The sequence below is a fragment of the Notolabrus celidotus genome, chromosome 10 (genome assembly GCF_009762535.1).
Source record: "Notolabrus celidotus isolate fNotCel1 chromosome 10, fNotCel1.pri, whole genome shotgun sequence".
NCBI classification, from domain to species: domain Eukaryota; kingdom Metazoa; phylum Chordata; class Actinopteri; order Labriformes; family Labridae; genus Notolabrus; species Notolabrus celidotus.
This window is the reverse complement of record NC_048281.1, coordinates 36169139-36241227: the sequence shown is the minus strand read 5'-3', so window position 1 is coordinate 36241227 and position 72089 is coordinate 36169139. Positions and strand designations below refer to the sequence as shown.

General features: G+C 41.9%; 1 protein-coding gene and 1 long non-coding RNA gene across 2 annotated transcripts; both read left to right on the top strand.

Moving 5' to 3' along the window:
* Positions 1 to 17376: 17376 nt before the first annotated feature.
* plcl1 (phospholipase C like 1) lies at positions 17377 to 50515 on the top strand. Its single transcript, XM_034693220.1, has 11 exons — positions 17377 to 17448; positions 17527 to 17814; positions 17892 to 18179; positions 20830 to 21221; positions 23822 to 24944; positions 26515 to 26691; positions 37536 to 37897; positions 43854 to 44055; positions 47337 to 47412; positions 47749 to 47858; positions 49327 to 50515. Exons 1-11 carry the CDS (start codon positions 17392 to 17394, stop codon positions 49519 to 49521), a joined length of 3270 nt encoding a protein of 1089 aa, XP_034549111.1. The 5' UTR covers positions 17377 to 17391; the 3' UTR covers positions 49522 to 50515.
* Positions 50516 to 68148: 17633 nt separating this feature from the next.
* On the top strand, positions 68149 to 70762 carry LOC117820593. Its single transcript, XR_004632784.1, has 3 exons — positions 68149 to 68256; positions 68360 to 68477; positions 70722 to 70762. It is a non-coding gene; the product is annotated as an uncharacterized LOC117820593 (long non-coding RNA).
* Positions 70763 to 72089: the final 1327 nt, after the last annotated feature.

Genomic DNA, 72089 nt, shown 5'->3' with positions numbered 1-72089 from the left:
GAACCTCACTCGGGCACAGAATTATTATCAAGGCTTGAACTGCAGTTTTTAAAATCCATCTGTGGACTCAGCCTGCGAGGGAACACGCTGTCTCCTGCGCTCGGCTCCTCGCTCTCGCCGAACGTTGAAGTCTGAGCGAAGCTGTGAAGCTCAGCAGACGCCGTGCAGCTTCATTCATCGTGGACTCTGTGTTCGCTCACGCCATATGTTTGAGTAGTTCTCCACAACCTGCAGCTCCCGTGATCACAGGCAGCGAGGACTTTAACATTCGTGAAGCTCGCAGTAAACGTTTAACAACTCAGATGTGATGAACAGTCCCTCCAGGAAGTTGCGATTTTCGCGATCGCAACTATCAACACAAATTCAACCAATCAGCGAGATTTTTTCGCGGCCTTACAATTTCATACAATCAAAGCAACTTTCCCTCAAATTTGACCAATCACCTTAACCTCAGCCCCTGTACGTCATCGGTTTCATCATCAATTTCACTTCCTTGGAACATAAACACAAGTCCTCACTTGATCGGCACTTTTCAAAACACGCACTGAGAACGGGTGAAGAGAGGGGACAGCAGGCAGGACAAGTTACCATGACAACGTTGTTATTTATGGATACTAGAGTTATTATCTGAGGGGCTCAGTGTTAGCTTGGTCTCTACCTGCAGCAGGTGTGCTTTATGAACCAGCTCTCCTCACCTCCATGCATCTGTCTCATCTTCATTGAGGATTTTTACCCCCGGTGTGCGTTAGTGACAAAGACACAACCGGGGGGACGTCTGTTTAATATTTATTAAGAAAGAAAGAAAGAAAGAAAGAAAGAAGAAAGAAAGAAAGAAAGAAAGGAAGAAAGAAAGAAAAAATAAAAGAAAGAAAGAAAGAAAGAAAGAAAGAAAAAATAAAAGAAAGAAAGAAAGAAAGAAAGAAAGAAAGAAAGAAAGAAGAAAGAAAGAAAGAAAGAAAGGAAGAAAGAAAGAAAAAATAAAAGAAAGAAAGAAAGAAAGAAAGAAAGGAAGAAAGAAAGAAAGGAAGAAAGAAAGAAAAAATAAAAGAAAGAAAGAAAGAAAGGAAGAAAGAAAGAAAGAAAGAAAGAAAGAAAGAAAGAAAGAAAGAAGAAAGAAAGAAAGAAAGAAAGAAAGAAAGAAAGGAAGAAAGAAAGAAAAAATAAAAGAAAGAAAGAAAGAAAGAAAGAAAGATAAAAGAAAGAAAGAAAGAAAGAAAGAAGAAAGAAAGATAAAAGAAAGAAAGAAAGATAAAAGAAAGACAGAAAAAGAAAGAAAGGAAGAAAGAAAGAAAGGAAGAAAGATAAAAGAAAGAAAGAAAGAAAGAAAGAAGAAAAATAAAGAAAGAAAGAAAGAAAGAAAGAAAGGAAGAAAGAAGAAAGGAGAAAGAAAGAAAAAAGAAAGAAAGTAAGAAAGAAAGAAAGAAAGGAAAGAAGAAAGAAAGTAACAAAGAAAGGAAAGAAGAAAGAAAGAAAGAAAGAAAGAATGAACGAAAGAAAGAAATAAATAAAGGAAAGAAGAAAGAAAGAAAGAAGAAAGAAAGAAAGAAAGAAAGAAAGAAAAAAGAAAGAAAAGAAATAAAGTAAATAAAAAAGAAAGAAAGAGAAAAGAAAGAAAGGAAAGAAAAAAGAAAGAAAGAAAGGAAAGAAAGAAAGAAAGAAAGAAAGAAAGAAAGAAAAAAGAAAGAAAAGAAAGAAAGGAAAGAAAAAAGAAAGAAAGAAAAGAAAGAAAAAGAAGAAAAGAAAAGAGAAAGAAAGAAAGAAAGAAAGAAAGAAGAAAAGAGAGGAAGAAAGAAAGAAAGAGAAAGAAAGAAAGAAAGAAAGAAGAAAAGAGAGGAAGAAAGAAAGAAAGAAAGTAGAAAGAAAAAAGAAAGAAAGAAAAAAAGTAGAAAGAAGAAAGAAAGAAACAAACAAAGAAAGAAAGAACGAAAGAAAGAAGATAGAAAGAAAGAAACAAAGAAAGAAAGAACGAAAGAAAGAAAGAAATGAAGAAAGAAAGAAAGAAAGAAATGAAGAAAGAAAGAACGAAAGAAAGTAAAAAAGAAAGAAAGGAAAGAAAGAAAGAAAGTAAGAAAGAAAGAAAGAACGAAAGAAAAGAAGAAAAAAAAGAAAGGAAGAAAAAGAAAAGAAAAGAAAGAAAGAAAGAAATGAAAAGAAAAGAAAGAAAGAAAGAAAGAAAAGAAAAGAAAGAAAGAAAGGAAGAAAGAAAGAGAACGAAAGAAAGAAAGAACGAAAGAAAGAAAAAGATAAAAGAAAGAACGAAAAAGAAAGAAAGAAAGAACGAAAGAAAGAAAGAAAGAAAGAAAAAATAAAAGAAAGAACGAAAGAAAGAAAGAAAGAAAGAAAAAATAAAAGAAAGAAAGAAAGAAAGAAAGATAAAAGAAAGAAAGAAAGGAAGAAAGAAAGAAAAAATAAAAGAAAGAAAGAAAGAAAGAAAGGAAGAAAAAGAAAACAAAGAAAGAAAGATGTAAAGATTTAATCCAGTTTGGTGAAACATCAGACACATTCAGTAAGTTTGGATCAACTCCTCGTCATCAAGGATGCAGATGCATTTCAGAGTGCCGTGAACTGTCTGTGCATCAGTCGCTGTGAGGTGCATTCAGGGACCGTCGTAAATGTGCAATACAATTATAATTTAGTTTATTTACTCGCCCCTGAGATGTTTGGGGGAAAAAAAGCACAAAAAAAAATTTGCAACTTTCACCGCAATTTTTTCAAAAAGCTGTCACAAAATCCGGCTTTTTGGGGACGCAACAATCACAAACAAATCCACGAAATCCTGGAGGGACTGGATGAAGGAACCAGATCAATTTGAAACTGTCTTTCCTGCAACAGACAGAAACGTAACATCTTTTTAATTCCTGGATGTTTCAAGGGACTTATAAATGTCATTCATCAACCTGTGAGTGAGGAGAGTTGTAGCAGTGTAGTGGCTGTGATGGAGGGCAGAGCAGAGAGACACACAGAAGACAAAAGGTAGAGCGACTTCAGCAGCAAACTAACCAAATCCTGCACCTTCCTGGTGTTTCTGTGGAGGTGTGGACGTGTTTATAAGTTCTTCAGAGTGTAATCGCTGCAGAACAATAAAAAAAGAACTCATTATTTTCAGTTTAGCTGCTTCGTTTGCTGCTGCTCTTTCTCCTTCTTCTCTCACAGCAGCAGAAGTTGAAAATATGATTTAAGATCTGTTTTTTAAAAAGGTTCAGAGCTTTTTGATTCCCTTCAATATAAAAACAAAAAATGAACTCCTACTAAAATCCATTTCCCCCAGAAGTTCTCATAACTCAAAATGATATCAGGAGAAGATTTAGTGGTCGTGTGTTTTTAAGGCTTTAAAGGAACTAAAAGTTGAATGTGTGGAGTCAGAGTAATAAAACATCCTGGAGAACAAATGTTGTTAAAACCTCTAAAAAAGTGTTTTTAAAAGTCAACTAAAGACTTAACTTTTTTAATCTGGCTTTTAATTTGGAGTCATTTATTTTTAGCCATGGACTGCATTATTATTATAAGTAGTAGAATTTTAACATTTATCTATCTTATTTATTTAATTATCCATTTATTTTTTGTATTTATCTGATCTTTTTAGCTTTATCTGATTTTTGATTTTAGTCTTTCTTATTTTATTAATTTAAAGCTGCTGTGAGGAACTTTTGTTTTGTATCGATTTTGGCGCCCCCTTGTGGACAAAGTGATACCTCTTCTCTCTTGCCCTAAACATGCAAAAGTAGTGTTTTCAACAAAAGCCTCATCCTGTTGTGTTCAACAGTCAACTTTATCAGGTAATGTGATTCTTTTCCATGAAAACAGTCAAAGAAAGGCTGTTTCTGAAGCAGGATGTCCATCATCTGGTCTGGCACCTACCCCCCTCAGGGCGGTTTCAGGCATTAAAAATGACAACTGAGAAGGTGCCAGTGTTGCTGCTGATGGTCTTGTTTGCTATTGAATGTTATAAAGAGGCATCAGTATCATTTTCAGTCTGTTTCTCAGTCATTTCAAAACTCCTCACAGGGCCTTTAACTGTATTAATTTTATTTTATTTCTAAGTATTTTTTTATGCTTATCTTTTATTATTTTACTAATTTATGTTGTTTTCTGTCTCTGTTCTTTTGTGAAGCACTTTGGGCTGCTTTATTATCATTAATTATTATTATTATTATTATTTTAACATTTATTTAACTAATTTATTTATTTAACTTTTTAACTTTAACTGTTTTTTTAACATTGCTTTCTACTCTTGCTTATTTTATCAATTTAACTTTATTCATTTTATTTTATTTTGAAGTATTTTTTCATGGTAGCACTTTGGGCTGCATGCTTGTCTGTATGAAAGGAGATAAATAAAGGAAGTTGAGTTGATGTAGAAAAGGAAGAAAAAATGAGGTAAAGGTACAAATGTGTGGCGAGGGAATTCAAAGCTGTGGTTTCACTTTTCAGTGGAGTCCAGTGATCATGTCGGTTAAACACCACATTGTTGTTCTTTTCTATTAACATCATGTTTGCTTCCTGACGTACATGAATACTAGAAAAGTACTCTAAATATTAAAGTGCAAAAAGATACTTTAAGACTTTCAGCACCTTCTTCATCCGCCCTCAAGTCTGACTGAAACTGTGAATTCAACAGGTGACAGAAGCAGCCGCAGTGTTACATACTGAAGATCTGAAACTGCTCGCACTGATTTCCTGTGTTCACTTCTTTTTTTTAAACCTGTGGCTTTGCTTTTAAGTGTGTGGGCGGTGGGGGAGTGTGTGAGTGTGTGTGTGTGTGTGTGTGTGTGTGTGTGTGTGTGTGTGCAGCGAATCAGTCAAGGTGAAGCAGAGCGCTTTGTTGAAATCCATCAGAGACTCTCTTCATTATGTGAGTGTGTGTGTGTTAGTGTGTGTTAGTGTGTGTACGGTGTGTGTGTGTGTGTGTGTGATGTGTGTGGTGCACATCTTTCATTTTTATGCCTCACAAAATAAAAAGTGAGTTTCATCTTAAAGATTCATGCCTCACTTTGTGTTTCACGGCAGGAAACTGAAAGATGGAGGCACGGTTTCACCTCCATCTTCATGTGATGAGATCTTTGACCTTTGACCTCTGTGCGCACCTCAAACCCAGAAAGTTCTGTCCTGTGTTCCTTCTCCTAAAGATTGAACACTTGCAGAACTCTGAGTCTCTCTCCCTTTTTTCTGCAAACAACCCAAACGAGATGGAGAATAATTCCCTCCCACAGCGTGACTCCACACATTACTCAGAGTCTCTGCGGGTCCAGGTCTCTGCAGAGACGTGGAGCTTTGTTAAAGGTCTGAATGTTGCAGCTGAAGGGGCAGCAGTGTGTGTGGTAATTGTTGCACGCCTGTGTGTGTGTGTGTGTAATGATTTAAATCGATCTGACTCTGTGTGTGTGTGTGTGTGTGTGTGTGTATGTGTGCAGAGCGAAATCCATACTGAGCAGGACGTGATGAAGAGAAAAACACTGAATCAGAGTTACAAAACCTTTTATCCAGTGATTCAACCGAATATGATCAGTGAGCATGCTCCCAACGATCCACACACACTCACACACACACACACACACACACACACACACACACACACACACACACACACACACACACACACACACACACGTCCACCCACAGACTCTCCCTGTCACAGATATCAATTAATCATTCTGTTTCGCACGACTCCCTCAGAGTGTTTGTCACATCTCTATCCTCCGTGCCTCGCTCTGTGACTGTCGGTCTCTTCCATAATCTTTGTCAGAGCTCAGTGTGTGCGCCGTTTGATACGAGGGAAGGTAATTCAGACTGCAAGAGGCGCGCAGACACACACACACACACACACACACACACACACACACACACACACAAGGAGCAGGTTAAAAGAGCAGCGTCCTCCAGCATTCATTGATTCTGCTGCCTTTCTGTTTGTATGATTCGATGATTACTGAAGTCTGGGTCTTCATTAGATCTGTGATCTTATAAGAATTTGCAGCAGGCGGGGGTCCAAACTTTAAGGTGTCTGCAGGAAAAACAGTCTGTATGGAGAGCAACAGCAGGAGGAACACAATCCAGAGTAATGAGGAGGATTTCTTTCTCTCTATAAACAGATCTCTGCATGAAGAGCAGCTAACAATCTGCTCTACATCAAACATTTACACTGAGACACTAATCTGCTTGATGCTGTGTCACTAAAGACAATCAGCGTTTAGATTTCCTGACTTCCCTGAACGCAGCATCAGAAATGATGGATCCCACCTCCATTCAACAAACAAACATTGTAGACGTAGTTTTCTTCTCCTCTTGAGGACAGACCTGACAAAGCTTTTTACTTTCAGCTACAACTAACCTGTAATTACAGATTCTGATTCAGAGACATGTTGAATCTGGATCTCAGGGTCTGGGTTCTAGTCTGAGAAGGGTTCTGGTCTCTGTCTGTAGTCTGAGTAGTATCCACCAATCAGGTGTCAGCAGGAGAAACAGTCTGTATGGAGAGCAACAGCAGGTGTTCTAGAATTCTGTCTCTGGAGAAGAAAGGAGAGGAGGAAAGAAAAAAGGAGAGGAAATGAGAAAGAAAGATGAAAGTTTAGGAAAGAGGAGAAGATGTGAGAAAAAAAGAGGAGGACAAGATGTAAGACAAGAGAAGAGGAAATGAAAGAAGAGAGGAGAGGAGGTGGAAAAAGGAGAGGAGGAGGGAAGAAAAGGAGAGGAGAAGGATGGAAGGAAAGTGGGAATAAGAAGGGGAAAGAAAAGAGGAGAGGCAGCAGAGGAGAGAAGGAAAAAGGAAGACAGAAGGAGGAGAGGAAAGAAAGAATGAGGTGAAAGAGAGGGGAATAAAGAAAAAAGGAGAGGAAAAATGAGAGAGGACGGAAGAAAAAGGAGAGGAAAGAAAGAAAGGAGAGGAAAAAAGGAGAGAGGAGGAAAGAAAGAAAGGAGAGGAAAGGAGGAGGGGAGCAGAAGACAGAATTCCAGTTTTCTGTCTTTGATGATGTCATAATTCTGTCTTTGATGATGTCATAATTCTGTCTTTGATGATGTCAGAATTCTGTCTTTGATGATGTCAGAGTTCTGTCTTTGATGATGTCAGAATTCTGTCTTTGATGATGTCAGAGTTCTGAGAACAAATGGAACATTCCATGAAGAAGGTCAGAGCTAAAGAAACATCAGTGTCTCTAATCCTCTTTCATAGACCTCCATTCAACAAACAAACATTGTAGACGTAGTTTTCTTCTCCTCTTGAGGACAGACCTGACAAAGCTTGACTTTGGACTTTGGACTAATCTGCATCATGATGTTGTTATTTCAGCAAACTGAAGACCCGTTAATTACAAGAACATCACAAGAACACCAGTTCCTGTTTCAGGTTCATACCGCTGAAGGAAGCCAGAGGGAAGCCTCTGTGGAACTGATTACAGTGAAGCTGAGACTCAGTAGAAATAGACAAGAGATCTTGTTGCTGTTTCAACATGCTTAATATCCGTAAACCAGAGGGAAAATTGTCTCTTTTTCACTGAAGTAAGCCAGAGTGAAGCCTCTGTGGAACTTTCTACTTACAACGAAGCTGAGACTCACCACAGACAGGCGCTCTGCAGACACATTTAAAGAGGCTCTTTGTTTCTGATCTGAACACACGGTCGCTTCTCAAGCAGCTCTTTGACTGTAAACAAGGCAAAACATTATGCTGGTTAAGAGTGACCAGAAATGATGCCAAATGTTCGTCTGCATTGTCGTGTTTTGAAGTTTAAGAAGGGCCACTGTGCAGGCGGCCATATTGGATGAACAAACAGCAGCCACAAAGCCTTCTTTACCCAGCATGGGTCAACAACAAGCGCTCGTGTTCCAGCTTCATGCCTGTGGAGTCTCAAACAGACAACAATAGTCAGAGTTCTCCGTCTCGTATGGATCACCAAGTCATCTGTGATTAATAAACGAGGCTCATTATGCATTATGAATGAGCCACAGGGTAAAATGAAGTGCACATGTCGTCTTTGAGCATGCTCTGGACCCTGAAACCCTCAGTGTGTGTGTGTGCTTGTGTGTGTTTGTGTTGTTTTGCTGACACACAGCAGTCTGTTCTCTGCTCTGGATTAGCGTCTGTAACACTGAGGATTCAGGCGGCGGCTCGGTAATCTATTGTGCTAATCTGCTGCCAGTGTGCAGAGAGATCATTAGCCAGATCAGGAGCAGATCTGGATTTATGCAACTACCAGGTGTTGGTGCGTGTGTGTGTGTGTGTGTGTGTGTTGGCGTGTGTGTGTGAGATCATTACGCAGTAGGTTAACAAGTTGGATAAACAAGTTAGTCAATGGATGGAAAGAGTGAGGCAGCGGGTAGCAGCACAGAGGAGGGATTGATGGATGAGTGTGTGTGAGTGTGTTAGATTGATTTTTCACGTTCATGTTCCGGTGCTTCGTTCAGTGTCTGTGTCAGAGGTCAAAGGTCAGCGTGTGGTCAGAGGTTCTCTGCACCGTGAAGAGTTTGGAGGACGTCTATCCTCTGACTCTCTACGTTTAGAACGAATTAAACTCTGCTCAGTTTGTTTTTGTCCTTAAAGACAGTCCAGCTTCTGTTTCAGTCTGTTGAAGCCGCCATGAGGAGCATGTTAATGTCCACATTCCACCAGATCCGTATCCGATCCGTCACAGCACCGGATCTGATAGGTTTCTATTCTAGTCAATGTGTTAACTTCCACTGGATCCACTCCGTTGCGTTCCGGCTGCGTCTCTGATCCGGCAGGTCGGAGCCCTCCGGATCAGATACACAAGACTTCTACGACGCATCAATCTCAACAGAGCAGATGGAGCGGGACAGGAAGTTAGGTTTCACCAAAACCAAATGAAAACATCCGGTTAATTTTCAGAATAAAACACTCTGTGTTATCACCAGATCGTATTTCACCAAACCAAAGTCATGATGAGCGGAGCCAGGCCTGGAGTCAACAGGTCAGAGGTTTTCAGAGGACCAGAAAGACAACATGGATGATGAGGAGAGGAGGAGGAGGAGGATCCTTGATTCAGGGATTACAGAAGGGGAAACCTCGGTCACATGACTCCAGATGTCCGGTGGGTGTTGACGAACACAAGAGCATGGAGCCAGACTGCAGCAGCTCTGATGGAAGTCCGATGTAAGAACACACAGGAGGCGTCCCAGACATGGCCTTGACTGTCGTTCATTACAACACACTGCATGCAATATGACAGTTAAGGTTCAGGGCTGGCGGGTCCCGACACCCTAAGTCCGCTTGATCGGGCGATAATCGAGCTTGTAACGTAAAGTCTGACGTCAGCATTATGTTGAAGGACTGGTGACACCAAAGCTGCTTTTGTTTCAGGCGAATGCGTCTCCACACATGTCTGCAGAAATCAGTATTAAGAAAAACTCTATCTCTCTACCTTCATGGACGAAAAGACCAATTCATATTTTCACGTGACATCACACACTTATAGACCCGCCCCCCTTGAGGACAAGAAAGGAGCTGGACCGCAGCAGATCTGGTGGAAGTCAGATGTTAGAAACAAACAAAATCGTCTTTGCTGAAGTCAAAATCAAGCCGAAGCTCTCCTGAAGGTTTAATCTTTGAGTGTAGGGTGTTGACATCATGACTCTGTTTGTTGAATAACTCCGGCTACTTTTGGGACTCTTTGCTAGACAGTCGCTGTGTCTCTCCATCTTTCATCCCCTTGCTGCTGAGGTTGTGAGTGACGGCTGGCCTCAGTCATGAGGGGAACACTCTCTCTACAGAGAAGTGGAGCGATCCCCAAACTTTAAGATGATTCATCTTTTTTTAGAAGTAAATCAAGGATCGGAAACAGACCGGACATGAATCTGGTGGAAGTCCAACGTCAGATTTACTCTGACTGTCACATGACTCCAGCTATCCGGCGGTCTTACTCCATGCTGCATTCTGAAAAGACAACCGGTGGGTGTTCATGGTTCTGTTCAGTGTCAGCTGGTTAATTCTCTGCTGCATTGATAACATCTTAAAATATAACATATAACATAGCTCCGCCTACTTTTGTTGAATAACTCCGCCTACTTTTGGGACTCTGCTCTGGATGATGTTGTGAGTGACGGCTGGCCTCCATCATGAGGGGAACACTCTCTCTTCTGATAAGTGTTGCAATCCCCCAAACTCTAAGACCATCCCAGCGTTGAAAGGAACCCCTGTCTTACATCGAGGTCGGTGGATTCCCATAAATGAAATAATGGAAAGCAGCTTGCGTGCTTAAAGACGTGAGAGAGTGAGAGATGAACTCTGTGCGTGCATCTGATATTCTTTGTTTTGGTTAAACACGGCTGCAGCCTGGAGCGCCGTGCACGCACGGATCTGCAGAGACACAAACTTCTCACAGTTTTCAGATTACAGACATCGACCACAGATCGTCTTCCTTAACCACGATCGGTTCTCTCAAAGGTCAACGTTAGACATGTTGAAACTATAACAAAGGGTCACACACACGGTGGCTGTTGTTCGTCTGTGTTCAGGATCTGTGTCGTGCTGAAAGGTTGATAAAGAGAGGAGAGCGAGCGGCTGTAAACACTTCACCTGCTCTCCATGTCTGTGGAAACAATGACCTCTTGTTTCACGTCCTTTCCTCTCTCTCTCTCTCCTCACCACTTGTTGCCTCTCAGTCCTCTTTTCATCTCATCCTGTATTATTTAACTCCTGTTTTCCATTCTCTCTGGTTTCTGTGTTTTCCCCCTCCTGTCATCTTTTTCTCATTTTCTTAATTCGTCTCATCTGACCTTTCCTCCGCGTCTCGTCTCCTCTCCTCTCCCCGCAGCTTTTTTGTCTTTTCTCTCCATCTGTGCTGAGATTTCTTTCCCCTGGCAAGCGACTCAGCGATGGAGAGAATGATCAAATCAGGGCTAAAGAGAGGAAAAAGAAGTCAAACAAACCGGAGAGAAAAAGAGGGAGAGGGGGAGCTTAAATCAGGCTGTGGATTACCAGCGATGGAGGCCAAACACGGCGCTGCATTAGAGGCTCTGACGAGGTCGCGGTTGTGGTTTCCTGGACGGCGTTGACATTGGAAACATGCACATACGTGACACACACATACACGCTCGTATGCACAAAACAACAGATTAGTTACGACATGCACGGCGACGTCAGCGTGCCCAAATGTCCGTGCCCCCCCCACCCCACCCCGCCTGGCTCCGTCCACCTAAATACCCGCTGACCTGCTTTCTCTAAGCTCCGGCCTCCTCGCTGACCAGCTGAATGAAAACCACGATCTGTGGGACGGTTATGTGATAAAGAAGAACCGCGTTCACTGGAAACTGTGACCTCACTCTGTGCGTGTGTGTGAGTGTGTGAGTGTGTGTGTGTGTCCTGGGAGCTGTAGGAGTGTTGGAATTGGAAATCGATATGTGTTTGTGTTGTGAATTGGACGAGGGAACAATTTATCTCCCTCTCTGTCTGAGGTAATCACTGCTGCGTTTGTCACATCCCCATCTGTGCGCTGTGAAGTGGGCTCATTAGTTTTGATTTCTGCGGCTTTATGTCGGGGCGTAGACCGCAGCATGGACAGCAGAGACATGTACCAACATCCAGCCACTCATAAATCCTCCCTCTCCATGACTGAGTCTGAAATGAAACAGAAAGATCTCTGAATGAATGGATGAGACAGCTGTCAGCAGAGACGCTTATCTGCTCTTCACTGGGCCACACATGACGTGCTCATTAGAGGTGTAACCATTCTTTTTAACAACGATGTGATTGGTTTCATGATTCGAGGTTGCTGATACCATTAAAGGACGATATTGGCGAAATGTATGATATTGAAAAGCTTGAAGTACAGAGTTGCACTCAGGATAGCCGAGGATCCAAGGTTTGAGCGTCTGCCATGCACACACAAGGAAACATATGCTGATGATTGTTTAGCCCAAAGAGTAACACAGCACAAGTGTTACATCCTGGCTACTGTGGATTGAGATCTAAAGAGGAGGATCAGGAAGATCTCTGGCGTCCCCATCATGTACATCTCAAACCACAGGTACAACGTTGAACGGATGCCTGATGACTATGGTGCTCCAAGGTTCTAATAATCTTACAACAGGGCCAGAGCTGTAAATAGAGTGATATCCCCGTGTTGAATATCATTTTTCCTCCGTGTGTTTCTTTAAAGATATTGTGAGATTTTGAGGTCTGATGGGATCAGGTGTGTTTGCTTGAACTGCAAATGACTTCTTTAGTTCTGTTCTTTTTAAACATTTTGCTACAAGAAAGAAAAAAAAAAGGATGATATCGGTTCATTTAGAACGATACCATCCAAAATCGATTCAGTAACTTTTTATCCAAAACTTCATCCAGTGTGACTGTGAGATAAAGACCTTGATCCTGGACAGTCCTGGAGTCCTGTTGTTTCTTGTAAGGGGATCAGGTATGAGTTAATGATGGATATAGGTGTTGTGTGTAATCCCATGGTGCCTTAGTAGGTGGTTGGATAGATTTGTGGTGTTGCCGTGGTAACTTTACTTGACCTTTACATATCCTACAAACAGCGAGCAACTTATTTACAACATCTCCATCTTTGCAAAAGCTCAAAGTGTTTCCACACACTGGACCGCAGTGGTGGCTTGATCATTCCTCGCTTACCGGCTTCTCCTCTGCCGTCGGCCTCCACGTCCGTTTTGACTTTGGTGGCCAAACTGGGGCGCTGACTGTTGAAGGGTTGGCCAGGCGTGGAAAACATTAGGGGCTTACCCCAAACCTAGGAGGGTTACTTCAATAATCACATCGACTTTAACTTCTTTTCATAAAATAATTTAACAAATGTTACATTTTTGTAGATTTCTAATGTTAACATTAAAAATGTAACTGGACAGAGTGTCAACATTTAAATCTGCTGAACTCTTTAAGGACTCAAAATGAAGATGCATCAACAAAAATAATATTCAAATCCACAGAAACTCCTGTCTGCAGCTCGCTGAAACACAGCAGCTGATTTGAATATAAGTAATGCCTCTGACATGACAAACAGCCAATCATGGTTAAGAATTTCAGGGTGGCCAATCAGTTTTCAGAGGTGGCCATGGCCACCCCCTGGCTTCTCCTCTGCCGTCCGCCATGCTATGTTTTGTTGTCTGCTGGTGCGTGGTGATGGCGTCACAGACAGGCAGCCTGAATTGAGTAACATTTAATGTCTTTATCATTAAAAGTGTAAAAAATCCACATCCATATAAAGTCTGCCGTGCTTAAATCACATGTTATTTCCTAGTATCCATACAATCGATTTATTACCTTTTAAAACGATGTTAGATCCATATATGGCGTCTGAAAGGCCAACTTGCCGAGCACAGATCGATGCAGTCGGATCAGAGGAATATAAATCAATACATCCATGTAGTGGATGAATCGTTACACCCCTAGGAGAAAATAATCCCACTTCTCAGCTGATTTAAATCTTTACTTTATGAGTCCCTGGTCTCAATCTTTAGCTTCAGGTCTTCTTTGAAACAGCATGATGATTATTTTGTGCATTAGGATCACATTCAGAGTCAAACTGACCAGAAAGGAGGGGAGGAAACACGGCTACCTGTGAGCAGTCACTATCACAGCAACCTTTAGACCGGGTAGAGGTGTCGCAATGCAAACGTCTTCATTGTCCAAATATGGTCGTCTCTGATTCCAACAATCCCAAAATGGCAGAGACCAAAATACCAAACTTATGTCTTGAAAACAGCTGATCAAAACATGTCTCCTAATTTAAGGAGTCACTGTACAAAGAAGCAGGATATGTATTTACCTGAGTGGAGTTAAAGTACCTGTACATTCCTGTAAATATGATATTTACTGACGTGTTTTGTTGTTGTTCCTCTCTGCAAAGTGAAAGAACATTTCCTGATTCATGCACCATAAAGCTTATAAAAGAGGAAACACAGGATGTAGAGACAAAGCTTCACGGTCGTTTCTTCATGCCGGAGCCTTCACCAGATGTTCAGGTGTGACGCTGAGCGGTGGATGATCCGCACACGGTCTTATAAGTGTGTTTGTCCTCTTTATATTGGATGTTTTCCTCCTCGTTCAAGGCCGTTCATCTCAAACCCTTCCACATCCTGAAGAGCCTTCACCACAGATACATGTAGCTCGTATCCGTGCACAGAACAAACTGTGATGGATGGAGTCAGCAGCTCTCAGAGCTTCATGTAATTACTGCTGTCATCTCAGCTCAGACCATCACAGCTCATTACAGAGACTGAAGAGCTATTATCTGTCAGAGAGACACGCTGGGGCTCTAATGAAAGGTAACTTAACATTGACATTTGCTCACTGAGCGGAGACGGAGCTGTCAATCAATCTGTCACCGGCTGCAGAGGCCGGAGGCGGGGGAAATGAGAGTATAGACGGGCTGCAGAATACGTGTGTGTGTGAGTGCGTATAATCTCTACACTCTGAGATGGGGAATCCAGAAACAGACGTGATGAAGAGGGGATTTCTTCCTTGGCTTCAGGATATGAAATAAAACTTCTACCTCTGTACCCTTCGGTCCAACAGACACACCTGTAGAGTCTGTTTTGTGAGAAATGTTAATTGCATTAGGCATTTTTCGACCGGATGAAAATTACCACTGAACTCCGCTTTTGGGGGTGGAGCCTGCAATGTTGAACGTGTCTGATTGGTAGATTAACCTGCAGTGTTTCTATTCCGCCCTCCGTCCACAATAACATCACACACATCTGTGATTCACTTTTTTGTTAAATTTTTTTTTTTCAATTTTTTTTTTTCAAATTTCTTTTTTCAAATTTTTTTTTGTCCAATTTTATTTTTGTCAAAAAAAAAAAATTTCAAAAAAATTTTTTTTTCAATTTTTTCTTTTTTTCAATTTCAAATTTTTTTTTTCAAAACATTTTTTGTCAATTTTTTTTTGTCAATTTTATTTTTGTCAAAACATTTTTTTTCTAATTTTTCCAAAACCATTCAGTCTTTGTTTTTTCCATCTGTGATTCTCTTGATTTCTCTTTCTTTCATTAGTTTTTATTTGTTCTATCTTGTTTGTATGTGTGTGTACTTTTCAAAAGAAGAAGCTGTGATTCTCTTGATTTAGCAGCTTGTAACAGTAGTCTTCTCTCAGCCCACCGTGAATGCGTCTCTCCTCCCGGTGTTCCGGTTTTAAAAGTGACCCTGTAAACTGGAGACCTTCAGCTGAACGTGTCAGTGTTTGTGGAGTTTACACAGCTGTTGAAACACAGAGGGAGTTCCTGGGAATGCAAACTAGTTTAGTTTTTATTAAGATTTCAAAATATCCTCATCAGATATTTAATGATGGTCTAAAGACGTTTATGAGGGATGCATCCGGCTGAGAGTCTCCAGTTAACAGGGTCGCTCTTTAAACCAAAACACCGGCCGATCTCTGCCACGACTTTTTGAGTTCAAAAGGATTTTAAAGCCGTGTTTTTTTTTGTCCAAATTTTTTTTTGTCAAAAATTTTTTTGGTCAAATTTTTTTTTTGTCAAATTTTTTTTTTTCCAATATTTGTTTTTCAAATTTTTTTTGTCAAATTTTTTTTGTCAAATTTTTTTTGTCAAATTTTTTTTGTCAAATTTTTTTGTCAAATTTTTTTGTCAAATTTTTTTTGTCAAATTTTTTTTGTCGAATTTTTCTCTTAAAATTTTTCTCTTAAAATTTTTCTCTTAAAATTTTTCTCTTAAAATTTTTCTCTTAAAATTTTTCTCTTAAAATTTTTCTCTTAAAATTTTTCTCTTAAAATTTTTCTCTTAAATTTTTTTTCAAAACATTTTTTGTCAAAAACATTTTTGTCAAAATTTTTTTTTTTTCAATTTTTTTCCAAAAACCATTCACAGTCATTGTTTTTTTCCATTTGTGATTCTCTTGATTTCTCTTTCTTTCATTAGTTTTTATTTGTTCTATCTTTTTTGTATGTGTGTGTACTTTTCAAAAGAAGAAGCTGTGATTCTCTTGATTTAGCAGCTTGTAACAGTAGTCTTCTCTCAGCCCACCGTGAATGCGTCTCTCCTCCCGGTGTTCCGCTTTTAAAAGTGACCCTGTAAACTGGAGACCTTCAGCTGAACGTGTCAGTGTTTGTGGAGTTTACACAGCTGTTGAAACACAGAGGGAGTTCCTGGGAATGCAAACTAGTTTAGTTTTTATTAAGATTTCAAAATATCCTCATCAGATATTTAATGATGGTCTAAAGACGTTTATGAGGGATGCATCCGACTGAGAGTCTCCAGTTAACAGGGTCGCTCTTTAAACCAAAACACCGGCCGATCTCTGCCACGACTTTTTGAGTTCAAAAGGATTTTAAAGCCGTGTTTTTTTTTGTCCAAATTTTTTTTTGTCAAAATTATTTTTTGTCAAAAAAATTTTTGGTCAAAATAATTTTTTGTCAAAAAATATTTTTGTAAAAAAAAAAATTTTCCAATATTTTTTTTTCAAATTTTTATTGTCAACTTTTATTTTCAAATTTTTTTCAAAATATGTTTTTCAAAACATTTTTTGTCAAAAAATTTTTTGTCAAAAATGTTTGGGGTTTTTTTCAATTTTTTTCCAAAAACCATTCACAGTCATTGTTTTTTCCATCTGTGATTCTCTTGATTTAGCAGCTTGTAACAGTAGTCTTCTCTCAGCCCACCGTGAATGCGTCTCTCCTCCCGGTGTTCCGCTTTTAAAAGTGACCCTGTAAACTGGAGACCTTCAGCTGAACGTGTCAGTGTTTGTGGAGTTCACACAGCTGTTGAAACACAGAGGGAGTTCCTGGGAATGCAAACTAGTTTAGTTTTTATTAAGATTTCTAAATCTCCTCATCAGATATTTAATGATGGTCTAAAGATGTTTATGAGGGATGCATCCGGCTGAGAGTCTCCAGTTAACAGGGTCGCTGTTTAAACCAAAACACCGGCCGATCTCTGCGATCACGGCTTTTTGAGTTCAAAAGGATTTTAAAGCCGTGTTGAAACGTCTTTGCTACTCGCGCTTATCTCCTCTCACGTGTTGATTCAGTGAATCCATCTGTGATGAAATATAGCACCATCTAAAACAGACCAGCTGAGTCTCTTCATGCTAACAGGCTAACTGTTGTGTTGCTCATAATGATACCTGCCTGTCCGTCTGCTTCTATGGGGTCATCTGTGATGAATGGCATTCCTCTTTGTGTTACTGCCCTCTACTGGTCTGGTGGTGTAGTGCATTTACTTTTTTCCTCCATATGTCACTGGCCTGATTTACACAATCTACCCGGGACTTCAGCCCGCGGTCAAAACACAGACAACAATGGGGGACCAGGAACCTTTTAGTTCAGGGGAAAGTAGTTCTGGGGGCTAAAAGACCCTGGAACTCTTGGTCCAAATGCACCTATTGTAAGAAATGAACTGGACTTGTGGATGCTGGACACTCGATCCCGTTCTGACCTCTCTGTCTTTGTGTTTTCCCAGGATCCCTCGGTGCAGAAGATGGGCGGAGGCAGAAAGAAGACGGTGTCCTTCAGCAGCATGCCGTCAGAGAAGAAGGTGGGTCACAGTCTCAGATCTTTAGAATGAAATCTGTCAGACGTGTTTAAGTGAACTCAAGCTGATTCTCTCTCCCAGGTGAGCAGTGCCGCAGACTGCTTGGCGTTCATGCAGGGCGGCTGCGAGCTGAAGAAGATCCGGCCCAGCTCGAGGGTGTACTGCCGGTTCTACACGCTGGACTCGGACCTGAGCTGCCTGCGCTGGGAGCCGTCCAAGAAGGACGGAGACCGAGCTCGACTCGACGTCTCCAGCGTCCGAGAGGTCCGCACGGGGAAGAGCACCGAGACCTTCCTGCATAACGGACCGCTGTCTGAACACCTGGCTGAGGAGGCGGCGTTCTCCATCATACACGGAGACGAGTACCAGGTACTGACGCTCAGTCTGATCCTCAACACTCACAGATTTTAATCAGAGCTTTGTACTTACATGTTTCCTCTCCACAGTCTCTGGACTTGGTTGCGTTGTCAGCAGACGTGGCCAACATCTGGGTGACAGGGCTCCGCTACCTGCTGGCCCACCCCTCTGTGATTGGAGGAGCTGGAGGAGGAGGAGGAGGAGGACTCCTGGGTGAAGGAGGTTTGGCTGTAGATGGAAGCCTGGGGAGCAAGATGAGGAGCGAGTGGCTCGAAGCAGAGTTCGCCGAGGTGGATGAATCTGGAAACGGCATCGTGTCTGAGGACGTGGCCGTCTCTACGATCTGTAAACTGAACCCTGGAATCAAGGAGGCTAAGGTGAGGAGACGTGATGTTCTATTATTAACAAAGACCGGATCAGATCCAGTCCCCTCTTCCAGACTGGACTCAGTCTGATCTCATCTTAATCCACCATGAGCAGAGCACTTTGCAGCATTTAGCAAGTTACAGTGGCAAGGACAAACTTCCTTTAACAGGCAGAAACCTCCAGCAGGACCAGACTCATGTTAGACACACATCTGCTGAGACCGTGTTGGAGAGAGGGATAGAGGGAGATGAAGAGAGAGAGAGAGATGATAGTGGGGAGACGGATAGTAGTAGTTGTAGCAGCTGGAGTCTGGACCACGTCCACAGCAGCAGAGATCCAGAGGAACCTACGAGACAAGGGAGCTCAGGGACTCCAGAAAGGTCTAAGAAAAGAGAGAAGAGAGGGAGACCAGAAGAAAGAAAAAGAGGAGAAGAAATGGAGAAGGAAAGGATAGAAGGAAAGGACGGGATGAGGAAAGGAGACATTAAGGAGGAGGAAACATAGAAAGAAGCAGGATGGAAGGAATGAAAGGAAAGAAAGCAAGAAAGGAAGGAATGAGAGGAAAAAGAAATGAAAGAAGGAAGGGAGAAATGAAAGAAAGAAGGAAGGAAGGAAGGAAATAAAAAGAAGGAATTAAAGGAAAAATGAATGAAACGAAAGACGAGAAAGAAGTAAAGAAAGAAAGAGAGAAAGAAAGAAAGAAAGAAAGAAAGAAAGAAAGAAAGAAAGAAAGGATGAATAACAGACCCCAAAAAAGGAATCTACAGCAGAGATCCAGAGGAACCTACGAGACAAGGGAGCTCAGGGACTCCAGAAAGGTCTATGGTTAGTAACTTTAATGGGACAGGAAGAGTTAAAGTGAGAGACAGGCAGAGAGAGGAGAGAGAGGGAAAGACAGGATCCCAGTGTGTCAGTCTAAGCCTATAGCAGCAGAACTAAGACCTGGTCCAAGCCTGATCCAGCTCTAACTATAAGCTTTATCAAAAAGGAAAGTTTGAAGCCTACTCTTAAAAGTAGAGAGGGTGTCTGCCTCCCGGACCCTGACTGGTGGATGATTCCAAAGGAGAGGGGCCTGATAACTGAAGGCTCTACCTCCCATACTACTTTTAGAGACTTTAGGTACGAGGAGCAGGCCTGCATGTTGGGAGCGTAGAGTTCTAGAGGGGTAATAGGGCACTATGAGCTCTTTAAGATATGAAGGTGTCTGAGCATTAAGAGCTTTGGAGGTCAGAAGGAGGATTTTAATTCTAGACTAGATTTCATGTGCTCAGGACTTGAGCTGCATCGTTTTGGACCAGCTGATGAGTCTTTAGAGACTTATTAGGTCTCTGCAGCCTGATAAAGGCAACAAATACATGGACTAGTTTCTCTGTGTCGCTCTGAGACTTATAATATTTACATTTCTCTATCACAGAGTTATTTTGCAGCCGTTACAGAGTTATTTGGTCCACATATTAGGATCCAAATACTTCCTGAAGCACCACTCTAAGAGAAAAATATTGACACAGCTAAAGCAAAGGGACCCAGCTGTCTCGAATCATCAACACTCAAAACATTCACCACAGACTGACAGAAGGCAAAGATACACATCACGACGGCGGCGGCGGCGTGTCAAAACAGCAGACGACTCTGAGTCTGTATTCACCTCAGAGCGAGCAGGTGCGTTTCTTCCTGTGTTTGGAGCAGCACGTTTGAATTCCTGGTGACAGGCGGCTCTTTGCTCGCGTTGGCTCGGCCGTCTGATGTACCGTCTCACACGGGTCAGACACTTCTCCCACTCTCCTCCTCCTCCTGCACTAGCTGCCGTCTGAGCTGCACGCAGACACAAAGAGAGCTCAGAAGTCTGCGTAAGCTCCGAGAGGTGAGCCGACTGCCGACTACCTGCAGGAGCTCAGACATATTTTCACTGAGGTGGCATCAGAGAGGAGAGAGGAGAAGAAAAGGAGGAAGCAGACCGAAACAAAGACGTGAAAGATAGGGAGGTAGATTCAAGAAGAGAGTCATACTTTGTGTCGTTCGATTCATTTGGGTCACTTTAATATCCTTTATGGAAAAAGGTTACAGAAGTTTAATCAAGACGTTTCTGCCTCACTGAATCAGAGCGGACTAATCCTGAAACCTCGTCTACTCTCTGTCAGACCGAGCCGAGCGGCAACCTTTAGGTGAGATATTAAGGCAACGCTGGAATGAAACAAACTGCAGTTCCTACAGCGGCCACTAGAGGCTGTCTCCTGAAGTGAGTCAGTAGAGTTGAGACTTTTAGCCCCAGGAACTACTCCTCCAGGAACTAAATGGTTCCTGTGGCGCCATTGTTGTTGGATTCACCAAAAACAGATGAATAGTACGTCAGAGTAAGGGCTCTGTAACCTGCTATTTACAGTGAAGCTGAGACTCCCTAGAAACAGATGAATACTACGCCAGAGTGAAACATCTGTGTAAAACCAACATTTCCTGGACCATTGGACAGTACTCATATGCATGATCACAGACTGCAGAGCTTTAGAACATGACCTTTAATAACCTTGATTTCACCCCTCGTCCACATATGATCATGCCTCACTGCAGGAAGAATACTCTGACAGGACTTTAAACGTCTACACACCTCTGTCGTTCCCTCTCATGTTTCCAGTCTCACCTTGTTCCTCTGTTTCCCGTCCTCAGGTGCGTCTCCGCTTCAAAGAGATCCAGCGCAGTAAGGAGAAGCTGACCTCCCACGTGACCCGTGAGGAGTTCCAGGAAGCGTACTGCGAGCTCTGCACCCGGCCGGACGTGTACTTCTTACTGGTCCAGCTGTCGAAGGACCGAGAGTGCCTGGACCCGCAGGACCTCCGCCTCTTCCTGGAGACGGAGCAGGGTCTTTCTCTGGCGACCACAGAGGGCTGCTGGGAGCTGCTGAGGCGCTACGAGCCGTCCGCTCATGGGAAGGAGAGAGGGCTGCTGGGACTGGACGGATTCGCCCGGTACCTGCAGTCTCCGGAGTGTCAGCTGCTCGACCCCGAGCACCTGGGAGTGTGTCAGGACATGAACATGCCTCTGTCCCACTACTACATCAGGTGAGAGAGGACTATTAGGAAATCAGAGCCACTGAGTTAGAGCATGAAAAAGATTGAGTCAAAGCAGAATTAAAGGCTCCAGCTGCAGAATACGAGACAGTGATAAGTTGCAGGTTGCACCAAAGTGCAGAAAGATCATGTAACAAAACAGTTATTGGAGCCTAAAGCCTAAAAGGTTTATCCTTCTGTGTTGACTCTGCATCTCTGTACAACACTTCGCAGTGTGATTTCTATGCCCAACAGATCGCCTGTTTCCAGTCCTGCTAGGTTTTCTGCTTGCTTGTCTACAGGGAACTATGAGGACTCAGAGCGTGTTATTATTATTAGTTTTATCTATCCTTTATTTAGCAGGGAGGACCCACTGAGACCGAGGTCTTTTTCAGGGGTGCCCTGCAGCAATACAATTAATACACAGTTAAAATAGTCACAGATACTTTAACAACACATTCATACTGTTCTGAGATGCTTTCATGTTTTAAAACAATTGCAAGTACTTTTTTTAAGTAGCTCAGACACTACCTCTTTAAAAATGCAAAGCTATTAATGAAATAAAAGAAAAGAATCATAATAAGACACATACAAATAATCAAAGTTAGTGAACCGGTCCTGGGAAATGAGCAGAAACTTTAAGTTTCCCTAAATCCACCGCAGTTAGGGAAATAGAAGAATGACAACAAGCGGTCGTCTTCAGCGGTGGATGTGAAGACAGGGACACACGAGCACAGCGGTGCAAAGAGCAGAGAGACAGCTATACAGACAGATTACAGGCAGTGATTATCAAACAAGCTAACAGCTAACAGGGCGAAGAGAGGAGTTCTCTCAGACGTTAGGAGACGGAGTAAAGAGAGAAGAAGAAAGAAACGTACTTTATTAATCCCCAGGGGGGAGATTCAATTTTTCCACTTGTTATTTTTTTTCAGTCATGCTACACATACAGTTTGTTGTATATACATACAATTTAATGCACACACATGCACTTAGGGAGAGATGTCAGAGTGAGGATGCTGCCATCAACCAACGCACCTCAAGCAGCTGGGGGTTCGATGCCTTGCTCCAGCCACTTGTCAAAGTTTGTCCATGCTGGGACTCGAACCAGCGACCCTCTGGTTGCCAAGCCAAGCCCCTATGGACTGAGCTACTGCTGCCCCTGTAGTGTTGTTGAATATGTGTGGGCTTGACTCAGGTATTTATCCAAGTTAACCCCGCCCACTTTAACCTAGCGTTAGAATGTTATCAAAAACTTGACTGAGAATATTTGAAAAATTGAATAAAGTTTGGTTCTACATTTTTCAGATGTATAATATAGTAAGTACTTCTGATTATGAATATCATAGAAAGCTTTTGTTGATTTGGGTTACCAGAGGCTTAAAAAGCCAAGGAGTAAGAATAAGTTTTAAGGCAAGGCAGCTTTATTTGTATAGAGCATTTCATACAGGAGGGCAACTCAATGTGCTTTACATTAACACATTAAAAACATTGGAGACATTCAGACAGGCATAAAAGAACACAATTAAAACAACAAATATAATAAAACAGAAAAGAAAAGGAAAATTAGAAATATGTTAAAAGTACATTTGAATGTTAATTTAAAGAGAGTTAAAATAATCTAAGATAGGAAGGCAGTGGTAAATAAAAAAGTCTTAATCTTTGATTTAAAGAGGTGAGAGTTGGAGCAGACCTGCAGCTTTCAGGGAGTGTGTTCCAGATATGTGGAGCATAATGACTAAACGCTGCTTCACCATGTTTCCTTCTGACTCTAGGGACTGAAAGCAGACCAGGACCTGAGGACCTCAGAGGTCCAGGTGGTTCATACAGTAGTAGCAGATCAGCCTAAACCATTCAGGTCTTTATAAACCATCAGCAGGATTTTAAAGTCTATTCTCTGACAGACAGGAAGCCAGTGTAGAGATCTAAGAACTGGAGGGATGTGGTCTACTTTGTTGGTCCTTGTTAGGACGTGATTTAAAATTTGGTAATGTCAGGAACGATCTAACATAAGGGGGCAGCTCGATCCATATTTACCAGGTTATCACTGGTTTATATCTTCCAGGAAAATGATCTCACTTCAAACTATAAAAGAAATGATGTTCGATTAGAAGAACTGTCTGCATGAACTGACATGACACCATGAGTACAAACATCCAGGGTCTTTAGTCTGTATGAGCTCTGCAGGATTGTTAACTTTAGAAGAGCTGCAGTTAAAGAGATCAATCAGACTCTAACTAAGGAACATGAATGATCTTTATGTCTCATGTAGACAATAACAGTCCCACAGCTTCCTCTCTCTGACACTCTTTATCTTCTTTAAAGTAAAACCCTCACAGGAAGCCGACTCTCTGATTTATTCTCTTAATATTTCTGTTTTCTTTGAGCAGCTGTCAGCGTCCTCTGACAGATGGTTCGTCTTACTCACTGCTCTCTGCGTCCGCCGCTGAATCAAACCTGGAGTAATGTTTGATTTTAAACACGACATACGCTTCTTCAAACTGTTGGCAGTGTTTGAGAGTTAATCATCAGTATGTCTTTAAATCTTCAGTGTCTGTTATTAGAATGATTCTTCTCTGACGGCTGATATCTGAGGGTTGTGTTCTGTCTCTCAGCACGTCGTACCGCTCCTACCTGCTGGACGATCAGGTCCACGGCAGGGCGGATCTGGGAGGTCTGATTAAAGCTCTGCAGTCCGGCTGTCGCTGCGTGGAGCTGGGAGTGACGGACGGCCCCGAGGGCGAGCCTCTCCTCGGGGTGGACTACGGGCCGGACATCCCTCGCCATCATCATCACCACCATCATCACCACCATCACCACGCCCCCGTCACCATCCGCTCAGCTCTGGAGGTGGTGAACAAGTACGCCTTCCTGACCTCGCAGTACCCGCTCCTGATCTACCTGTGTCAGCGCTGCTCTCCGGGGCAGCAGCGTACGATGGCGCAGCACCTCAGGAAAGTGTTCGGCACGCGTCTTTACACGCCGGAGGCACTTCCTGTCAGCCTGGGGGGGCGGGCCACGACTTTACCCTCCCCCGAGCAGCTGAAAGGACGCATCCTCATCGTGGGGAAGAAACTCCCGCCGGACCAGGACGGGTCGGACGGGGAGGTCTCCGAGGAGGACGAGGAGATCGGAGGAGGCGGGCCGCTGGCTGGTCGGAGGATGACCATCCCAGGTGAGGAAGAACTGGGCGTGGTCTTAGTGGTGCCTCCGCCCTCTCAGCCCAGGAAGCTCCGCCTCCATAAAGACCTCTCTGACCTGGTGGCGATTGCTCGCACTGGAAGCCGCAACTTCTACGCCCAGAGAGCGAGTCACAAGCAGGCGCAGCAGCAGTCCCCGCCCAGCAGCCCCTCCTCGCCCGGCACGCCGGTCCCCGAGCTGCCTTACTGGACTCTGTGCTCGCTGGGGGAGGGCGAGGCCGGGCGACTCACCACAGAGAGCCCGGAGGACCTTGTAATGTTCACAAAGCGCACTCTGACCCGGGTACGGCCCAGCTCAGTGCGTCTGGACTCCAGTAACCCGAACCCACAGGGGTACTGGAAGGGAGGGGTCCAGCTCGTGGCCTTGAACCAGCAGACCCCCGGCGCCATGCTGGACCTGCACAGAGGACGGTTCTCTCAGAACGCAGGGTGTGGTTACGTCCTCAGACCGGCCGTGATGAGGGACGAGGTGTCGTATTTCAGCGCTCACACTCAGGGCTGCGTGCCGGGCGTCCCGGCTCAGACTCTGAGGATCAAGGTGAGGACGCTTCAGTGTTTTATTAGATCACAGCATGAATCCACAAAGATCAGACGGGTTGGTGACAGATCTGAAACATGATTATTCAAACAAACTTAAAGTATCTGATCTGGTCTTTATTAAACCTCTCTTTATAATAATGATGGATTTTAGTTTCACAAGGATTCACAGAGTTTTAAATCCAGCCGATAACTCTTTAAACTTTGATCCTGATTCCTCTTATTGATACCTCGGATCATTTCTCTTTGGCTGATCGTGTTTTTGTTTTGGAGTCTGACTTTTTATGCCCGAGGTTGTTTCCACACAGAGGGGACATTTTTCCTCCATATATATGTATTCTACCAAAAAACACCCACGCACACAGCTCTGGTTTCTAAAGGATGACATTGCAAAATAAAAGCCCCTTGAAATTTAAAAAATAGAGATCATTTCTGGAAATGTTCAATGTGAAATCAGGGAAAGTAATCCCAGTTTCCACTGATTCATTTTAGTTCAGACTAATAGTGGACAACAACACAATGTGATCCCACCAATCGCAGTTAAATCTGATGGGTAATTTCAAAATAAAAGCAACTTGAAATCTAAAAAAGTAGCAATAACTCTTGAATTTTTTAATATGAGAATAGGGAAATAATTCTCAGCTTCTGCTGGCTCATTGGAGTTGAGACTAATAGTGGATCACCTTATTGTGTAATCCAGCCAATCACAGCTGGATCAGATGTGTTATTTCAAAATAAAAGCCATTAAGAATTAAGCACATTAGTGCTGATTTTGGATAAATTCAATAAGAGATTAAGAAAAAAAAAACAGTTTCCATTTTCTAATTTTAGTTCAAACTAATAGTGGACAACAACAGAATGGGATTCTACCAATCACAGCTGGACTGATGTGTCATTTCAAAATAAAAGCCATTGGAAATTTAGCATATTAGTGATGATTTTGGATATTTTCAATGTGAGATTAAGAATAAAATGCAAGTTTCCATTTTCTTATTTTAGTTCAGATTAACAGTGGACAACCTCATTAGGTAACTCTGCCAATTACAGATAGATCTAATGTGTCATTTCAAAATAAAAGCCATTACGAATTTAGCATTTTAGCGATGAATTCTGATAGATTAAATGTGAGATTAGGGAAATAATCCCAGTTTCCATCGACTCATTATAGTTCAGACTAACAGTGGAGACCCTAATGGTGTGATCCAGCCAATAACAGCTGGATCTGATGTGTCATTCCAAAATAAAAGCCTCTTGAAATCTGAAAAAATAGTGATCATTTTAGAAATTTTCAATGTGAGATTAGGGGAAAAATCCCAGTTTCCATTATACTCATTATAGTTCAGATTAATATTGGACAACCACACAATCACAGCTCAGCCTGAAGTGTCATTTCAAAATAAAAGCCACTTGAAAACAAAAGGAAAACAGTGATAACAGTGGAAAACCTCATGGTGTAATCCTTCCAATCACAGCTCCATCCTCAGTCTTTGGTGAGCTCAGCCCTCAGTCTCTTCATGTTTTGATTGTGAGTATGAGTTCATTTTCTTTCCTCTTAAATCTCCTCCTCTCAGGTGATCAGTGCTCACAACCTGCCAAAGCCTCAGGGATCCGGGGCGAAGGGGGAGGTCATCGACCCGTACGTGGTTCTGGAGCTGCACGGCGTTCCCGCGGACTGCGCCGAGCAGAGAACACGCACCGCTGCTCAGAACCAGGACGACCCGCTGTTTGACGAGACCTTTGAGTTTCAGGTGAGACACCTCACAGCGTCGTGCTGCGTCTGTTTGGGGGAAAAGATGCTGCTCTGTTTGTTTTGAAGATTATTTCTGGGGCATGTTTTTCCTCTAACGGACGGACGGAGGGAGCTGCAGATAGACAGAAAGAGTAAGAGGAGGAGAGAGAAGCTGACACACAGCCAAAGGTCAGGGTTTCAGCTGAACTCTGGCTGCTGTGGACGGACTCGGCTTTAGATAGGACAGACTTTCACAGGTGAGCTGCTGCTGGTCTGATGGCTGACAGTCTTATTTACCTCATGAGTTCATTTTATCATAATATCATGAAACTACTGCTGATAGTTTCTGCAGCTCTCATGAGCGCCCCTAAAAAGTCTTGGTTATGAGCTGTGTTTTAAAAATGACCACTAGGGGGAGACTGCACAAGTTACAAACAGAAGTCAGACTCTCCTTTAACTTGGGAGTAAATGGTCCTTCTTCTCAGCTGTTTCCTCTTTAAGGTCTCAGTCTTGAGTTTCAAGTCTTCTTCAGTAAACCATCATGTTTTCTTGAAGTTCTGATCTTCTTTGGAGTCAGAGGTCGAAACTGTCAGACCTTTGCTGTTGGATCCTCTCTGGACTAACGTCAGACATCCGTCTGTGGTCAGACTCGTGTCCCTGATGTTGTTGTGGATCATATGGAAGTAAATCAGTTTCAGATTTTGAATTTTTTAAGCATTTGACTTCCTAGCACTGAATGTTTTTGCATTTAAATTATGTATCTGAATTTTTTTGTCATTGAGTTTAAGTCTTCAAATTTTCAACAAGTGTTTTTCACTTTTATTTTTCAATGTTCACAAAGTGAGTCAAAAATTCAATGCAAAAAATTTCAATGTATACAAATTAAATGCAAGATGCAGAATAATTAGCATAAGCAGCTGATAGATCGTCTCACATCAAACCCAACAGCTGGCCAATGAAGTCACGCTCCAGTGGTCATGTGACGCCGATGCTTGGACAGGAGTTGTGCTCTGCTTCAGTCACAAGATTCTCCACACATTCACAAACATATTAACAGAGGTTCTCGGGTCTCTGGTTGAAAGATGGTTGGATCAGTGAGCAGTGCATCACAGCTGGATCAGAGGGATCAGACTGTGAGTGTGTGTAGAGATCACATCAAACCGGGCAGGTAGAGTCTGCAGAGGAGACTCAGGATACTGGAACAGATATGAGCTGCTGAAGTCCTCGTTCTCACGTTCTCCTCTGAAACGGTGAAAACATCCACACTGGTGACGCCATCTTGACTCTCTGGTCTGCAGTTCTTCTTCTCTGCATACCTCCACCTACTGTGTCAGGATGTGTCGGCCTGTTCACAAGCATGAGGAAGCATGACTAAGCCCTCTTCTTCTAAACAGAAGCATGACTCAGCATTTAGAAATCAATATAAGGAAGAATCCGTCGTTGGTTAATGGATTTGGGTCGAGCCTTTATTCTTCTCATCCTCTTTAAAAGAAGAGAATAAGTTCCTAATGGACGAGGAGGAGACTCTCATACAGCTCATCTATATGCTGTTATTCCATAAATAACCTTAAATATGAATATAAATCTCTCCAAATGAGCTTAAAAGGTCAGACATGTCCGTGTTTATCTAACCCAGACGTTATTTAGGACTCTGTTTTTCCTAATGCGCACAAAACTGCATATTTCTGCTTCCATTAAAGGCTTAAAAGGTTGCATTAAGTCCTGTTGTTTATAATAATTAGTCTAAAGCTAAAGCATCGCAGATATTTACATAACCGCACGACAGCTCGTCTCAGGGATCCTGTTTCCTGTATCCTAACAAACACACGTCTCTGCTTTAGAGAGGAGAGTCAAGACGATGATTTCTTTAAAGACAGGAGATCAAAACAGAAAGGTAGAGATGAATTCACTGCAAACAGAACAGGATCAGCTGTTCCTGCAGGGCGCTCCCTCTGATGTGCATGACAGCGTGCTGCAGATTAATGTTAATGAAGAAAGAGAGAGGATGGAGTGATCCTGGAGAGGTGTGCGTCCGCTCTGCACCTGCATGAACGTGGAGCTCTGACTCTTAACTGTCCGTCATCGGGATCTAAACGAGCCGCTCTCATGAACACGCCTCGTGATCCTGTGACGGAGCCGTAATGACAACCTGTCATACCTGATGTGGCGTGTTCCCTCCGTCATGTGTGTGCGTGGGTGTGTGTGAGATATAATGCTCCTCAGACAGACAGCAGAGGAGACGTGTAATACCTGTAATTTAAAGGAGCAGTTCACAGTAATTACATCGGCTCGTTGATGGATCCAAAGTGAGGTTTGATGCACCTTCAACCTCTCACCCCCGTACCACCGCCCTACCACCGCCCCCCCTCCTCACAGCTACAAGTGCAATTTTGTTTCGCAACACGTTATTGCAAGAAGTGTTGCAAAAGTCAAGCGTGCAGATTCATCTCTTTGAAATGCACGAAAGCACTAAGTGAAGTTACAGGGACCGGTTCGAGAGGTTGAAATCACAGAGTCGTGGTTGTGAAGATCAATCTACACACGTGTGAATATTTGTTTGTGTGACTTCACATTCAGAACACCGTTGTATTTTTTCCACAAGCTCCCTTGTAGTTATTTTTCTTCTGTAACTTCAAATTCAGCTCAATCTAAGTGAAAATGAAACATACAAGTTCAGATATTTGATCCACAAGTTCTCAAATCATATTCTGCAGGTTCTCACATCAAGACTAGGGATGCACCGATCCTACTTTTTAGGTCCTGATATGGATACCTGGGCTTTGGTATCTGCCGATACAGATACTAGCCGATCCGATCCTGGTATCAATTTAACAATCTCTATTCCTTAAAGGTGACATATCATGCAGAATTGACTTCTTAATGGTTCTCTCCCTGAAATCTGTGTCCCTGTCTACAAACCCCCCTCAAAGTCAAAGACTCCATTCTGCCCCTGTTCTGATTTCTCCACCTTTCTGTAAATGTGTGCTGAAACCAGCCGTTTCAGTTTTCAGTGTTTTTCATACGTCACAACGCCATCCGGTCTGTAACAGGAAGTCAGAGCTCGGAGCTTGTTCAGCCCATAGACTGTATAAAATACAACTCAACCCCTCCTCCGTTTTTCATTCCCTGCACACGTGTGCTAACAAGGAGCTTAGGAGGGAGGCATGCTAGTTGTAGGCTGTCTTAATAAACACAAAGGTCGGTTTTACTCCCCACGTCTGCAGATTTGAAGATCTAGTGGATGATTTTTAGTTTTCATGGAAAAGTGCTAGCGCTAGTTAGCATAGCCACATAGCTACATGTTGGTAGCTGTGTACCAAGACACACGTCGACATGCTGACAAATAAAACAACAAGAAACACTAAATCTGTGACCAATGGTTCAGAAAGGTCCTGCTGCAGGCGCCTCTCCGTCAGGATCAGATTCTGGATCTGATTCAGAGGGTTGAAGTAACGCGGGTCTGTGAGCAGCCGTGTATATTCAGCCAACATGTAAACATTAGATCAACGTGCTGGACAGCCGAGGCCACACCCACTTCCTGAGGGGGCGTGGTCAGAGAGAAAACAGACTGTTCTGAGGAGGGCTGAAGAAGAGGGTTTTTCAGGCAGAACAAAATCTGATTTCAAAGTGTTTTTTTGAGCATAAACTTTAAAGACATGTTTTGGGGACCTCTTAGACCAATATATGTTGATGAAAAAAGCGTGATATGTCACCTTTAATGTGAGGATAGAATCATGTTTTGGCAACTTCAGGCTTTTCTGACTTGATGGTGAACTGTACCTGAGTTCCAAGTGCTAAACCAGAGGCTGGAATCCCTTCATTTCAAGGATCCAGAACAATTAAATCCAATAACCTGTCCGTGTTTTCACACTTTGAATCCATTAATAGAAGGTTTCTTCCTTCTCTGCAGTCGGCTACAGCTGACGTAAACTTCCTCCTTTGGGCTTCCATTATATTTTTCAGTGTGACTGCCATCCATGGAAACATTAGCGCTGCACATGTTGCAAGTTTCTGGTGGAGTTGTTTGCAAAAGAAGCGCGACATGCAGCTAAACTGCAGAGCCTCTGTAGTTATCCTCCATCATGCTCCACCAGGCAAACATGCACAGACCGGCTGGCACTGATGACATAGGAGACGCACATGGCTGTTGTAAACACAGAAAAGCATAGAACTGAGATGAATAGATCTGCCATATGGATCGGCACTATATATCGGCCCTTTGTCACCGATATCAGATCTAGCTTTTTGAGTCAGAGTCCAGGATCAGATCGGTGAATCCCTAACCGAGACTACAAGCTTGTACATTTTGCAACATATGAACCTTCATACTTCTCCTCCAGATAAGAACATTAACAACCCGACAGACTTTACTGTTCTATATAAATATGTTGTTTATTGTTGTCTTCTTGTACTTTGGTTGACACTGGTTGTTTTAAACGTGTGATATGAATCCACTTGACGTGACTGTTGAACGTTTGGTTCCTGGAAACACTCGTCCTGTCGGTCGGCCATCAGAAGCCCAGCTTCACCTGCAGTGATGTGGCGTTTAGGATGGATTACAACATCAGATTACAACATTCAGAGGGATTTAACGCGGCGTACAAGATTAATAAAAAGGCCCAGAGTCTGCCCGGCTGAAGCCCGGGCCGCGTGCGTCTCATCGTCTCTGCTGTTTGTGACAAAAGACCCGGAGACGCACACTCATGGAAACACACACAGACGGAGCGGACGTCAGCCTGTTGGAGCATGTTTCAAATGTCTTCATCATCCATCCTCCGGGCTCAGACTCAGAGCAGAGATCACACACACACACACACACACACACACACACACACACACACACACACACACACACACACACACACACATATTAAGTTTGTGTAACACGGGCGTGACAGGAGATCTTATATTACATAAACGTGAGCAGAGCACTTTGCAGCATTTAGCAAGTTACAGTGGCAAGGACAAACTTCCTTTAACAGGCAGAAACCTCCAGCAGGACCAGACTCATGTTAGACACACATCTGCTGAGACCGTGTTGGAGAGAGGGATAGAGGGAGATGAAGAGAGAGAGAGATGATAGTGGGGAGACGGATAGTAGTAGTTGTAGCAGCTGGAGTCTGGACCACGTCCACAGCAGCAGAGATCCAGAGGAACCTACGAGACAAGGGAGCTCAGGGACTCCAGAAAGGTCTAAGAGAAGAGAGAAGAGAGGGAGACCAGAAGAAAGAAAAAGAGGAGAATAAATGGTGAAGGAAAGTATAGAAGGAAAGGACGGGATGAGGAAAGGAGACATAAAGGAGGAAGAAACATTGAAAGAATGAAAGAAAGAAAGAAAGAAAGAAAGAAAGAAAGAAAGAAAGAAGGAAGGAAGGAAGGAATGAAAGAAGGAAGGAAGGAAGGAAGGAAGGAAAGAAGGAAGGAAAGAACGAAAGAAAGAAAGAAAGAAAGAAATAAAAGAAAGAAAGAAAGAAAAGAAAGAAAGAAAGAAGGAAATAAAGAAAGAAAGAAAGAAAGAAGGAAGGAAAGAAAGCAGAAAGGAATGAAAGAAAGAAAGAAAGAAAGAAAGAAAGGAAGGAAGGAAGGAAGGAAGGAAGGAAGGAAGGAAGGAAGGAAGGAAGGAAGGAAGGAAGGAAGGAAGGAAGGAAGGAAGAAGGAAGTAGGAGGAAGAAGAAGGAAGGAAGGAAAGAAAGAAAGGAAAATGAATGAAAGAAAGGAAGAAGGAAGGAAGGAAGGAAGGAAAGAAAGAAAGGAAAAATGAATGAAAGAAGGAAGGAAGGAAGGAAGGAAGGAAGACAGAAGGAAGGATGAAAGAAAAGAAAGAAAGAAAGAAGAAAGAAGGAAGGAAGGAGAATAAAAGGAAAAAAGAAGAGGAAAGAGAAAGAAAGAAGTAAGAAAGAAAGAATGAAAGAAATAAAGAAAGAAAGAAAGAAAGAAAGGAAGGAAGGAAGGAAGGAATAAAAAAAAAAGAAAGAAGGAAAGAAAGAAAGAAAGAAGTAAAGAAAAAGAATGAAAGAAAGAAAGGAAGGAAGGAAGGAAGGAAAGAAAGAAAGAAAGAAAGAAAGAAAGAAGGAAGAAAAAAAAAAGAAAGAAGGAAAGAAGAAAGAAAGAACAAAGGAAAAAGAAAGAAAGAAAGAAAGAAAGAAAGAAAGAAAGAATGAAGAAGGAAAGAAGAAAGAAAGAAGAAAGAAAGAATGAAGGAAAGAAAGAAGGAAGGAAAGAAAGAAAAAGAATGAATGAAGGAAAGAAAGAAAGAATGAAAAGAAAGAAAGAAAGAAAGAAAGAAGAAAGAAAGAAAGAAAAGAAGAAAGAAAGAAAGAAAAAAGAAAGAAAGAAATAAAAAAAAAAATAAAAGAAAGAATAGAAAAAGAAGAAGAATGAAAGAAAGAAAGAATGAAAAAGAAAGAAAGAAAGAAAGAAAGAAAAGAAAGAAAGAAAGAAGAAAAAGAAAGAAAGAAAGAAAGAAAGAAAGAAAGAAAGAAAGAAATAAAGGAAAGAAGATGAATAACAGACCCCAAAAAAGGATCTACAGCAGAGATCCAGAGGAACCTACGAGACAGGGAGCTCAGGGACTCCAGAAAGGTCTATGGTTAGTAACTTTAATGGGACAGGAAGAGTTAAAGTGAGAGACAGCAGAGAGGAGAGAGAGGGAAAGACAGGATCCCAGTGTGTCAGTCTAAGCCTATAGCAGCATAACTAAGACCTGGTCCAAGCCTGATCCAGCTCTAACTATAAGCTTTATCAAAAAGGAAAGTTTGAAGCCTACTCTTAAAAGTAGAGAGGGTGTCTGCCTCCTCGGACCCTGACTGGTAGATGATTCCAAAGGAAGAGGGGCCTGATAACTGAAGGCTCTACCTCCCATACTACTTTAGAGACTTTAGGTACGAGGAGCAGGCCTGCATGTTGGGAGCGTAGAGTTCTGGAGGGGTAATAGGCGCTATAAGCTCACAAAACGACCCTTGTCACATTTAAAAAGAGCATTTTTTTCCAACTGGACACATCTGAAGAATGAAATCAGTAATAGTTTACAGATACATATTTGTATTTGTGACTGTATGGAAGCTGAAAACACACATTCTATATTCCTGTAAAGCTTGTAATGTAGCGTTAGTCATGATGCACGGAGTATTTAAAGGCAGAGATTCAGTCACAGATCGTGTCCTCGTCCTCGTGTTCGATTTAAAAAACGATTAAATGAACGTCACAGAGCGGCTCAGCTACGGGGACTGAAAAAAAAGAGATAGGATTGGAGTCATCATTCTATACACACACACACAACACACACAACACACACACACACGCACAACACACACAACACACACACACACACAACACACACACACACACACACACACACAGTCTGCTGCTGGAGCTGTCTGTCTGGCTTGCCCATGCATGAAACTTTGCTTTTCCACCGCTCAGCCTTCACTCACAGCTTATAGGAGCAGAGACACACACACTATCTCTCTCTCTCACACACACACCCACACACACACACACACACACACACACACACACACACACACACACTCAGAAATTGGAGGTATTCTCTTTCTAATGGAGCAGCGAGGCCTGAGGGAGCAGCCTGGTCCTCTACAGTCACAGTGACGTGTCCTCTGCTCTTCGTCCATCACCAGAGTCTCCCTCCTCCTCCTCCTCCTCCTCCTCCTCTTCCTCCTCCTCCTCCTCTTCCTCCTCCTCCTCCTCTTCCTCCTCCTCCTCCTCCTCCTCCTCTTCCTCCTCTTCCTCCTCCTCCTCCTCCTCCTCCTCCTCTTCCTCCTCTTCCTCCTCTTCCTCCTCCTCCTCCCCTCTCCTCCTCCTCCTCCTCCTCCTCTTCCGCCTCCTCCTCCTCCTCTTCCTCCTCCTCCTCCTCCTCCTCCTCTTCCTCCTCCTCCTCTTCCTCCTCCTCCTCCTCCTCCTCCTCCTCTTCCTCCTCCTCCTCTTCCTCCTCCTCCTCCTCCTCCTCCTCCTCCTCCTCCTCCCTCCTCCTCCTCCTCCTCCTCTTCCTCCTCCTCCTCTTCCTCCTCCTCCTCCTCCTCCTCCTCCTCCTCCTCCTCTTCCTCCTCCTCCTCCTCCTCCTCTTCCTCCTCCTCCTCCTCTTCCTCCTCCTCCTCCTCCTCTTTCCTCCTCCTCCTCCTCCTCCTCCTCTTCCTCCTCCTCCTCTTCCTCCTCCTCCTCCTCCTCCTCCTCCTCCTCCTCCTCCTCCTCCTCCTCCTCCTCCTCTTCCTCCTCCTCCTCCTCTTCCTCTTCCTCCTCCTCCTCCTCCTCCTCTTCCTCCTCTTCCTCTCCTCTCTGCAGAAACATCTTCAGTAAGAGAAATGGTTTAAGTGGATGAAGTTCTCTCGGTGTGTGGCATGACGGGGGTCCGGTGTTTTATCTCTGTCTGTGAGATTTTATTTCCCCTCTTGTGAAATTGTATTTCAGTCTCAGTGTGAGGCGCCCCGCTCCCCCCCCGGCTGTGTCCCAATTCAGGAGCAGATCCTTTGAAGTTTGCATGTCAGGACCAGATCCACCTTTACAGGTTGACAAGGCCGGCCGGCCCTGCTGCAGAGACGACAGAGAGATGCAGAGAAAGAGAGGCACAATGGAGGAGGAGAGTTCTATGCAGCCCTCAGTTTGACCTCTTTGTTGTTAGATGATGGAATAAAAACCTGTTCCTTCACACAGAAAATGCAGATATGAAGAAACTGAATCCCTCTTATGACCCAGCTACTAACTTAAGATGCAAACACGTTGTTAAAAACATTGATTAAAGATGATTTGATTGATTTCATTTATGTTTCTCTGCTCTCGAGTCTGAGTCCAGAAATCACCGGAGAGTTTATGCTAACAAAGCGCTCCTTTGTTTTATGCTAACAAGTTTTATATAAAACAGGTTGGACCGACTCATGCAAACTGTAATCTCAATATTCATCTCACATGTTCTGCTTCACTTTATTTCCTCTTCAGCCTGAAGACTGCACATGCTTTTATTTGTGGGTTCATGCACACACACACACACGTACACACACACACACACACACATGTACACACACCCTGTCCCTGGGTTTGTTTATCTTCTGTAGGAAGCGATAGATTGAAACTGTCTCCTGCTGTAAAACATGTGTGAGTTAAAGAGTCTTTGTGTGGAGTAGATGAAGCTTTAGTCGATCATTGTTTACTGTGAGAAGTGTTTACACTGAATGAATATATGCACACACACACACTCTGTCCTCCCACTTCCCTCTGTGTGTGTGTGTGTGTGTGTGTGTGTGTGTGTGTGTCCCCTCATTAAAGAGAAGGTGTTTCTATCAGTGTAGTGTTTTAGCGTGTCCTTTAATCGTGCCGTGTTATAAACATTAAAGCTGCACCCAAACATCTTGAAGACCCTCTGAGTCTCTAATTGATCCTCCTCAGCTGATGTGAACGTTTAATGAAGTGCATCTCCTCCTCCTCCTCGATGAGGAGGCGCTGACTGCAGCGCTTCGTGTTCAGATCAGATGAATAACGTGCAGATCGGTTTAAACGCCATCAGAGCGCCTCCTCAGGTGTGACATCATTAGACTTCTAAAAGCTGGATAATCAGATAAATGAGGTTTGTTGAAGCTCTGAGGGAGAGAGGATCACTAGGAATGGATCGCACCCAGCTGTGTTGAGGACTAATCCACAAAGCATGCAAGAGTTCTGCAGCTCTGTGCAGGTTAGCTCCTGATTGTGCTTTTAGCATCTCCACTCTGTGCAGCGCAGAGCTGAGCTGTGTGCTCTCATCCTGAAGGCGCAAAATAATAATCACATGCATGATGAGCTGGATGGAGAAGGAAGTCAGTTCATGACAGATGAGACACAAATTATAACCAGCTTACTTCCTGGAATGAGCTAGTAAAAAAACATTATTATTGTTGTTGTTGTTGTTTCAAAAACATTTATAATTTTATTCAGTTATCAATGTATTCCTTGTATTTATCTGATCTTTTTAACTTTGACATATTTTTAATTTTGCCTTCTATCCTTATTATTTTATTCATTTTACTGAATTAATTCTATTGTTTTATTATGATCATTAATATTATTATGATCATTAATATTATTATTATTATTATTATTATTATTATTATTATTATTATAGTAATAATAACAAACATTTAGTAATTAACTTGAATTTTACCTTCTATCCTTATTTATTTTATTCATTTTACTATATTGATTTCATTTTATTTGTAAGGTATTATTTTATTATTTAGTATTTTAATATTTTGCTTCTAATTTTTTCTTTTATTATTTTACTAACTTCTTTGGTTTCCTCTCCTTTAACCTAGTTATGATGCTAACAGTAATGTCAGAGTGATATTAACAGACTTTATGTGCAGGTATCTTATTTTTAGGTCACTCGAGGGTGAATTGATGTTTTGATATCATAAAACTTGGAGTGTAACGACTTTTATAAATAGCAGACTGTAAATATTTCACTCTACATGTGCAGGACTGTTAGCGCCAGTATTTGTGCATCAGGTATTATTTTGAATGAGGTGGATTCGCATAAAAAGAATCCTGTTTTACTCCAAATAAATGCAAAAAGGCTCATTTAAATGTATGCAAATAAAACTGGTGCACAGAGACACTAATTTGCACATTTAACAGGCGCTAATGCCGTGCAATCACTTCTTGAATATTGATGGTTTATTAGAATTAGAAAGAAACGTGTTCATAAAGAAAGTATTCTGCATGCTAAGAGCTTTCAGGTGTAGAGTTAAGAAAAAAAAGAGGTAAACAGGATCAGAATCACACTCAGTAAAGAAAGACGTCCTTCAGGAGCAGCTGAGGTAACCTCCTGTCGTCGTGTTGAACTGAAGCTCACTCTTCTTCTTCTCTGTCTCCTCTCTGCAGGTCAACATGCCGGAGCTCGCTCTGCTGCGCTTCGTGGTCCTAGACGACGACTACATCGGGGACGATTTCATCGGCCAGTACAGCGTGGCTTTCGAGTGCCTTCAGCCCGGATACCGCAACGTGCCCCTGCTGGGCATGGCGGGAGACCCCTTACCCCACACCAGCCTGTTCGTCCACGTGGCCGTCACGAACCGGAGAGGCGGCGGGAAGGCTCACCGGAGAGGCCTGTCCGTGAGGAGGGTGGGCAGGAGAGGGAGGGAGTACGTCACGCTGAGACACACCGGCATCAAGGTGGTGGACGAGACCTTCAAACCTGCAGGGTCTCTGCTGAAGGAGGCCACGGACCTAGGGAGGAGGCGCAGGTGAGAGGGGGGACGGGGGTTTAATATAAGCCTAAAGAGAGGAGCTTAAAGAGAGAGTAACAGACTTGAAGTTATGAAGGATTTCAGGCTTTTTTGAACGGGTGTGTATGTGGCGTCTGGTGCAGCCTGCCTCTAGTGGATACTTGAGGAACTGCAATTTTCAGCACTCTGCTTTGTTACTCAAGATGGGAGTTGCTGCTTGAGTTTTCCTGACAAATCAAAGGATAATGCACAGAGTTAAAAATGTCTGTGAAGGTCTCACTAGCTGCTAAGCTAGCTATCCAAGTAGCTAAACAGTCCCCAAGAAACTCCACAACAAAGGGGTTTGATGAAACAACTTGAGGGACTGTGAGAGTTCAGGTTCAGGTGTTCAGTTAGACTGGGAGCTCACACGTCCAGCACCCGTCTGTTTATTCCTCTTCTCTTACTGCTCATCCTTCTCTCTCTGTAAACTGGCCACACAGTCAAGGTGAACATTTCTTTGTTTTCTATCTGCACAGTAAAACCTCACAAGATACGTTCAGTCCTTTAATTCCCTCCTGAGTCATCAGAGGACCAGCATGCCCCCCGCGGGAGCAGCTCTGATTGTGGGGACATCAGTCTGCAGGCCTCTTTAAGGGTTTCTAACGGAGATCCTGTAATTCCACACATCTCTCTGTGACTTTCTTTTGATTCCTAAATCCTAAAAATACCTTTTCTTTGTGAAGCTGGGATTCACAGAGTGCAGAGTTCCTGCAGCTCACCTGGTAACCGTTCCTCTCTCCCTGCCTGGCTGCAGCTCTGACGCTCGCTCTGGAAGCTAAATGAAAAATGTTCAGGAGGGATTTTGGATTATTCAGAGTAACAGGACATTTTTCCTGGAGGGAGATATTTAAAGAGTTTTAAATGTGTAATGCTTTGAGCGGCACAAACACAATTTTATTTACCTTTGTTGATCCGAGAGGAGGCAGAGATGATGTCCAATCAAACCTGGGCTCAAAGATATCTGCTGTGTGTGGATAACTGTTCCAAACACAGAGACAGGAAACCAAATATTCAGCCGGCCCAGCTCAAAGACGGAATGAAACATGCTGCTGTCTGCTCTGCTCTGATTACTTCACTTATGTAGGATCGGTTTGAGCTTTCTGAGGGACATGGACGCAAAATCACAGTTACAAAATATATCAATAAAAGATGTGGCATGTGAAAACAGCAGATTAAACAAAGAGGACAAACTTTATTAAACTGCAAGGAAATGTTCAGGTTTTCCTCTCCGCCATCATGATGGATTCATGTTGTCTCTTAAAGAGCGTCACAAAGAGAGACGTCTGAACCTGCTCATAGAAAGAGTCCAGAGATCTTTTTTAAAATGTAATTCAGAACTATATGGAAATCATTAGATTCATCAAATTAATTTTCTGATATGGGAAATTATGTTTTTTATAGCCTTTAATAACAGTCGAGGTAGAACATGCTCCAATAAGTTTCTAAACTCTGAAATGAAAGTAAAGATATCAGAATAAAACCTCACTGACTCTAAAGTCCCTCAGCACAGAAACACTCCAAGATAAGTTCATCAACTCAACATAAATCTGGAGCTAAATAAAATTCATGATGAATAGAGAATGAATCAACAAATCAATAAAAAGATGAAGAAACAAAACAACAAAAAAAATCAATCAAAAAAAAACATAAAGAAAAAAATAGTAAATTAAATAAATATGAAAAATATCAAGAACAAATAAAAATGTAGAAAAAATGGAGCAGAACTCAAAATAGAGACACAAACAGAAAAACAGTCAAATTAATCAAGAACAGAAAAAATAAAATATGAACAAAAATAAAAAGTATAAGAAATTCATAAAAAAATGAGGAAACAAATAAAAGTTAAAACAAAAAACATAGAATAGATAATTAAACAAAATAATAAGTCAAATAAATTAAGCAAAAAAAGATAAACAAAGAAAACACAAATAATGAGTAAAGGAAAATAATGAAAAAATCAATAAAAGTAAAATAAATGCAGACTAAAGAAAGAAACAGAAATCATAATCAAAAACATAATGTCAAAGAAATCAATGAAATATTATTTTTTTAAAGTTAAAGAAAAAAAAAAACTTTAAAAATTCAGAGTAAAGACAGAAGAGGAAAAAAAATAGTGAAATGTATTAAACACAAAAAAATAAATGAAAAACAAGAAAAAAGGTGAAAGGGAGAAATTAAAAAATGAAGCAATGAAATAGAGGAATATATAAAAGCAGAAGCAAGATTAAACACAAAAATGAAATTACAAAAGGCACAAGAAATAACAAAATGTTAAAAACTAAAATAAGCCACTGACCAACAAGGACAAATAATATAATAATAAAAGGTTGCAAAATAAAATAAAACAGATTAAATATAATAAATCTGCAAATGATAAAAAGGATTTAAACATTTATAATATTCCTGAGTGATGCTCCGTCCTCTGTGCAGCCACTGAATGGATGTTAAGTGCCCACTCTCACACGGCGTCACTCTTTATGAAGTTAAAGTTTGTGTGTTGTGTAAAGTTATTAAAGTTAAAATGTGTAGGGACCGATAGAGCTGAGAACTTAAATAATCCTGCAGGTGGTTCTCCTGAAGTCATGTGACAGATCCTCTGTTTCTAGTCTCGTCTCTATTTCCAGGTCTGCCTCTCCGCTTACAGAGGACCGGCTCTGTTGATGAGACGTGTAGTTATGTGGGTGAACCAGAGGAGCTTTCATGACGCTGCTGAAATCAAGACTCAACCTGAGACTTCTCTGTAGAGCAAATAAGAAAGAGGAGAGGAGGAGGAGGAGAGAGGAGGAGGAGGAGGAGGAGGTGACAAAAGAAGAGTCAGGAAGAAGAGTGGAGGAGGATTATAAAGCGTCTATAAATACCAGCTAAAATAGAACCTGGTGGCGCAGCACCCACCAGCTTATCACTGAATACAAACAATATAAGAGGGGGCGGCGTGCCAAGAATCCTCTCTGCTTTATTTCTGCTGTTAGAAAGGAGAATACCTCAGAGAGACAGGAGAGTTCGGACACTATCCCTCTCTCCAACACGGTCTCAGCAGATGTGTGTCTAACATGAGTCTGGTCCTGCTGGAGGTTTCTGCCTGTTAAAGGAAGTTTGTCCTCTCTGCTGTAACTAGCTAAATACTGTGAGGTGTAATGCTCATGGTGGATGAAGGTGGGGTCAGACTGAGTCTGATCCGGTCTTGGTGTTGGGTCTCTGTTCATAATTTAACATAGAGTGGTCTAGACCTGCTCTGTTTGGAAAAGCGTCTTGAGATGACGTTTGTTGTGATTTGGGGCGATACTAATAAAGATTGATTGATGGATTCATTGTTGGATGGATGGTGAGATAGGTGGAAGGTTGGATGGAGGGATTGATGGACGGATGGATTGTTGGAAGAAGTGATGGTTTGATGGATGGATGGATGGATAGATGGATGGATGGATGGATGGATGGATAGATGGATGGATGGATGGATGGATGGATGGATAGATGGATGGATGGATAGATGGATGGATGGATGGATGGATGGATGGATGGATAGATTAATGAAAGGTGTGATGGATGGATGGATGGATGGAGAGATAGGTGGAAGGTTGGATGGAGGGATTGATGCATGGATTGTATGATAGATTGATTGTTGGGAGAAGTGATAGTTTGATGGATGGGTGGATGGATGGATGGATGGATGGATGGATGGATGGATGGATGGATGGATGGATGGATGAATTGTTGGATGGATGGCTGGATGGATGGATGGATGGATGGATGGATGGATGGATGGATGGATGGATGGATGAATTGTTGGATGGATGGCTGGATGGATGGATGGATGGATGGATGGATGGATGAATGGATGGATGGATGGATGGATGGATGGATGAATTGATGGATGGATGGATGGATGGATGAATTGATGGATGGATGATGGATGGATGAATTGTTAGATGGATGGCTGGATGGATGGATGGATGGATGGATGGATGAATTGTTGGATGGATGGCTGGATGGATGGATCGATGGATGGATGGATGGATGGATGGATGGATGAATTGTTGGATGGATGGCTGGATGGATGGATGGATGGATGAATTGTTGGATGGATGGCTGGATGGATGGATGGATGAATTGTTGGATGGATGGCTGGATGGATGGATGGATGGATGGATGGATGGATGGATGGATGGATGGATGAATTGTTGGATGGATGGCTGGATGGATGGATGGATGGATGGATGGATGGATGGATGGATGGATGAATTGATGGATGGATGGATGGATGGATGGATGGATGAATTGTTGGATGGATGGCTGGATGGATGGATGGATGGATGGATGGATTGATGGATAGATGGATGGATGGAAGGATGGATAGATGGATGGATGGATGGAGATATAGATGGATGGATGGAGATATAGATGGATTGATTAATTATAGGATGGATTCATGAAAGGTGGGATGGATTAATTGTTTGATGGATGGATGGATGGATGGAAGGATGGATAGATGGATGGATGGATGGAGATATAGATGATAGATTAATTATAGGATCGATTCATGAAAGGTGGGATGGATTAATTGTTTGATGGATGGAGAGAGAGATGGAAGGATGGATTGTGGACAGATGAATAGTCCGATAAATGGATTAATGGATCAATTGATGGATGGTTGGTTAGATAGATGGTTTGAAAGGTGGATGGATTCATATTTGGATGAATGGAATGATGGATAGATAGATGGATGATTGGATGGAGTGAATATTGTTAGTCGTTGTCTCCTGCGGCTCAACATGTGTATAAATATTCTCTTAATTCATAAATAAAAACAAACAGACGAAATTGAGAATATATACTCAATGAAATCCTCAAGTTTAAAATGACTCAGGGTTTATAATCTGATATTCAACATCTTCACTGTGAGTCAGAGAAGTTTCAATCTCTGGATGAAAAATCACTGAAATTAAATCTGATCTTTGAATTCAGTCTAAAGACTCAATGTCCCTCCTGATCACTCATCTGAAACATCTCACAGCCTCCTCCATCATGAAGCATATCTATATCACTGTCAGGTGATCAATCCTCTCCATGTCAGGCTCACACACACACACACACACACACACACACACACACACACACACACACACACACACACACAGAGAAACACACACAGAAACACACACTTTCACAAACAGCTTTTAATCTGCCTGCTTCAGTTTCATTGTCCTTCCTGTCTGCTGTCCGTCCAGCTGTGGCCTCATCTGCTGCTGTCACTTATCATGCATCACGGCTCTGTTGGTGTCCGTCCATCGCTCACACACTCTCTCTCTCTCTCACACACACACACTGATACACACACTGATACACACACACTGGTACACACACACGCTTCCATGCATGTGAGTCGTGATAATCTCTGGTCCAGTTGGAGCTCTGCCAGGTGGTAAATTGTGTTCACTTGCTCAGCAGAGGTTTCCTGTGTGTGTTTGCGTGCACACACTAACACACACTTTATTATGAAGTGACCGAATCGGCACAAAGCGATTACTCCCTCGCCCTCGTTAGAAGCGCTAACGACCCACTTTTGCGTCCTCACACACCTGCAGCCCAAGAACAACTTTCTATACGCCGTCATTTTCCTGTTTCACATTCACGCTGTCGGGTTTTATTCCTCACATGCTGAACGCTCGATCTGATTTCACCTGATTTTAAGATTCAAAGACCGACTCTGTGATCGATTCACAAGAAAGGGAAGGACAGGATGTGTGTGTGTGAAAGTGTGTGTGCCTTTATAAACCTTTCTGACCTCTATTCCAGCTTAATTTTACAGCCGACCCCGCTCATCTGATCTAATATTTCCTCCTCTCTCTCTCTTTCTCTCTCTCTCTCTCTCTCTCTCTCTCTCTCTCTCTCTCTCTCTCTCTCTCTGTGTTTTCATTCACATCCTTCCTCAGAGCACGACGGCCAGCTTCAAAGAGCAGTGTGGGCTCCCCACGGTGGCCAAACTGAAGCAGTGCATCCAGAGTCTGGCCACGAGGCTGCAGAGCCCTGAGGGGACGATGGGGGCCACCATGGTTCTGAAGGAGGGGTACCCGTGTCTGGAGGCTCTGGTGAACCTCTCGGAGGCGACACGAAAACTGCTCTCAGCGTACGACACGGTCAGTAAGAGGAAGGAGGAGTAGGTGGGCCTGATTTATAACGTGTTTCAAGAAAGGCCATAGAGGTTGTTGTCTTCCATGCAAGGAATCCTTTTCCATCTTATCTTTAGTTTTTGCAGGACTTTAGCTCTCTTTGCACATTCAGCCATCCTCACTGAGCCAACCGACCCTGCAGGATTCTGATCTGTAGTTTATCACCTGTCTGCTGGGAATTCAGTTTGATTCAACAACATGTTTGTGCACCAGTGATTCCATCTGCATGATGGGAATCAACTCGTATGTACCGTTGCATTAGAGACTAACTCAAATGTTAGCGGCTTCAGGTTTTGACACGGATAGTAGTAGTTGTAGCAGCTGGAGTCTGGACCACGTCCACAGCAGCAGAGATCCAGAGGAACCTACGAGACAAGGGAGCTCAGGGACTCCAGAAAGGTCTAAGAAAAGAGAGAAGAGAGGGAGACCAGAAGAAAGAAAAAGAGGAGAAGAAATGGTGAAGGAAAGGATAGAAGGAAAGGACGGGATGAGGAAAGGAGACATAAAGGATGAAGAAACATGGAAAGAACAAAGAGAGAAAGGAAGAAATAGAAAAAAGAAAAAATGAAAGAAAGAAAGAAAGAAAGAAGGAATGAAAGAAAGAAATGAATGAGAGGAAAAAGGAATGAAAGAAAGGGAAAAAAAGAAAGAAGGAATAAAAAGAAAAAAGAGAAAGTTAAGAAAACAAGAAAGAAAAGAAAGAAAGAAAGAAGGAAAGAAAGAAAGAAAGAAAGAAAGGATGAATAACAGACCCCAAAAAAGGAATCTCCAGCAGAGATCCAGAGGAACCTACGAGACAAGGGAGCTCAGGGACTCCAGAAAGGTCTATGGTTAGTAACTTTAATGGGACAGGAAGAGTTAAAGTGAGAGACAGGCAGAGAGAGGAGAGAGAGGGAAAGACAGGATCCCAGTGTGTCAGTCTAAGCCTATAGCAGCATAACTAAGACCTGGTCCAAGCCTGATCCAGCTCTAACTATAAGCTTCATCAAAAAGGAAAATTTGAAGCCTACTCTTAAAAGTAGAGAGGGTGTCTGCCTCCCGGACCCTGACTGGTAGATGATTCCAAAGGAGAGGGGCCTGATAGCTGAAGGCTCTACCTCCCATACTACTTTAAGAGACTTTAGGTATGATGAGCAGGCCTGCATGTTAGAGTGATCTCAGCCTCAGTTAAAACTCCTTACTGTCCCTTTAAAGCTTCTTCTGTGGGTTAAAGGTGTCACGCTCTTTTCAGCCTCTGCAGCTCGGTCTAAGCTGATTTCCTGAGGAAGCTCCTGCAGCTGGATGTTGTGCAAACCCAACACTGTATGACTGAGTGTGCACACATGCAAATCCTCTGATATCAAATATGCAGGAGACACTCTGAAGTGACATGAATCAGTCATCCTCACTCCTCCTCACACACACTCTGACGACCAGCTGTGTCCTCCTCCTTCTCCTTCTCCCTCTCAGGACAAATCTCTCCCACCTGTTCAGGTGCTCAGGTCTCACTCCCACACACACTTCAGTGCAGAGTGTGTGTCTCTGAGGATGATGATGTTTGAGTGTGGATGCAGGAAATGTGAGCTCAGCGGGTCAGTGTCATGTCGCCACAGTCGGTGTGATCTTCAGTAATACATGGCAGACACAAACACACACCTCTTCAGACTGAGTCACCGTCACACACTCGTCCTTCTTCTTCTTCTCTCTGCATCTTTTCTGAAGCCCTGAAGTTGTCTGTCCTCGTCCTCCCTCCTCCTCCTCCTTCTTCTTCTTCTTCTTCTTCTTCTTCTTCTTCTTCTTCTTCTTCTTCTTCTTCTTTACACAAAGTCTGTACGGTTTAATGTCCGAAATTTTTTTTTTCAAAATTTTTTTTTTCAAATTTTTTTTTTTCAAAAAAATTTTTTTTTCAAAAAATTTTTTTTTTTCAAAAAATTTTTTTTTTCAAAAAATTTTTTTTTTCAAAAATTTTTTTTTTTTCGAATTTTTTTCCAAAACCATTGACAGTCATTGTTTTTTCCATCTGTGATTCTCTTGATTTCTCTTTCTTTCATTAGTTTTTATTTGTTCTATCTTTTTTGTATCTGTGTGTACTTTTCAAAAGAAGAAGCTGTGATTCTCTTGATTTAGCAGCTTGTAACAGTAGTCTTCTCTCAGCCCACCGTGAATGTGTCTCTCCTCCCGGTGTTCCGGTTTTAAAAGTGACCCTGTAAACTGGAGACCTTCAGCTGAACGTGTCAGTGTTTGTGGAGTTTACACAGCTGTTGAAACACAGAGGGAGTTCCTGGGAATGCAAACTAGTTTAGTTTTTATTAAGATTTCAAAATATCCTCATCAGATATTTAATGATGGTCTAAAGACGTTTATGAGGGATGCATCCGGCTGAGAGTCTCCAGTTAACAGGGTCGCTGTTTAAACCAAAACACCGGCTGATCTCTGCGATCACGGCTTTTTGAGTTCAAAAGGATTTTAAAGCCGTGTTGAAACGTCTTTGCTACTCGCGCTTATCTCCTCTCACGTGTTGATTCATTTGTTGCTTTTTCCATGCTTTAACAGCAGGTGCAAAATTTTCCCTTTTTTTCATGTTTTTCTGCTTTTGGAGTACAATTTCAAATTTGAGGAAATTTAATTTTTTCGACAGGCTCTGGGTCAACTTTTTTGTCAAATTCTTTCCGTCAAAATTTGTTTTCAATTTTTTTTGTCAAAATGTTTTTTTGTAAAAAAAGAATTTTCAAAAAAAAAAATTCCAATATTTTTTTTCCAAATTTTTTTTCAATTTTTTTTTTCAATTTTTTTTTCTCAAATTTTTTTTTTCATTTTTTTTTTCAAAATTTTCCAAAAACCATTCACAGTCATTGTTTTTTCCATCTGTGATGAATGGCATTCGTCTTTGTTTTACTGCCCTCTACTGGTCTGGTGGTGTAGTGTCACAGGATTTTAAAGCCGTGTTGAAACGTCTTTGCTACTCGCGCTTTAAACAACTCTTGCATTGCTGAATGTGATTCCTTGGTTGATATAGTTTGTGTTCGAGCTAAATAAACAATCCTAACATTCTTTTCTAAACTTCAGTTTTTGGTCATATTTTGAAGATTCTCCAAACGTCAGAATCTAGTTCCTGCTCTAGAGGGTCTCCTCATAGGATCATGAGATGGACGAGAGCTCTCTGAACTCTGAACTGAAAATATATTTGCAGTATCTGAAGCCTTGATTCATGATCTCTGTGTTTTGCACCTGAGTGTTTTCATGATCAGTTCTCTCTCTGTCTCCTGCAGATGATCGCAGCTCAGAAACAGCTGATCGAGAACGCAGACGCCGTCCAGGAGAGGTTCGCTCAGGTGCAGAGAGAAGGTAAAAATGACTGTTGTGATCGCTCATGATTTAAAAAGTCCACATCCAAAAGATCCACCACATGCACGTCAGCTGTTCAAAAAGAGGAGACTAAACTTCTTCTGAGGGAGGAGAATATTTTTAGACTCCACCTCAGACGCCTCCTGACCTTCAGCTGCTGATGTAAATGTCACCAGGACTGTTTGCTTCTGTAAATATGTAAATCTAGTTTCTGACAAAAACACACTTTATGAGTTTATGAAACAATCTGAGCACATCCTCCTGACAGCTGATAGTTTACCTGGTTTAAGGTCTTGATGCTCACACACCTCTGTGATCCGGTCTGTGTTTCTTCAGGGATGGACTTTCATGAAGAGCTGTCTCGACTCGGAGAGAAGGAGGGACTGAAGGGACGGAAGCAGAACAAAGCTGTGGAGAGTTTCACCTGGAACATCACCGTGCTCAAGGTACACACCATAAAACCCAACAAACGTTCTCCTCAGACTCCATCCAAACAGAGCCGGTCTAGACCGGACTCTATGTTCTATTATTAACTAAGACCCAACATCAAGACCAGGATCAGATCCAGTCCCATCTTCCAGACAGGACTCAGTCTGATCTCATCTTAATCCACCATGAGCAGAGCACTTGCAGCATTTAGCAAGTTACAGTGGCAAGGACAAACTTCCTTTAACAGGCAGAAACCTCCAGCAGGACCAGACTCATGTTAGACACACATCTGCTGAGACCGTGTTGGAGAGAGGGATAGAGGGAGATGAAGAGAGAGAGAGATGATAGTGGGGAGACGGATAGTAGTAGTTGTAGCAGCTGGAGTCTGGACCACGTCCACAGCAGCAGAGATCCAGAGGAACCTACGAGACAAGGGAGCTCAGGGACTCAAGAAAGGTCTAAGAAAAGAGAGAAGAGAGGGAGACTAGAAGAAAGAAAAAGAGGAGAAGAAATGGGGAAGGAAAGGACGGGATGAGGAAGGAGACATCAAGGAGGAAGAAACAGGAATAAAAGGAAGGAGGTAGGAATGAAACAAAACGAAGGAATGAAAGGAAAACAGAAAGAAAGAAAGGAGGATGGAATGAAAGAAAAAGGAGTGAAAGAAAAAAGGAATGAAAGAAAGAAAAGGAAGGAATGAAAGGAAAAAGGAAAGAAAGAAAGCAGGAAAGATAGAAGGAAAATATTGAATGAAAGAAAGAATGAAAGAATGAAAGAAAGAAGGAAGAAATAAAAGAAAGGAAAAATGAATAAAAGAAAGAAAGAAGGAAGGAGGAATGAAAGAAATGAAAGAAATGAAAGAAAGAAAGAAAGAAGGAATAAAAAGAAAAAAGAGAAAGTTAAGAAAACAAGAAAGAAAAGAAAGTTTAAAAGAAGAAAAGAAAGGATGAATGACAGACCCCAAAAAAGGAATCTACAGCAGAGATCCAGAGGAACCTACGAGACAAGGGAGCTCAGGGACTCCAGAAAGGACTATGGTTAGTAACTTTAAAGGGACAGGAAGAGTCTTCTGAATATCTGTCTAGTAGGTCAGAGGCAGAGGGTCCAACTCTCCCAAGACTTACTGGAACTCGAGTCCAATCCCATGATAGATATGGCTCATTGAACGCTACGTGCTAAAGAAGAAAGCTATCTCTCTCTGCATGTCTTTAGCATTTATTAAGGATGTAAAAGAACGTGCAGCATGTTGGGAAGGAGGGTCTAACTCTGCAGGAAGCACACACAGGGATCAAGGACTCAGCCGTCATTTCAAGACCTTCATCTTTGAGTTTAGTTGTTTTGTCTTTTTCAGGATTTAAAAGTTCATTAAGATAAAGACCTGTTCCTCTTCTCTCAGGTTGACACAGAGGAACCTTAAAGCAGCTTTACATCAGTACCTTCAGGTCCATGTCTTTACGTTGACTCCTCTTGTGTCTGTTTGTGTCTCAGGGTCAGAGCGACCTCCTTCGTGGAGCTAAGATGGATTCTCTGGACGCTCTGAGGCAGCTGGCTCTGGCGTGCGAAGCCTGCGGACTCACCTCCTCCTCCTCCAACTCCTCCACCTTCTCCACCGCCGAGCTGCACTACACCTCCCACCCTATGTCGGGCCGCCGGAGCAGCACGCACGGAAACGGACGCATCTGACAGCCGCTCCGGGTCCAGGGCGCCGCCAAAGACGAACGGCGAGCGGAGGGAGTGATTACCGATGAGGGTGAGGAGAGAGGAGGTGAGGGTGTGAAGATCAGCGAGGGAGACGGAGGAGCGTTTCCCTTTAATGCAGTACGAGTCCGGACCAGTCTGGACCGGTCTGGACCGCAGCAGTAAATCTGTTCAAGCCTTACGGGAGGTCCGGCCTGCAGGAAGGCTTCTTATGAATGTTGAGACGACGCTCCACACGGGTCCTTGAACTCCTCACGCCTCCTGCTTACTTTACACAGAGAACACGTCTCTACATCTCCACTCTGCAGGTCCCCGCTCATTAGAGAGGACAACATCGATTCATCTGTGACAGCGAGGACGTCGCTGAGACCGTGTTTAACGGCCCTGTCGGTGTTTCATTTCATTATCAACGCAGAGCAGAGGGTCGTCTCTGCAGCACGGAGACCACAGGACGACTGTGTGTGTGTGTGTGTGTGTGTGTGTGTGTGTGTGTGCGCTCATGTGTGTGTTTACACCTGGCTGCAAACGAGGGAGAGAAACCTTTTCAATAAGAAAGACAAGTTTAGAAGGTATCTGATCCAAGTGGTCGACTTTATTCTTTTAATACTTCTTTAAAATCACAAAATCTTCAACTTTTATTTTGCAGAAGAATCTCCCATTCATAAAACTTCTCTTTAGAGCAAACATTTGGAAACGTGCAAACTCCAAACTGCAGATTAAGGAGTCTTTAACTGATTGAAATCAACACTGAAGCTCTTTATGAGCCACAAAAACAAACAGGACCGTCTGCAACAAGATTTTTATATTGTCTACATCAAAATACTGACCATGAATGAAACCTTTAACCATTATAAGACAGCACGGTGAGATCTGAATGATAGGCTGCACGTCTTTGGCCACAGGGGGCGCCAAAGTCAACACTCCTTATAGCAGCTTTAAGGCTCCTGTGAGGAATTTTCAAACGGTCATGAAACAGCTGAAGTTCTTTCTGCAACATCATTCAAATCTTCTCCCAAACGCTGCTCCCGATCAGCTTCAGGCCATCCGATGAACTGCAGGCAGAAACAGCTTTACTGTCATTCACAGTGAGCGATGTTTTGATGGTAAAAGACAACAGGATTATATTTATCATGAGAAAACCTTTCTTAAAGATGTACAAGACAAGGTCGGCAAAGAGATGATGGTGCAGCTTTGTCCACAGGGGGCGCCAAAGTGTACGAATACGTCCTCACAGGAGCTTTAGGAGAGAGTTTTGCACAAACTTGGAGTCTGAGTGGAGATAAGATGTTTAAATTGAGTGTTTTCACATATAGAATCTTGAAACCCAGCGGCGAAAAGTCGGATTATTCTCTGCTGGAGATGCAAGATGCAGAAACAGAGTCAGAGACGTCAGAGGACGGATTGTTTTCTGTGCTCGTATGAAAAACTAGGATAGTCAATGGGTTCCTGGTTTGCACTCAGGCCACATTATTTCTCATCTTCTGGTTTCTAAATGGACTGTAGTAACCTAATCCATGCTACTGAAGCCCAAAGAGACAGGATGGGTCCTTCTGACACCAAAATGTCACCCCTCACCTGCAGGTTCTGCAAAATCTAGGACTGTAGGAAGGAGTTAAGTCTCATCCTTTATCTAAATATTTGCAGATTTGTTAAATTAGGTGCTTCATTTGATCCCAGACTCCAATCTTTTTGCAAAACTTGAGTTCTGAACATTTTCTTCTGGTTACTTTAAAACTTTAAAACCTCTCCAACGACGTCTGCTCACAGGTGCACGAGGATTAGTCTGCCTTCTAAACTTTAACTAGAGTACAGAAACACACACACACACATACACACACACACACACACACACACACACACACACACACACACACACACACACACACAGGGGGTCTTGTTATCTCCAGTCCGTCGTGTTCGGTTGAAACTTGAGGATGGATCTGAGAAGAGATGCAGTAATTGGAGACGTTGTGGATGTGTGTGTTGATGCTGTCGTACCGCGTGTGTGTTGTAGTACATGAGTGGATCACATAACACACTTCACGTGTATGTGTGTGTGTGTGTGTGTGAGTGTGTGTGTACTGACAGCAGATAGTGTGTGAAGTACACTGTAGCAATAATGTTAGAGGTAAAGAATGTGCACTGACTGAAACCGTTCAGATCAGTGATGCTTAAAAATGTGCTTAAAAACTACAAACATGGCGTCCAGCAGGTGCTGCTGATCGTAGTAGTGCTCACCTGTCATCAGTGTTGGCGTTCCTCTAGGCCTTTGAGTGTAACTGTGTGTTTTTCCAGGAGAACACCTGGCTCTTTCTAACTCAGCTTTTTGTACTCACGTTCTTGTTTTCAAGTCGAGAGATCGTCTGAAACGCTCCCAGAGGTCCTTGAATCTTACGTACTGCTCCTTTAAACAGAGTGAGACAGACAGAGGTTTAAATTCTGAAGAATATTAATGTTGATTCTGACGAGATGGATGTTGATAAAATGATATATTAAGGCAGAAAGATTGGGTGCACATGAAGAAATCAGGATGGAGGAGGAATTTTTACATTTCCAGAATGAAGTGGAACTTAAAGCTCCTGTGAGGATTTTTATCTGATGATGAAAAATTCTGATGCCTCTTTATGACCTGCAAAAGCAAACCAGCCAATCAGGAACAAGGCTGATTATTACTATAAGAAGTTATTTGTGATGTTTTAAAGCACTTGAAGCGTTTAAAAGGGGGTAGGTGTCAGTTGAGTCGATAAACAGCTTCTGCAGAACGCCAGAAAATTCTGATTAGTGATGCATTTTAGTGTTGGAATAACACAGGAGGAGATTTAGTTGTCAGAAAACATGAGTCAAACATGCACAGGAGAGAGTTAGGAAAGAGAAGTACCACTTTTGGCCACAGGGGGCGCCAGAATCAACCCAAAATGAACGTTCATCACAGGAGCTTTAAAGTGAAATTTGAAAAATTTGTCAAAAATTCTGCACAAAGAACAGAGTGTCAGAAAATAAGAATCAGGAGAAGGAAGTTGAATAAATAATGCAAAGAATAAAAGAATAAAGTGGAAAATTGAGGCAAAATAAAGGACAAAGATATTCTTTAAGTTCAGCTTCATTCTGGATTCTTTCTCTCGTGTGATTCAAAAGCTTCGGTTTGAGTCTCACGTATAAATACGCGTCCTCAGACTCTGGATCAGAGCGAGTTGTTGTCCTGACGCAGAGACACTTTGAATGTTCCCTCTGACCTTTGAGGGAGGCCAGGAGGCCGGGAGGCGGACCGATGAGAGTCCAGGATGACAGCTAAACAGTGTACCAGCTCCCCTGCTGAGCGGCCCGACAGGTGACATTTCACAGCAGACAGGATGTTCATGAGAAACACTGGAACCTGGGGATGACTGAGGTCCACTCCCCTGCCCCCCCTCCTCAGAGGACTACTGTAAGCCCTGAATGACCCGCTGTATGTGAGTCTGTGTTCCTCTCCTTTATTTACTCTCTCCTCTTTTTATCACTCGTTCATTCGCTCCTCGCTCTCCTCCGTCCTCGTGCTCCTGCTGCTCCTCCGGAGGCTGCAGGTGGGAGCTGAGTCACAGGCGCAGGAGGAGGCTGACCTAATAACATTTCTGTGTGTGTGTGTGTGTGTGTGTGTGTGTGTGTGTGTGAGGGAAGTAGACACTGAAGGGAGAGCAAAGGTTGAGGATGATGATGAAGAAAGAGGAGGAAGAGGAGGAGGAGTGATATGGGATCAGCTCCAGCTGCAGGTGTGTTTGTTGGGCTCACCTGCAGAGCTTCATAATTGGCCGTGAGCCTCAGACAGACTGACAGCACCTGCTGCGTCGCTCTATTAATACACACCCCGACTCGCAGGATGTGTGTGTGTGTGTGTGTTTTATGTCTGTCACGTTACCACGGTTACCACGGTGCCCTACACCCCGACCTGATGATGCAGACCGGTTCATTGCCAAAACGTTTGCCATGGTTTCTCTTGAACCAGCAGAAGTTTCAGGAGCTCTTTGGAGGATTTCAAATTATCACTCGACGACACGAGGCGTCCGCTGACAGAGTCCAGAGAGCGCCTTCAAAATAAAACCTGAGAAACAATCAGAAACAAAGATGGAGGAAGGAGAAGGATGCAGGAAAAGATGCATCATTAAATTCAATATTTAGAAAAATTATGGTTCGAATAGTTTTCATTTATTTTCACATTTAAGAAATAATAATAAGTAAATTTAAAAAAGAATAAAGAAAAGAAGAGATTACACAATATATTCCAAAATATTAAGACAAACAATAAATATAATATTATAACTTACATTATTTTGATTATTTCCACTGTTTTCATTTATCTTTGTGTTTATTTAAAAAAACATATACCTTAAAATAATCTATATAAGAAGCTTTTTAATACTTTTTTCTGTCCTTTAAAACATGAGCTGCACACCTGACCAATCATAATAAAGATATAAATATATATAAAATAATAAAAATAAATGAATAAATAGAGAAATAATAAAAAATTCTAATCATGATAATCAAAATAATAATCTTTATTTATATATCACTTTTCAAAACAAGTTTACAAAGTGATTTACAATGAGAAAGAAAATAAAAGACAATAAAAGGAAATAAAACAATTTTGAAATAATAATAAAAAATAAAAAAAAGATTAAAACACTCAAAAATCTGAAGTATAAAATATTAAAATGTAAGAATATATAATACTGCCTTAAAAATAATAAAAACCTCTCTTTAACAGTACGAAGTGCAGAGAGAGGTATTTTATTGTGTTTCAGTTTTTATCCAGCAGATGGCGCTCAAAGAGGCGAGGCATGCTCTACATAGCGAGGTGGATCAGTCTTGTGGCGCCTCTTTCTAACACTTTCCTCCCTCTAAGGTCGTCATCATGCATTTAAAGAAAACAGAGAATACAATAAAGAAAGTAAAGTTTGTGGAGAGCTGGTTAGGACAACAAGGTGTGTGAATTCAGTGGGAGCAGCGGTCCGTCCATACCTCACAACTATCAAGGCTAACGTAGGTTGAGCTACACTAAATGTAGGTAGCCTGCAGGGTGGATGGTTCTAGAAAGAGCTGCACATCTGCACAGAAACTGCACGTTGCTGAATGCTGTAGAAGTCTTCATGCAGGACCACAGTTTGAACCTCCTCCCTCTGGAGGACCCAAAACACAGCCAGCATCCTCTACACTGGAGCGTCTTTAAGGCCTAATCCAGATTTAATCAGTAATCTAAGTAATAAGAAATCATTGGGTTCATTTTTATCATTTCATTTCATGTATTTAGTTTTTTGTTTCTTTGAAGTTTTCTGAATATTTCCCCTTTTTCTGCACCTTTAAAGATCCAGCTGTCAATCAAGAGGTTATGGGCGGGACTTCCTGATGTTTGTGTCCCTCCCTGATGTTTGTGTCCCTCCTGATGTTTGTGTACCTCCCTGATGTTTGTGTCCCTCCTGATGTTTGTGTCCCTCCTGATGTTTATGTCCCTCCTGATGTTTGTGTCCCTCCCTGATGTTTGTGTCCCTCCTGATGTTTGTGTCCCTCCTGATGTTTGTGTCCCTCCTGATGTTTGTGTCCCTCCTGATGTTTGTGTCCCTCCTGATGTTTTTGTCCCTCCTGATGTTTGTGTCCCTCCTGATGTTTGTGTCCCTCCCTGATGTTTGTGTCCCTCCCTGATGTTTGTGTCCCTCCCTTATGTTTGTGTCCCTCCTGATTCTTGTGTCCCTCCCCTGATGTTTGTGTCCCTCCCTGATGTTTGTGTCCCTCCCCTGATGTTTGTGTCCCTCCCCTGATGTTTGTGTCCCTCCCTGATGTTTGTGTCCCTCCCTTATGTTTGTGTCCCTCCTGATTCTTGTGTCCCTCCCCTGATGTTTGTGTCCCTCCCCTGATGTTTGTGTCCCTCCCTGATGTTTGTGTCCCTCCCTGATGTTTGTGTCCCTCCCTTATGTCTGTGTCCCTCCCTGATGTTTGTGTCCCTCCTGATGTTTGTGTCCCTCCTGATGTTTGTGTCCCTCCTGATGTTTGTGTCCCTCCCCTGATGTTTGTGTCCCTCCTGATGTTTGTGTCCCTCCTGATGTTTGTGTCCCTCCTGATGTTTGTGTCCCTCCCTGATGTTTGTGTCCCTCCCTTATGTTTGTGTCCCTCCTGATGTTTGTGTCCCTCCCTGATGTTTGTGTCCCTCCTGATCTTTGTGTCCCTCCTGATGTTGTTGTCCCTCCCGTGACTCTGTGCCCTCTGTCAGAGGTCGGTTTACCTGCGGCGGCGGTGATGATCTCTCTGCATTAATGATGCAGCAGCTGCAGTAAAACAAACCTCAGTATTACCTTTCTGTGTTCCGGTTTACATGCGTGATCACAAACTGGGTCAAAGAGAGAGCAGGCGGCGAGGCTTCCTCTAAAGCATCCAGAGTCAGCTTTCAGTAAGGAGATCTTCTCCACTTTAACCTCCTCCTCAGAATAATTCATCAGACGTTACTGTACTTACAGAGCGCTGAGGAGGACGGGGACGCCTCTCTGATGAATAAATGAAACGTAATAACTCAGGATAATGAAGCTTGGTATTTCAGAGGAGACGAGGACACATTTAGAGGACAATAACTGTGTGTCTGCAAAAATTAACTCATTAACTTCAAACTCCAGCACAGAATTAGAGATTTTTGGATTAAATATGCTTTTATACCTTCCAGGCAGAGGTTAGAAAGAAACTAGCTTAAAGTGGATCCAATGCACAGACAGACACCTTTTAAAAACAGCTTGTTTTTATGCACCATGTGGGAATATATAAATCATGATGGAGGACAAAGTTTGACCCACATGCTGCAGATTTTCCTTCAGAAATATTTATCCCATGACGTTATTCTGCAAAGTTAGTGTCATGTTTTTGCGATGCTGCACATTTAATATGTTACCATAAATAATCTGCTTTAAGGACAGCTCTTAGTTTAGAGCACAAGAGGGACTTCATCTGTAGTCACAACAAAAGTCTGTTTGGTATTTCAAATATTTCAATCTCAACTAGAGCCCACGCTGAGTCTCAGAGGGACTACAACAAACACTGACTTACTCTTGATTGTTGGGACACATGAAGGCTGTGTGACTGAACATGTCTGCAGGACTCTGGTTCTATATTCAACAATACATTTAGATTCTTGTGAGCTCTCATCCGGTTAAGGTGAAGTGACGCCTCCTCCAGAGTCTTTTGACCTGTCCTTCCATCTTCTTAAATCTTTTCAGGGTGATGATTTGATCCGTCTCTCTTTCTCCTTTCTCATGTCTTGACATGAGGAAACCAAAAGGCTTCAAAAACAACAGATTTGAAATATGCTGAAGCATCCACAGTTTCAGAACTATCTCTCTGTTCTCCCAAAGCTTCACTTTTTCCCTGCAGATGCATCGTTACATACCGTATCGAGAAAATATGAATTTAAATCAATCAATCAATGAAGCTTTATTTATAGAGCACCTTTCATACAAATCAAATGCAACCCAAAGTGCTTTACAGTCACTGACAACAAGAAAGAAGCAGAAATTAAACAATGGCAAGACATATTAGGGGAAGATAATAATAATAATATAATTAATAATAACATCAAATAAAATAGAGACTAATGCACATTAAATAAAATAGAGACTAATGCACATTAAATAAAATAGAGACTAATGCACATTAAATAAAATAGAGACTAATGCACACCAAAAATAAAATATGTGTAATTGAAATAAGTTAAAGCATCAACATTAAGAATAAAAACTAGTTAAAATAAATAGATTTAAAAAGGATAAGAGTTGAAAAATATATACTAAGGCTAAAAATATCAATAAAACTGAGTAGATAAATAAAAATTAAGTAAATGAATGAATGAATAAATACATAAAAATACAATAAGATAACAGTTAAAATGACTAAAATAATAAGGCAACATTTAAATCAATATTATAGTAAAAGGTAGGTAATAAAATTGTAAAACCCTACATAAAAGCCAGACTGAATAAGTAAGTTTTTAGTTTAAAAGTCTCATTATCTCTGTCTTTAAAGGAATAAACATCTGTAGAAAATGTCAGTCGTTTTAAATAAATATATTCTTATCATAGATTTATAGGAATAAGGAAACAGATGACAAATAAATGTGAAAATAAATTAATATTTTGGATTTTTTTTTCATGAAATTGACGATACAGTTTCATCCCTAATACTTGTTGTCAATTAATTAATTTAATTTGATTTATTTATTATATAAATGATGTTAAACAGAGGCAGGAAGACCCGCCCACTAACAGTTGATTGACAGCTTGGGAAGCACAAATAATGTGGAAAATAATGCAAAAAAATAGGGGCTAAAAAATAAAGAATTAAATTATTATATCATGAATATATTAATCTAAAGGAATACAAATCTGTAGAAAATGGTAGTTGTTTTATTTGGATATCAAATTCATTTTTCTTTATCATAGATTTAAAGGTATAAGGAAACAGATGTGAAAATAAATGAATATTAAGGATTTATTTTCTGTAACTTTTTGCACATTTCCCAGTTTAAATACTTTGAGTTATTAAGTTTATTTCCTTAAATATTTTCTTATTGTTCTGCAGGTTTTATCTTTGTACAGCGCTCCTCTGACTCCTCCGGTCGGCCCCTCTCAGTGCTTTATCACGGTTAGGATCTCATTTTCAGCCCGATGCTGCACCCTGATGCCTGAAGTGTGGACTTCTCTGTGTTTACACCCCTCAAAGTAGAAAACAAAGAACATACATTAAAGTCTGTCTCTCACTGTGATAGGGTTTTATTTTGAAGGACATGTTTAGACAGAGCGAGTGTGACTTTGGGGTGTTTTGTATATCTCTGTTACCCACGTGTCTTAACCTCCAGCTAGCCTTCTCTGTGCTCTTCAGTGTGTGATGCTACCTGTGCAGAGCAGTGGTTGAATAGCGCTTTAACAGTTCAGTAATAACAGAGAGTTCTTTCTAACCGTCATCGTGTGTGGACAAAGTGGAGTCAAACACTCGACGGTGTTTTAGGTTCTGTATAACCCGTGGCATCTGCAGTGTTGGCCCGCTAACCTTTAATCCAGTGTTTGTACCCTCTGCTGTTCTTCTTACAGTCTCTGTATGTTTTTGTATAATAGAACAAAAAAAAACACCAAAAGAAGAAAAATATTTATTGAAGTGTGTTTTAAATAACAGAAATAAATATCATTATTAAATGGACCTTGCTTTTATTTTTAAAAGCTACCGTGTTTTCTATCTGACAAGTATTCAAGTGTAACAAGAATATGTATTCCTGACTAAATAAAGTTATCTTTCCTGACCACACCCTCCTCAGGACTCGGCTCTGTCTCATATTTACACACCAGGGAGGTTTGTTTCCTGATACACCCTCTGAAGAGAAAGATCCTTTATTTAACAAAAGTTAAATTCATTACTGAAATGTTCAAAACACTCAGGCCCTTCATTAAAAACTGTGGCTTCTGCAAAACTGCAAGTGTAAAAACAATAAGTCCAAGTCCCTGTGCAGGAGCATGGTGAAGCGGTTTCTGAAGATGTTATGGTTGTATAACACTAAAGGTGCTTTTCAACAGCAGGAACTCATCCCAGAACCTTTTTTAGGAACTCTAGCTTTTTCGTCCAGAACTTCCAGGAACTTTTAGCCCCCAGAACTACTCCTCCAGAGACTAACTGGTTCCTGTGGCGCCATTGTTGTCTGACCGCAGGCTGAAGTCCCGGGAAGATTATTCAAATCAGGCCGGGGACGTATGGAGACGAAAAAAAGGTAATTGCACTAAAACACCAGACCTAATGTGGCTGGAGAGTTCAATACAAGTTTACAAAGGATGAAACACTTTCACAAAGTTGGGAGACAATTTAACATTTTACAAAACAAAAGTATATTAGATAAACACTTCACCAAGGCCAGAACACATTCACAAAAACAGAAACCCTTTTACAAACGACGGCCTTCAGGTTATTTCTTCTTCTGCATGTTGTCACCTTGTCACAGTTAAGCATGTTTCACTCTTTATGGATGAGATTATTCATCTACATAAATTTGAGATTGAAGGAAGTCTGTTAAATATGATCTGTTGCATATAATTCATTAGCACATGACTGAAGTATTCAAAGTGTACTCTCTAAATCAGAAACTGAAGTAGTGAGTCGTCTCCTTTGAAAGATCTGACTTCCCTCAGAGCTGTGTGTCAGAATCAGTTCACACACTGTGCACGGTGTTTCTCTGTGCTGCCAGGAGGGGGAGCCAAACACCAGCATATATCATATGTCTATTCTGTGAGTGAATCAGAACCTCTGACAGGAAATGATTATGTGTCTGAGTATTATCCATATTCAGTTTGTCAGCCTTCAGTTTAACATCTTTATATTTCTATTACTGCAAACACATAATTATATATTTAATATAAAGATTAAATAAAGATGCAGGGAAGAATTTACAGACTTTGAAACATCCAATTTGAAAAGTATCACATGCCTACAAACATTATTTATCTTTATTATATATCACTGCTTCAAAAACTTTAAATACTACAAAACTTATCACACTTAAGATATGTTACATTTATTTCCTCACCTTTGCACCCTTATTGCACGTCTAAAAGTCTGTTTTAACCATTTCAGAGGTAAGTTCTGTGACATTTGTTGTTCTTGTGCTCCTTTTAAATTGCATCTCTTTTCTGATGTGTGCTCATTGTTAGAAATGTTAAATCACAGTCAATCCACTATCTGTGACACATACCTGATCGATGAAGCTCAGCTGGTTATTTAATTATTTGTCCTGATTGTTTTATTAAACCAACAATATCAAAATGTTTTGTTTGTGGTGCAGGGACAGCTGCAGGGATTCATGTAGAGCTGGAAAACTGCACAGGTTTAATGCTCAACTGATGAATGGGTTCATCTGTTATTGGTGAGTCTCAGCTTCACTGTAAACAGTCCCACAGAGGCTTCCCTCTGGCTTCCTTCAGTGGTATGAACCTGAAACAGGAACTGATGTTCTTGTGATGTTCTTGTAATTAACAGGTCTTCAGTTTGCTGAAATAACAACATCATGATGCAGATTAGTCCAAAGTCCAAAGTCAAGCTTTGTCAGGTCTGTCCTCAAGAGGAGAAGAAAACTACATCTACAATGTTTGTTTGTTGAATGGAGGTGGGATCCATCCATATGCTGCGTTCAGGGAAGTCAGGAAATCTAAACGCTGATTGTCTTTAGTGACACAGCATCAAGCAGATTAGTGTCTCAGTGTAAATGTTTGATGTAGAACAGATTGTTAGCTGCTCTTCGTGCAGAGATCTGTTTATAGAGAGAAAGAAATCCTCCTCATTACTCTGGAGTGTGTTCCTCCTGCTGTTGCTCTCCATACAGACTGTTTCTCCTGCTGACACCTGATTGGTCGACACTACTCAGACTACAAACTGAATCCATGCTAAAATCTGTACATTCTGGAAAAGTAGAGACTGGCTTTTGTGTATCAAAGTCACTTTGTGTTGTGTTCTTATTTACTCAAATTTGATGAAAAACTTTAAAAAAGTACTTTAATTTATGACACTTTTGATCACTTTACAAAGTCTTTGAGCTAAAATTGTCTGGATCTAAAGGAAATGAAGATTTTTAGGATTAATGTAGGAACACTAATGTTAGTTATGTCAGATAAACAACCAGGGGAGCTGTCATTACACTGGATTGTGTTCCTCCTGCTGCTGCTCTCCACACAGACTGTGTTTCCTGCAGACTCCTATAGCTGACATGTTGAATAGAGTATTTTGAATGTGCATGTATCCTGCAGGTCACAGCTGAGACCTTCACAGACCGGGCTGTCAGGACATTTCTGTGACTTTGAGGTGTATCGTTTGTTCCGTGGGTTGGAAGGCAGTAAAGCCTCATGGTTGTCTTATCTGCCCCCTCCCCTCCGCTCCCTCAGGAGGTGTCGGGCAGCAGATGGGAGGTGATGGAACTGTGTGGTAGCGTAGGCGGTGACATGACAGGCTGTCAGGGCCTAATGCAGGCTAACATCTGGAGGTTGTTGGCCATGTCACTTCCAGGGTCCTCTAGCCCGGGGCCAGGAGCCGCCCTGAGGGACGTGCACCCAGGGCAGAACGTGGGCCTCTGAGACAGGAAGCTGCAGGAGTGGTGATGTACGTACAGCAGGAGTCTCTCTGCCTCGTACCCTGAAGTGAAAGTGAAAAAGGACGGTGATATTGAGCGAGCAGCTGCACAGAGTGTCAGAGTGGAAACCTTTTTCTAATCTGGAAATCAATCTGTGTGTATCGGGTTTAAGAGCTGGAAAATCTGTGTTGTTATGGCAGCATAGGAAGACATCCTGTACCACCTCGATGTCAGCGAACATCTGTGACAGACTGCAAATAGATAACCATGAGAGATCCTGGTGGAGTACTTAAAGTAGACTACACGCACAGCAGGATAATACAGGACCTGTTAAAACCGTTAGCGCCATCCAGGCACTGTGCTATTAGCGCTTCACGCCCGCCTCGAGCATCCAAGAAGCAAGTGCCTCTTCTATTTTAATGACAGCCCTCACCCAGAGGTAATTTGACTGTGATTAAGGCAGCAGAAAAATAAAATCACCTCTTAAAAGTCTCTAAATTGCATCTTATTTATGCACCTTTTAACTAACTACAAAAGGCAGACAGACAATGGCTCTGCGTGTTTCTACCTCTGCTGGTGAACAATTATACTTACAGACATTATCTGGTCCATTGTTATATGGGTATTAAATATGGCACCCAGGAGACGACACAGAGTGGAGCTCTGATGGAAAAGTTTAAACCAAGGAAATTATATCTTTAAAGAACTTTTTCATATTCATGTTTAAAAACCGTCCGCTGGGTCTTAAAGGCTCGTCTCTGTGCAGAGCAGCTTATAAATATTAATACTTAAGATACACTCTGCATCAGACCGTTCCTCTGGTGTCAGACTCAGAAACATATAAGCTGTGTCAGACGATCAATATCAAAACTGATGGAGGAAGCTGTTATTTTGTATTTTCAGAATAAAGTAGGACCAGGTATTAAACAAGAGCAGGAAGATTATTTTTGTCAAGAATAAATAATAATAATAATAATACTATAAACTGATCTGCATATATAAGAAATGTATAAGAAAAAGGATGATAATGATACTTAAAATAATACAATGATAATTATCATTTAAAATAATATATAACAACAACAACAACAACAACAACAACAATAATAAGAATAAGAATAAGAATAATATCATCATAATAATAATAATAATCAGAATCTGAATAATAATAATAATAATAATAATTAATAGGACTTATATAGATTTTTTCTAAGTACTCAAAGTCACTTTACATGAGGTGCAAAAAATTAAAATAAAATAAATAAATACAAAATACAGAGGTGATATTGAAAATTCAATAAAACTTAAAGTTATTGAGCTGGTTAAAAGATAAAAAAATATATATATCAAGAGGAAGACTTCGTTCTAGTTTTCTTGATTAACTTTGCAAAATGCATTTTTATTTTTTCCTCCTGCGTGGTTGTAAAACTGAAAGTCCAACTTTATTATGGACATTTTGACTTTCTGTTCAAAATGCAAAAATTAAACCTTACTTTGTTTTCTTATTTTCTAACTCTTATACAAATATGAACTTAAATGAGACCATTTAAACCTTTAAGCTATAGGCTTAAAGGTTCAAGTTATGCAACCTATGTACAGAGGCCTCAAGAGAGGCCTCCCATCTTCTCTGAATAAAGACAGAAAAGACCCAAAAATACAACTTCAAAAAATATCAAAACCTTGATGAAGATTCTCCTCCTCTTCTGAACCAGGCTTAAATAACAACACAACAATGACTGGCTATCATTGACATTTAAAGCACATACTCAGTATCCCTAAAGGATGAATCCTTCTGACTATGACTTACTCTTACCTCCATCTTTTACCTCCATCTTTTACCTCCATCTTTTACCTCCATCTCTTACCTCCATCTCTTACCTCCATCTCTTACCTCCATCTTTTACCTCCATCTCTTACCTCCATCTTTTACCTCCATATTTTACCTCCATCTCTTACCTCCATCTTTTACCTCCATCTCTTACCTCCATCTTTTACCTCCATCTCTTACCTCCATCTTTTACCTCCATCTCTTACCTCCATCTTTTACCTCCATCTTTTACCTCCATCTCTTACCTCCATCTTTTACCTCCATCTCTTACCTCCATCTCTTACCTCCATCTCTTACCTCCATCTTTTACCTCCATCTCTTACCTCCATCTTTTACCTCCATCTCTTACCTCCATATTTTACCTCCATCTTCTACCTCCATCTCTTACCTCCATCTTTTACCTCCATCTCTTACCTCCATCTCTTACCTCCATCTTCTACCTCCATCTCTTACCTCCATCTCTTACCTCCATCTCTTACCTCCATCTTTTACCTCCATCTCTTACCTCCATCTCTTACCTCCATCTTTTACCTCCATCTCTTACCTCCATCTTTTACCTCCATCTCTTACCTCCATATTTTACCTCCATCTCTTACCTCCATCTTTTACCTCCATCTCTTACCTCCATCTCTTACCTCCATCTTCTACCTCCATCTCTTACCTCCATCTTCTACCTCCATCTCTTACCTCCATCTTCTACCTCCATCTCTTACCTCCATCTTTTACCTCCATCTCTTACCTCCATCTCTTACCTCCATCTCTTACCTCCATCTTTTACCTCCATATTTTACCTCCATATTTTACCTCCATCTTCTACCTCCATCTCTTACCTCCATCTTTTACCTCCATCTCTTACCTCCATCTCTAACCTCCATCTTTTACCTCCATCTCTTACCTCCATCTCTTACCTCCATCTCTTACCTCCATCTCTTACCTCCATCTCTTACCTCCATCTCTTACCTCCATCTTTTACCTCCCTCAGGTTCAGATTTCAGGACATAGTTTGCAATTTAATCTGCAATTATAAAAATATCAAAATGAGCACAACACAGACAAGGACCCGCGGCTCAGATCCTAGTATCAGGGTCATGTGGCCATGTGGGGTCAAAGACGAGTCAAAAAAACTGATGATATTTTTTTAACTTGCATGGTTTTATTTAAAATTGAATCACTACTTTTTAAATGTTTTCACAATAATAGATCAAATATTTGATTTTTTGGCCTTTTTGCCTCCACAGCAGCAGAGATCCAGAGGAACCTACGAGACAAGGGAGCTCAGGGACTCCAGGAAGGTCTAAGAAAAGAGAGAAGAGAGGGAGACCAGAAGAAAGAAAAAGAGGAGAATAAATGGTGAAGGAATGACAGAAGGAAAGGATGGGGTGAGAAAAGGAGACATAAAGGATAAAGAGACATGGAAAGAACAAAGCAGAAAGAGAAAGAAAGAAGGAAAGAAAGAAAGAAGGAAAGAAAGGATGAATAACAGACCCAAAAAAGGAATCTACAGCAGAGATCCAGAGGAACCTACGAGACAAGGGAGCTCAGGGACTCCAGAAAGGTCTATGGTTAGTAACTTTAATGGGACAGGAAGAGTTAAAGTGAGAGACAGGCAGAGAGAGGAGAGAGAGGGAAAGACAGGATCCCAGTGTGTCAGTCTAAGCCTACAGCAGCATAACTAAGACCTGGTCCAAGCCTGATCCAGCTCTAACTATAAGCTTTATCAAAAAGGAAAGTTTGAAGCCTACTCTTAAAAGTAGAGAGGGTGTCTGCCTCCCGGACCCTGACTGGTAGATGATGGGCCTGATAACCTCCCATACTACTTTTAGACCCACACCTGGACACTTTAAAGATGACTGTTAAAACTTTCAGAGCTTTATTTAAAGAGATGAGGAAGAGTCTCAGGTCAACAACTTTATGATAACTTAAAGTATTCTCCAAGCTCTGGATTTGGAAACACTTTCAAAGACTTGAACTGGATCCATCCCAGAGATGAGTCTCCCTCACATTCCCACGTTCACGCGGGTCCCATCCGTCGAATCACCCTCTATTGTGCGAGGCGGAGGGTTAGCGTTGGAGAAGCGTGCGTGGATAATTACACCGGTTCACCTCCCATTCCTGGAGACCTGAGAGGACCCTCCCCCTCCCCCTCCCCCTCCACCCCACCTGAGTAATCACACCCCATCTTTAGAGACGTAGTATTATAATCACACCCATTCACAACTTCCTGAACTTCCTGAATCCTCCTCTCTCTGTTCCCTCCTTTATTTTCTCTCTTGATTGTTCGCTTTAGGACTCATCAACCAACAGTCAGGAAGTCACAAAGTCAGTCCTGGATGCAGACTTTCAGAACCAGACACACTTATTGAATGTGATGCCTCTTCTTTGAACACACATACACACACACACACACACACACACACATACACACACACACACACACACACTCCTCCAGCTAATGTTGCTAATGTTAATCGCCTTTGCTGCTTTAATTGGTTCCTAAACGCTGTGAGCAGCTTTCCCACTGTGTGTTTAATGAACAGGTAGCACTCCATGATTACAGCAATCTCAACCCACCACCCTGCTGATACAGACTCCCACCACACACACACACACACACACACACACACACACACACACACACACTCTGTCCCCATCCCGGTACGCAAATGGACAAAGGCAATTTGCGAGGCTCCTGCGCACTGCAGGATGCTGGGTAAATTAGAGGCGAGGATGAGAGGGAGAGAGAGGCAGGGCAAGTGAGACAACAAAAGAAGATGAGAGGAGACGAGCGTGGAAAAATGATTACTGGTTTATGAAGAGAGGGAGAGGTGGAATCACTCCATAGCGCAGCGACGTGTGTGAACAGTAGGTGATTTACTCAGACGTGTGCAGAGAGGAATCTTTGATTATAAATCGACTCGTCTTTGTCTCGCTGGGATGTAATTGTGTTTGACATCCGTTCAGACTCTGTTCTTTGTCTTCTTTCAATGAGTCTTCACTTCTCTCTCATCAGAAACTCTCAACTCAAACTTCTCGGCCTTCTTTCAGACGCTTCTTTTCAACTCGTCTTCTGTCTCTCTCTCAGACTCGTCATCTCATCCTGTACTCAGCGGGTGGAAGCTTCAACTGCTCACAACTTTTCTGAACAATTTCCTCCACCACATTTTTCATATCTATCTGGATCTAAACTGCACTCACTGATCTGTGCACACACTCAATGATCAAAACATCTTCATTACAGACGACACACACGGTGCAAAAGGATCCACATTTCCAAAAATCTCAGCTCTGGGTCGTCTAGTAGAAGTTTAGGCATGCACAAGCGTCATGGCATGATCAAATGTCTCATCACTGAAGGAGCTGGGATTGCATGAGTTGTTTGTGAAAGACAGAAAAGGAGATGTCAGATGAGGATGAATAAAAAAGTTTTAAAAACTCTGCACGTTCGCTGCAAACTTGAGGAAACGGACCAAAGGTTGTAGTACCACCGAACATCGTGGGGGGCAGCGTCGAGCAGCGACACCAAACACACGTCTTACTTTGAAAAAATGAACCCTCTGTGAAGTTTCTGACTCTGAGTGGCGCCCTCTCAGGGATGTACTGAGTAACATCCAGACCAACATATTTATATCTTGTATTTATAATATTTTGCTGCATTTTAGTTCTTTATCTATTATTATTATTATTATTTATTTTTTTATGTCATTTTCTTTATTATAAGGTTTTGTCTGAAAATGTACTCTGACAATTTGAGCGTTACTCTTATTTAATTCATTTTTTAAGTTTTCTGCTTGTTTTGATACATTTTGTGACTAATCTGTAAAATGTTAAAATCAATAAAACATGTTTACAAAAAACAAACATCCAGTCCAACATGAAGGACCCGTGGAGGTACCTGAGGGCTGTGAGGGGAGCGTAAATGACCCCTGACCCCGGCTTTATTTCTTGTGCAGCTCATTAAATATAACATGTATGTGACTGGGACAGACGCTCAAACACAGCGTTTCATTGGCTGAGCAGGCGGCTGGTGTTATGACATCATTTCTTGTTGATTTCAAAAATAATTTTAATAAAGATTTTTTTTTATTAGCAAACACAAGCTTTAAAATACAGGTCCCATTCAAATATATTCTTATGTGCTTTAATTGGAAAAATACTAAAAATTTAAGCAAAAATGTATATCAAAATAAAAAATGCTAACAATAATAATTAAATGAAAATTAAATATAAATAAAAAGGAAATGCATGCATATATATGTACACACACACACATGCATATCTAAGGGTCCAGTTTTTGTTGAAGTACCTCTAATGAAGGTTTTAATGAAGGTGCATGAGTGAAATATAATGCATATAAAAGATCAAGGAAGACATTTTAAAAATAAATATATACATGTAAACAATGTATTAAAATATATCAGCTGCTAGTTGATTTGTCAGAAAATAAAATGTGTGAAAATTAGTTTTGTACTGTTTTAATCTGGTCTTCATTTCCTGTTTTATTTTGTAGAGCACAGTGTTTCATTGTTTTTTTTACTTCCTGTTATGTCATACTCTTTATTTTAATTTTTCAGTCTTTCCTGTTTTATTTTGTACTTCTCTCTCCCTATGTTGTGTTGTGTTTTACTTCCTGCCTCTGTTTACTTCCTGTCTCCATTTCCTCCCCTCCTGTTTGATTCCCCTCCATGTGTTCCACCTGGGCCTCCTCCTGTGTGTTGATGCATGTCTCCTCTCAGTGTCAAGTGGATGCTTCTTCACTTCCCAGAGTTTTACCTTCATCACACCTCTGGTACTTCTTCCTGTTTTGGATTTCTTTGAGTTTGGACACTTGTTACTAAGTAAGCTGACTCTGTTTGCTCTTCCACTTCCCCCAGAACAACCTTCCTGTCAAGGATTAATTAAACAGAGACCTGAGGACCTCTCTCATCGTACCAACACTCTTTGAGGACAGCTCTGACTCATCTCTGAAGCCTCTGCTCCGGGGGATGTTGGGATCAAGGCCTCTGAATGGTAAGTGGACTGAACACAAACACTGATGCCTTGATCAGAAGTCACAGCTTTCTCCTGATGTTTGGATATCAGAGAGATAAATCTTCGGATGCATATCCTCCAGGGGGAAAAGGGTGCTTGGTTGAATTTGTGCATGGTCGCCGAGTTTGGTTGAATTTGTGTAAATGCATTGAGTCACCAGCTTCTTGGAGGGACTGATGATTAATTTGTCAGAGTTTACAGATTGAAATGTTAAAGTCTTCTTCAAACTGAGTTTTCCCAGAGCTTTAAGTCTTATATTCTGTGAGAGTGGAAGCTGATTTTACTTCTCTGATGATGTGAAAATCACAAACTGTGTTGGCGACTGCTGAGAGGTCTGAAGGCAGCGTTAGGAATGAGGAGAGTCCGCTGAGACACGTCTCCTGCATACTGACGTTAGGCCTCATGCATCAGGTACCTGCAGCATCAAGCATCAAATCCTGCAGGAGTATGTTCTGTTCATGGATGGATTTTGGAAGCAGATGAAAGTAGAGCCGGTCAGCAGCGATGCATCCAAACCTTCTGCTCTTCAGATCTGTGGGTGTTTGTGGTTCTGCATGCTGATGGTGCAGACAGCAGCTGATCTATTTACTGTTCTTGCCATGGTGTAGTTATTGCTCTGACCTTTTTTAACTTTGTGCTGCTTCTTTGTCTTGTTTTGCTGCTCCTGCTCTATGGCGTTTTGAATTTCTTCCAAGTTTTTCCACTTTAAGTTTTTGCAATTGAATTGAGTATGATCAGGTATTTTAAGTAGGCTGTGCAGGTGAGCATGACCTTACACAGCATGCTGCTACAGAGATGCACAGGAAGGCCAAGCTTGCAAAAGGTGCAAACAACATCTTTGAGTCATGCTTTCATTTAGTTAATGTGAGGAAAACATCTAAAATGATTCTCAGATGAGGTCAGTTTCCATAAAACTGCAGATCAAACACACATTTCTCATTTTTAAATCCGCACATGATCCCCACACCTCTTGGCCCTGAGCTGCAGACAAAACACTTAGTCCTGTATTTGGTCCTGAAGAATCTGGCAAGACTAGGTGAGGTCCTGCAGGAGAGATCTGATGCAGCGTGTGTGTACTTTATCTCTTTACTGATAAAAGATGCTGCAGGGTTTGGACACGAGGCTGCAGTACAGCAGAGTGCACATATCCTACGATGTTTACGTGATGAGTTCTAGACTCTTTGTGTTTTTATGCTCTTGGAGAAGTGGTCTCTGTGTCTGAGAGGGACGAGGGATGTGGAGCAGGTGCCGGTTCAGCTTTGAGTGAAAGATGGACACTCATGTGCCTTTCATTGACCTCCATGTGTTTCTGGGACAGTGATCTGGTTTCTCATCAGAACTCATCCCTCTTGTCTTCTCCTCACTTCCTGCTTTCTTCTTCTCCCTCCTCCTTTGTTCCCTCCTCTCCCTCCTCTCTCTTGTTTCCTCCTCTCTCCATCTGTTATCCCTTGTCTGTCCCGAGGCACACAGCCAGCGGCTCGTCTCCTCAGGCGTTGGCTGAAGATGCGAGCTGACAGCCGCCTCTCCCCGTGCTCGGACAGACTGAGGAGAAGCAGAGGCGGCCCTCGTCGGAGGCCTGTGTATACGTACGGCTGGGTGGCAAACCTCATGTTGTATACATATTTGTTCAAACATGTGCAAGTTGCTCGGTAATCCTCCCCACTCTGTTTCCCCTCCCACACGTGTATATAAACAGGCAAGGGTACCATGGGGGAGACGATGGGTGAGGCCGAGCGAGGAGGAGGGGGGGGGGAGGCATGTGCAGGCGCTGCCAGATGCCCTTTGGTAAATAAGCAGGGAGTCCTTCGAGGGGCGCCGTCGGGCGTCCTGACTCACCCGTCCCCAAGGATGCAATCAGGGTGTCCCCCTCCTAGCTTGTGTGAGGGGTGAGGAGGGGTGAGGGTCTGGTCTGTATGTGCCTGGTGCTGACACGGAGGAGTAGTGGGTCTAATTCATTAAACCAGCCTTCTAATATAAACAGCCATTCATTTCAGCGCCTGACACCGGGCCGTCTGGACAATGTGAAGAGCCCCAATAGAGCTGCCATACACTGCTGTGAGGGAGTGTGTGTGTGAGAGTGTGTGTGTGTGTGTGTGTGTGTGTGTGTATAAAGCCTCACACAGCCTGTTGATCCCGAGCAGGTACAGTGAGTCTAACCAGAGTTGCTCATGAGCATCGACACGGTTCACAGAGAAACTGAAATGCACATCTTATATTTTAAAGGATTGGAGATTGATGCAGAGAGAATGAAACGATGCAGCGTGTCCATGAGTAACGCTGTGTTTACACAGAGACAGACAGACGACAGCTTCGAGCAGGACGGGCAAAATCCAACATGCATCCTTTATTTTTGTCCTTTTTTAGAGAAGTGATGCAGTTTTTGCTTCTTTTGTTGCGTCCGTCTGAAGAAGAGGAGATCAAACTCTTTCCTCGTGTGACGGAGATACGTCTGAATCATCGACGTCTTATTCCACCTTCTGTTTTCTTAGTTTTATTTTAAAGCCTTTCTTGCTTTCAGTCTTAACTCAGAAATAAAGACACAAACACTCCCTCACACACACACTCCCTCACACACACTCTCTCTCTCATGCACACTCCACTTTCTCGTCTCCTGCAGAGGCAAATTGTGCAGATCAGAGCCTCCCGCCGTGCACACTTAGCTCCATGTCTCCTCTTTGTGTTTTTCCCATGAGGAGCTCTCTTTTTGTTAAGCTAAAGAAGAAGTGAAGAGGAAGAAGAAGCAGAAAGGTAATATGTTTAGAGGTAGTGATGAAGAGTAAGACGCCTTCCTCTCGAGTCTGTGAATGTAGAAAAAGGGATTCGGAGGATTTTTGTTCCAGCTTTGCAGAAACAGAAAAAGAACCGAGCAGAAAATGTGCCGAATTATTTGATGCAATTAAAATCAATTACAAAACACATCAGGGATGAAATGAACAAAAATGAACTGATTAATAATTTACCTCACTTGTTCACTCACAGTCAACTCTTTGCCTTTCTGTCCTGTCAATCAAATGAATAAAATAAAGGCCTGTTTCCAAAAACAAAGGGTTTGGTTTGGTAACAAAGTCAGAGTTCTCAGACCTCTACGTTGAAAATTATCCAGCTTTTGGGAGACGGCCTCGTTTGGTGATGTCACTTATTGATCATCGACCAATCAGGATCAAGAAAGGGCGGGACTTCTGATATCAACAGGAGAAACTAACCACACTCGTTTTTTTAAAGGGGACTAATGAAGAAGTCTGCGTTGGTGGAAACAGGCCCTAAAACCTTAAAACAGCCAACACGGTCTCAGCAGATGTGTGTCTAACATGAGTCTGGTCCTGCTGGAGGTTTCTGCCTGTTAAAGGAAGTTTGTCCTTGCCACTGTAACTTGATTTATGTGTGCTGTGTTTGTTAAAGAACAGAGAACGTACACAGAGACGTTGTTTGTGTACAGGAATCCTCTGCAGGGTTTTAAATAACACTATTTACACTTCTACTGACGTTTCGGTCGAACTTTTAGAGAAGAGAATGTCCAGAAAAGTGTGATATGTGATGCTTTTATTTCAGCTTTAAACTGCCTTACACCGTGTTTACTGTGGCTCCTGTTTT

Bases quoted from the DNA above. Each gene is read 5' to 3' on its own strand.
- plcl1 (XM_034693220.1), top strand. From the start codon at position 17,392: ATGGGCGGAGGCAGAAAGAAGACGGTGTCCTTCAGCAGCATGCCGTCA. The intron at 21,222-23,821 runs GTGAGAGAGGAC...TCTGTCTCTCAG, and splicing joins CTGTCCCACTACTACATCAG to CACGTCGTACCGCTCCTACC. The intron at 37,898-43,853 runs GTGAGAGGGGGG...CCTTCCTCAGAG, and splicing joins GACCTAGGGAGGAGGCGCAG to CACGACGGCCAGCTTCAAAG.